Below are 72089 nucleotides of genomic sequence, written 5' to 3' on the forward strand. Positions count from 1 at the left end.
TTCACAAACGCTCTCCATCCAACCTCACTGAGCTCCAGCTATTTTCAAAGGAAGAATGGGCAAGAATTTCAGTCTCTCGATGTGCAAACCTGATAGAGACATACTCCAAGCGATTTGCAGCTGTAATCGCAGCAAAAGGTGGAGCTAAAAAGTATTAACTTAAAGGGGACGAATATTGTTGCACGCCACACTTTTCAGTTATTTATTTTGTAAAAAGGTTTAAAATAAGCAATAAAGATCGTTCAACTTTTGTGTCCCACTTGTTGTTGATTCTTCACTAGAGTTGAGCGCGGTTCTAGGTTCGTGGTTCTCCAGTTCGCGGCTCGAGTGATTTTGGGGCCTGTTCTAGATCGAACTAGAACTTTTTGCAAAAACTCGATAGTTCTAGATACGTTCGAGAACGGTTCTAGCAGCAAAAAAACAGCTAATTCCTAGCTGGCTTTCCGCTGTAATAGTGTAAGTCACTCTGTGACTCACACTATTATGAAATTTCAGTGTATAGTGTGCGGAAACAGCGCCTTCAGATCACTGCTGTATGGATAATGGCGATCGCCATTTATTTTTTTTTTCCTTGTCTTCCTTCCCTACGCGCGCGCGTGTAGTGGGGAGGGCCAGCATGTCAGCCAATCCCAGACACACACACAGCTATGTGGACTTTTAGCCAGAGAAGCAACGGCATGTGTGATAGGATGTCCATGTCACATGTCCCTGCGTTATAAAAACGAGTATCTGCCCGTCCGGACGCCATAATCTCTTCTGCGTCCTTGGTGTCAGACATCACTGGCGCAGCTCCGTCCTGAGTCCTATCGCCGATACTGCTGTATGCGCTCCATACACAGCGCTGGACAGCTTAGGGATAGCACTTTCTATCAGTCCTTTTAAGGGCTCGTACCGGCAGGGTCAGAGCCATAGGTGACAGGTCCTGAAAACAGAGACAGCGTCTGTGTAGCTAAGGTCAGGGATTTCCTCGCTGCATTTCCCCATTAGGAGGGAATAGAAAGGCAGGCTTCCATTCCTCTACCCAGAGCCCCACAACCCTGGCACTGTACCCTCCTGTCCTCTGCACACTCCAACTCATTGTTACTAAGCCATTATACTAGCAAACACTGAGTGTACCTAGTGTCATCCTAAACGTGGCTATTGGACTTCTGTATAGTCCCAGTAGTGCACAGATATTTGCAGCACGTCTGCCTGCATTGTACACTCCAACTGATAGTTACTAAGCCATTATACTAGCAAACACTGAGTGTACCTAGTGGCATCCTAAACGTGGCTGTTGGACTTCTGTATAGTCCCACTAGTGCACAGATATTTGCAGCACCTCTGCCTGCATTGCACACTCCAACTCATTATAACTAAGCCATTATACTAGCAAACACTGAGTGTAACTAGTGTCATCCTAAACGTGGCTATTGGACTTCTGTATAGTCCCACTAGTGCACAGATATTTGCAGCACGTCTGCCTGCATTGCACACTCCAACTCATTATAACTAAGCCATTATACTAGCAAACACTCAGTGTACCTAGTGTCATCCTAAACGTGGCTATTGGACTTCTGTATAGTCCCACTAGTGCACAGATATTTGCAGCACGTCTGCCTGCATTGCACACTCCAACTCATTATAACTAAGCCATTATACTAGCAAACACTGAGTGTACCTAGTGTCATCCTAAACGTGGCTATTGGACTTTTGTATAGTCCCAGTAGTGCACAGATATTTGCAGCACGTCTGCCTGCATTGCACACTCCAACTGATAGTTACTAAGCCATTATACTAGGAAACACTGAGTGTACCTAGTGGCATCCTAAACGTGGCTGTTGAACTTCTGTATAGTCCCACTAGTGCACAGATATTTGCAGCACCTCTGCCTGCATTGTACACTCCAACTCATTATAACTAAGCCATTATACTAGCAAACACTGAGTGTAACTAGTGTCATCCTAAACGTGGCTATTGGACTTCTCTATAGTCCCACTAGTGCACAGATATTTGCAGCACGTCTGCCTGCATTGCACATTCCAACTCATTATAACTAAGCCATTATACTAGCAAACACTCAGTGTACCTAGTGGCATTCTAAACGTGGCTATTGGACTTCTGTATTGTCCCACTAGTGCAAAGACATTTGCAGCACGTCTGCCTGCATTGCACACTCCAACTCATTATAACTAAGCCATTATACTAGCAAACACTGAGTGAACCTAGTGGCATCCTAAACGTGGCTATTGGAATTCTGTATAGTCCTACTAGTGCACAGATATTTGCAGCACGTCTGCCTGCATTGCACATTCCAACTCATTATAACTAAGCCATTATACTAGCAAACACTCAGTGTACCTAGTGGCATCCTAAACGTGGCTATTGGACTTCTGTATAGTCCCACTAGTGCACAGATATTTGCAGCACCTCTGCCTGCATTGCACACTCCAACTCATTATAACTAAGCCATTATACTAGCAAACACTGAGTGTCCTAGTGTCATCCTAAACGTGGCTATTGGAATTCTGTATAGTCCTACTAGTGCACAGATATTTGCAGCACGTCTGCCTGCATTGCACACTCCAACTGATAGTTACTAAGCCATTATACTAGCAAACACTGAGTGTACCTAGTGGCATCCTAAACGTGGCTATTGGACTTCTGTATAGTCCCACTAGTGCACAGATATTTGCAGCACCTCTGCCTGCTTTGCACACTCCAACTCATTATAACTAACCCATTATACTAGCAAACACTGAGTGTACCTAGTGTCATCCTAAACGTGGCTATTGGACTTTTGTATAGTCCCACTAGTGCACAGATATTTGCAGCACCTCTGCCTGCATTGCACACTCCAACTCATTATAACTAAGGCATTATACTAGCAAACACTGAGTGTAACTAGTGTCATCCTAAACGTGGCTATTGGACTTCTGTATACTCCCACTAGTGCACAGATATTTGCAGCACGTCTGCCTGCATTGCACACTCCAACTCATTATAACTAAGCCATTATACTAGCAAACACTCAGTGTACCTAGTGGCATCCTAAACGTGGCTATTGGACTTCTGTATAGTCCCACTAGTGCACACATATTTGCAGCACGTCTGCCTGCATTGCACACTCCAACTCATTATAACTAAGCCATTATACTAGCAAACACTGAGTGTACCTTGTGGCATCCTAAACGTGGCTATTGGACTTTTGTATAGTCCCAGTAGTGCACAGATATTTGCAGCACGTCTGCTTGCATTGCACATTCCAACTCATTATAACTAAGCCATTATACTAGCAAACACTCAGTGTACCTAGTGGCATTCTAAACGTGGCTATTGGACTTCTGTATTGTCCCACTAGTGCAAAGACATTTGCAGCACGTCTGCCTGCATTGCACACTCCAACTCATTATAACTAAGCCATTATACTAGCAAACACTCAGTGTACCTTGTGGCATCCTAAACGTGGCTATTGGACTTCTGTATAGTCCCACTAGTGCACAGATATTTGCAGCACGTCTGCCTGCATATCACACTCCAACTCATTATAACTAAGCCATTATTCTAGCAAACACTGAGTGTACCTAGTGTCATCCTAAACGTGGCTATTGGACTTCTGTATAGTCCCACTAGTGCACAGATATTTGCAGCACCTCTGCCTGCATTGCACACTCCAACTCATTATAACTAAGCCATTATACTAGCAAACACTGAGTGTCCTAGTGTCATCCTAAACGTGGCTATTGGAATTCTGTATAGTCCCACTAGTGCACAGATATTTGCAGCACGTCTGCCTGCATTGCACACTCCAACTGATAGTTACTAAGCCATTATACTAGCAAACACTGAGTGTACCTAGTGGCATCCTAAACGTGGCTATTGGACTTCTGTATAGTCCCACTAGTGCAAAGATATTTGCAGCACGTCTGCCTGCATTGCACACTCCAACTCATTATAACTAAGCCATTATACTAGCAAACACTCAGTGTACCTAGTGGCATCCTAAACGTGGCTGTTGGACTTCTGTATAGTCCCACTAGTGCAAAGATATTTGCAGCACCTCTGCCTGCATTGCACACTCCAACTCATTATAACTAAGCCATTATACTAGCAAACACTGAGTGTAACTAGTGTCATCCTAAACGTGGCTATTGGACTTCTGTATTGTCCCACTAGTGCACAGATATTTGCAGCACGTCTGCCTGCATTGCACACTCCAACTCATTATAACTAAGCCATTATACTAGCAATTTATGCTGCCAGTTTAAGGGCCGTAGTTGCATTATCAGGGATATTTATTCTTTATTATTCTGTTGTTAATAAAGCTAGACCACCGCTGCAATCTACACCACCTCTCAATTTTTACTACCACATTTTCAGTGCACAATCTTGTCGCAATCAACATGAGTGGCAAAATGACAGATGCTGGTGGAAAGGGGAAGAGGCGTGCTGGAAAAGGAAAAAAAGGGTTTGTCCGTGGGGAAGGTGGCAAAGCTCCATTATCATCTGCTGAAGATAGACCATCTTCCAGCAAAAGAAAGATGTATACTACTTACCGTGGACAATCCGATGTGCTCCCTTTTTTACAGACACGAACAACAGGAACAAAGGTAGATGATGGCCAAAAAAGGAAAATGCTTGAATGGATCTCAAGTGGTCCAACAAGTGCCCTCTCAGCCACTTCAAGTACCGCATCCAAAAAACACCAGTCCTCTGAGTTGTCATCCCAATCAAACTTGCTTTCTCCCAGCTCTGAAGTCTCCATCAGCCCTGCACAGTATGGTGGAACTGAGATGGCTGAGTCTGCAGAGCTGTTCAGTCACACTATAGCCTGGGAATCAGAGGTCTGCTCCCAAGCTACAGTGAGTACAGACCAGGAAATGGTCTGCAGTGATGCCCAGAACCTTTGTGACTCTGATTCAGGCCGTGAGGACCAAGTTTCTGAGCATAATGTTGACCCTTTGTCACAAACTGTAACACCTGTGGTTATAGACAATGAGGAACATACTGATGAAGATGAGACGCAGATACCCGATTGGGATGACAACTTAAATATGCGGTCAGGGCAAGAAGAGGCTCGGTCTGAGGGGGAGGGGAGTGCAAACACAACAATTGATGATGAAGTTCTAGATCCCACCTACTGTCAACCCCCAGTCAGGCACTCGAGGAGGTCAACAGAGGCGGTGGAGGAGGATGCAACCGACGACGAAGTTACCTTGCGCCTTCCTGGACAGAGTCGGAGCACTGGTAGCACGTCTACAACTGCATCCTCAGCCACCACTCTGCCTCTGAGCACTAGTCGGGGGGGCTCAGCAGGTCGCATGCCCTCTAAGCCTTGCCTAGCCTGGTCCTTTTTTGACATAGAAAAAGATCGCCCAAATTATGTGATCTGTAAAATTTGTCGTGAGTCTGTTAGTAGAGGTCAAAACCTCAGCAGTTTGACAACTTCTTCCATGAATCGTCACATGAATAAATATCATAGGTCCCGGTGGGAAGCTCACTAAGCTGCAATGCAGCCTAGCGGAGCGAACCATCCACGGCCTGCCCCTTCCAGTGCATCCGCGCGCTCTTCATCTTCTAGGACTGTGGGGACAGCTGTCACACCTGGTTTTCCACGCACAATTTCCACCACTGTAACCGCAACAGGCACTTTGGTTGGTAGGTCGTCAGTTGGTTTGGAAGGGGAAACAAGTGAGTGTGTACAGCTCTCTCAGACATCGATAGCACCAACGTTGGATGAAGGCAACATCATGTCTCCGCCTGCACTTTCCTCACAAACCTGCATTTTTCAAGGGACACCCTACTCAACACCGTCTACACACAGCAGCCAGATCTCTGTACCTCAGATGTGGTCAAATAAAAGGCCATTTCCTGCGACCTATGACAAAGCTAAGAGGTTGACTCTATCCCTCTGTAAGCTCTTGGCTACCGAAATGCTGCCTTTCCGCCTAGTGGACACACAGGATTTTAGAGACCTTATGTCTGTCGCTGTGCCCCAGTATCAGATGCCTAGTCACCACTACTTCTCTAAGAAAGGTGTGCCCGCGCTACACCAGCATGTCGCACACAACATCACCGCTTCCTTGAGAAACTCTGTGTGTGAACAGGTGCATTTCACCACCGATACTTGGACCAGTAAGCATGGACAGGGACGTTACATGTCGCTGACTGGGCACTGGGTAACTATGGTGATAGATGGTGAAGGGTCTGCTGCACAAGTCTTGCCGTCCCCACGACTTGTGTGTCAATCCTCTGTCTGTCCAAGTTCCGCCACTGCTTCTGCCTCCTCCACCTCATCTGGGTCCTCCACCTCCGCCCCAAGCCTGCCTGGTCAGGCCACCAGCGTTCTTACTGCGCAGAAGGAATCACGCACCCCTCATTACTATGCTGGCAGCAGAGCGCAACGGCATCAGGCGGTCTTTAGCTTGACATATCTTGGGAATAGGAGTCACACAGCTGAGGAGTTGTGGTCAACTCTGCGGTCAGAGTTTAATAAATGGTTGTCTCCACTCAACATGCAGCCTGGTAAGGCCGTGTGTGACAATGCTGCATACCTGGGTGCGGCCCTTCGCCTGGGCAAGGTGACACACGTGCCTTGTATGGCTCACATGTTGAACCTTGTCGTCCAGCAATTCTTAACACACTATCCCGGCCTAGATGGCCTTCTGACCAGGGCACGAAAACTATCTGCTCACTTCTGCCGTTCAACCGCCGCAGCTGAGCGACTTGCCTCTCTCCAGAAGTCTTTCGGCCTGCCGGTTCATCGCCTGAAATGCGATGTGGCGACACGCTGGAATTCGACTCTCCACATGTTACAGCGACTGTGGCAGCACCGCCGAGCCCTGGTGCAATACGTCATGACGTATAGCCTGGGCCAACGAGATGCAGAGGTGGGGAAGATCACCCTGATGGAGTGGTCTCAGATCAAGGACCTATGCACCCTTCTGCACAGTTTCGACATGGCGACGAATATGTTTAGCGCTGACAATGCCATTATCAGCATGACAATTCCAGTCATTTACATGCTGGAGCACACGCTAAACACTATTCGGAGTCAGGGGGTGGGACAACAGGAAGGGGAGGAACTACAGGAGGATTCATATGCGCAAGGGACAACAACATCACCAAGGTCCAGACGTTCATCATCACCAACGCAGCAGGCATGGGACCATGGGGGACAGGGATCAACAAGGGCGCATAGTAGCAGGCGAAATGTTGAGGAAGGTGCAGGAGAACATGAAGAAATGGAGGACGAACTGTCCATGGACATGGAAGACTCAGCAGATGAGGGAGACCTTGGTCAAGTTTCAGTTGAAAGAGGTTGGGGGGAGATGTCAGAGGAAGAAAGAACGGTTAGCACCTCTATGCCACAAACACAGCGTGGACTTGGTCCGCATGGCTGCGCAAGACACATGAGTACCTTCTTGTTGCACTACCTCCAACATGACCCTCGTATTGTCAAAATTAGAAGTAATGATGACTACTGGATTGCCACACTATTAGATCCCCGGTACAAGTCCAAATTTTGTGACATAATTCCAGCCATAGAAAGGGACGCACGTATGCAGGAGTATCAGCAGAAGCTGTTACTCGATCTTAGCTCGGCTTTTCCACCAAACAACCATGCAGGTGCAGGGAGTGATTCTCCCAGTTGTAACTTGACAAACATGGGACGGTCTCGTCATCTTCAACAGTCTACCCGTACCAGTAGGACTGTATCTGGTGCTGGTAACAGCAATTTTATGGAATCTTTTCATCATTGTTTTAGACCCTCCTTTGCAAGGCCACCAGAGACAACAAGTCTGACACATAGTCAACGGCTGAAGAGGATGATACAGGAGTATCTCCAAATGAACATCGATGCCATGACTTTGCAAATGGAGCCTTGCTCCTTTTGGGCTTCAAATCTAGAAAAATGGCCAGAGCTCTCCAGTTACGCCTTGGAGATTTTGTCGTGTCCAGCTGCCAGCGTTGTCTCTGAACGTGTCTTCAGTGCTGCTGGGTGTGTGCTGACAGATAAGCGCACACGTCTGCCCAGTGACAATGTGGACAGACTAACGTTCATCAAAATGAACAAGTCATGGATCCACCAGGAATTTACTACCCCTGTGTCATCCTGGGGAGAGTAAATGCTTGTGGATTTGGAATGTGCTTGATGCAAATCAAAACATCCTGTTTGCAACTAGGGCACAAGTGCTGCCACTGATAAGGTGTCTGTGTGGCCCAATTTTTTGAAAAAAGGGAGACTCCGCTTGGAGTAACCCTTGCGTGCTGTGTTTTTTTAAAAATGATCCAAGATGAACAGAGCTGGGATCAGGAAAGACTTTGCTACCTACCCCGGTGTCATCCTGGGGACGGTTAAGAATAGCGTAGTTTTGAATGTCCTTGATGCAAATCAAAACATCCTGTTTGCAACTAGGGCACAAGTGCTGCCACTGATAAGGTGTCTGTGTGGCCCAATTTTTGGAAAAAAAGGGAGACTCCGCTTGGAGTAACCCTTGCTTGCTGTGTTTTTTAAAAATGATCCAAGATGAACAGAGCTGGTATCAGGAAATACTTTGCTACCTACCCCGGTGTTATCCTGGGGACGGTTAAGTATAGCGTATTTTTGAATGTGCTTGATGTAAATCTAGCTGTGAAGTGTACAACTAGGGCACAAGTGCTAACACTGAATGGGTGGGTGTGTGTGGGGCCCAATTTTTGGAAAAAAAGGGAGACTCCGCTTGGAGTAACCCTTGCTTGCTGTGTTTTTTTAAAAATGATCCAAGGTGAACAGAGCTGGGATCAGGAAAGACTTTGCTACCTACCCCGGTGTCATCCTGGGGACGGTTAAGAATAGCGTAGTTTTGAATGTGCTTGATGCAAATCAAAACATCCTGTTTGCAACTAGGGCACAAGTGCTGCCACTGATAAGGTGTCTGTGTGGCCCAATTTTGGGAAAAAAAGGGAGACTCCGCTTGGAGTCACCTTGCGGTGTTTTACTTGATTTTAGAAGGGCATGCCATGCCTATATCTGTGTCTCATCCTCTTTTTCCTCGTAACGCTGTTTTGTTTTCACATGAGAATTTGTCCTTGTCACTTTCCCATGTGTTTGTGTTGTGTTGTGAGTTGTTTGTCACCTTTTGGACACCTTTGAGGGTGTTTCTAGGTGTTTTTATGTGTTTGTGATTGCCTGCCATTGTTTCCTATGCAGTTCGAGTTCGGTTCGTCGAACGTTCGACGAACCGAACTCGAACGGGACCTCCGTTCGGTGAACCGACCTCAAGCCGAACCGCGACCGGTTCGCTCATCTCTATTCTTCACCATAACATTAAAATTTTTATTTTTATGTTTAAAGCCTGAAATGTGGGAAAAGGTTGAAAAATTCAAGGGAGCCGATTACTTTCGCAAGGCACTGTACACTACTTTTACATCGCTTTCTTTCATAATGCAACGCGACAGAGTTGAAATTTCCTTCTATACTGCTCTGGTTACATGCGATAGATTTTCAGTAGTGTTAATCAGAATTATTGATACAGTTCTGGAAGTGACAGTAGTATATGCATGCCTACCAATCATCTCAGATCCAGCAGGACAGTCCCTGATTAGCCTGTTTGTTGCCATCACTATTGTCAGCCTGTCAGTTTGGTAGAATTAAAGGACTGAATATCTCTGGAGCAATTATCTTGATAAGGAAGACATTTCAAAGGTTTGAAGTCTTCGGTGTAGGAAATATGTTGTCAGTCTCAAACATGTTAAAGCCTTTGACAGACTTGATCACAATTATCTGTCAAATCACAGTATTCAAAAACAATTTGTAGATTCGTTGAAAGCTTTGCACACAGTCAGAGAGCAAGCCTAGCTATGATTAATGGTTGCCAGAGTGACACTTTTGGAGTAAAAGTGGGGGTGAGGTGGGTTTGCCTGTGGAGTCCATAGACATGATTCTGAATTGTGATTTTCAGGGGGCTCTGCTCCACTGTTTGCTGTTGAATTTTGTCGTCTACACAGATGATGTGACAGTAGTGGTATCCAAGGTTCATGGGGTACAAATGTCATCTACAGCCAGGTCTGTGGGAAACCTTCAAGAGAGTCAATCTATTTTCTGGAAACTTAATTGTCATGGGATGTTTGGTTCTGCACGCACTTGGTGGCATTTCGGTGTCGGACTCTGTTCACACTAGAGAGTCTGACAGGCAACCTGATGGTTCAAAGTTGTTCAGCCAGAGCCGTACGTTGGCTGGATCAGGGTCATTGGTCTTTAGCCCTGCAGGAGTTAATTCCTGAAGATTGATGAGCAGGAACTAGGAGCTCAGGTTACTAATTGCCATGTGCAGCTGTCTCCATCCTATTTAAGGTACCGGTTTCTTTCAGTCTGCGCCAATAATAGCTCCAGCTTGTGCAGCGATTTAGGAGTTATTGTGGTGATCTGTGTTGTGTTTATTGTAAGGTGTGGAAGTTTTGTCAGTTTACTTTCCCTTTTATGTTATTTTCCCCTCTGCATGTATTGTCGCACCTTTGTGTTTCCTTGCTGTGTGTATGACTTTTGGTTTCTCCCATGTGCATATTTTGTTGTGGGATTTGTGACAATGGTCCCGACTCACCCCTTGGGTAGAGGAGGGGGAGGGCAGTTACACTATCGCTTGGACAGGAGTTAGGGTCACGCTAGCAACTCAGACCTGGCTACCATCAAGCGTACCTCTGGGCTAAGAAACAGCACAGGGTTCTCAGTCTGAGGGTCAGTCTAAGGGTCCCTACTCTGTCACTCTATGTCATGACATAAATACTTATAATATTAAAATAATTTAAAAATGACCACAATGCACAAATATAAATAGTAATTATTTTAAATAAATATATGATCAAATTAAAAACAATTAAGAATAGAGATTTCATCAAATTTGCCACAGAGGATGTAAAGAAGTATGGTTTAAGAAAAGTGATGAGCAAGCACTAAAGTGCTTGAGTGCTCCTTACTCGAATTATGCAGGTCGGACACTTGGACGGGCTCAATTAGACTAATGAGTATCATGGACGTCGATAGGAAACTCAAGTATTTTTCCGGGAGACCCCCTCGGATGTCTTGGGGGAGCAGGAAAATCACTGAATTGGATGGAAACAGCATTCAAATGGAATGGGAACAGCATGGGGAAGATGCCTGAACTTCTAAGTCACTGCTGGGATGTAAATAAAGGGCAATCGTTAATAGCTGGGGTAAAGCACCATTATTGATGCATCTAATGTGATGTGCCAATAATCACCTACTAACCGACCAGTTTCTGGAGGGACTGCTGTCTGATGCTCACTGGACCCAGCTGCACATCTTAGCCATGCAACACCCAGACTTCAGCTTTGCCGAATTCAAAGAGTGGGCCATCGGAGTGCTGCGTGAACCATCTCGGCCCAATCCTGTGTCCACTACCAAGCTAAAGGTGGATGCTAAATAACAGGCTGTGGGAAAGGATCCTTCCAATGATAGGCAACTACAGATTCAGGAACTGATCAAGAGTGTGTCTGCCTTAACCCATGCAGTGCAGTCCAAGCAGGTGAGACAGCAACTGGTATCCATTGAACTGGCTTCCAGTGCTGATGACCTTCCCTGGCGACGACGTGGCTGTCATGATGTATGTGCTTTTCTCCTTCCCATATTTTTTGTATAAGATGCCATGTGATGTATTTTACTTTCTCACTGTATTTGCTGTAATACTATGTCAGGATGTGATGTAACTTTCCTTTGGTTGTACTTACTGAACACTTTGAAATGTCTTGGGATGTAAGTAACCATACCTTCCCCCCATCTCCTGTGTCTCTGGGCCCATAATGCAATTATCTCTTGTCCACACAGCCAGGGGAACTTCCCATTGTTTCGTAAGCAGTGGATAACGCCAACTACACAAACCTGTAGACATCTCGGAGCCAACCTTCTAGAATCTTCTAGTGGGCCCAACCATTGCATAGACCCCTACCCTTGAGGGGCGGGCCCACGAGCTCAGACAATACACTCCTGTTTCTAAGTGCAGTTGGGAGCTGAGCTTTGAAGAAGAAGGGAGCGAGATCTGATTCTGCGGACAGATCTCGCCATCCAGTGGATTGTGTGGGATTTCTGGGACTCTGAAAAGGACTATTACGTCGTGATCTGGCACTTTGGATTATCGAGAGGTGTCCCCGAATCTGTTTTATTTGGACTTGTCGTGTGCTGTTCCTGTATTCCTGTTAGTAAACCTGTTGGATCATCCTCGGCCTGTTGTCTCTCCTTGCTCTGCTGTACACCCCGTCACAAACTGGTTGGCAGCGGTGGGATCAGAGCAGAAGGAATGGTGGACAACGGCCCATCAACAGCTGGAACCAGAACCTCAGAGTACAAGAACTGGACTGCGGTGAACCTACAAACAAAGGCCCGAGAACTGGGAGTCAGCTACACGGGACTCTCCAAGGAGCAGCTGATTGAAGCGTTGGAAGGAGTTTGCTCGCAAAATGATGCTGAGGAGGGATCCTCCCAGCAAACGGAAGAAAGACGGCAGCCGGAGGTAAATACCCAAAAAAGTCAGTGGGTTGTGTGGTACGAGGAGGAGATGGCCTTGCTGGGAGAGGAGACCACCATAGAATATAAGATGGAGGTCATGCGTGGAGCTAAAGAGAAGGAGCACAGGATGCAGGAGATGGCATTGCGGGATAAGCAGCTCGCTGTGGAAGCCGCTGGAGGTTCCAGACAGACTGTAACCCCAGCACCCACCATGAGGGAACTTCCCAGAGTGTCCCGCAAAGACTTCAAGCAGTTTAATGAGGCTGCTGGTGACATTGAGGGCTTCTTCCAGGACTTTGAGCATCAGTGTCGATTAATGGAAGTCCCAGAAAGGGAGCGCGTCCGGCATCTGGTTGGGCTCTTAGAGGGTGGAGCTGCCGCAGCCTATAGAGCTATGGACCCTCGGTGGAACTGTGAGTATGCGGATATTAAACAGACTATTCTAGAACATTATGCTGTAACGCCAGACACTTACAGGACTCAGTTCCGTACTTTAGCATGTGATGAGGAAGTGTCTTTCAAGATGTATGCCCACAAACTCAAACATCTGTGGCATCGTTGGCTGGAGGCAGAGGAGGCCTTAACCTTGGAGACCGTCCTCCAGGTCCTCCTAAAAGAGCAGTTTTACTTCAAGTGCCCCGCTGAGATCCGGGAATGGGTGCGTGAAAGGAGACCAGCCACTGTGGAGGAAGCTGCAGCACTAGCTGATGAGGCTCTCACCATCAAGCCTCAGTGGAAAAAACTACTACTCAGTGAGAAAAAAACCCACCAGCCCCCAACGCTGGCGGCCCCTGGTCCTTCTGGCCCCAATGTTCACCATCACCCTAGACCGTCAACTCATGGGGACCTTCGTGTGACTGTGCCTCGCATTACTCCTGCTCCACCTTTGGGAATACGACGTGGAAGAAGAATCCCAGAGCGCAGATGTTATGGATGTGGGCAGCCTGGGCACATGCAATTCCAATGTCCAGGTGTTCGGAGGCAGAACAGCTACAGACCGCCTTTGCCTGTTCATTATCTACAGACACCTTCACCAGGAGAAGAGCTGGATTCTGTGCCTGATGACTTGCCAAGTGACTCTGATATCCTGGCTCCCCTACCCAGAGTCTATGGGGTGCGAGCTCCAGCCACCTGTTCTTCTGATCTTCAGCACAAACATCTACAGGAGGTCATGCTGGATGGCCAAAATGTTGTTGGCTTCCGTGACACTGGGGCTTTCCTCACCATAGCCGATCCCCGAGTAATTCAACCAGAAGCAATTCAAAAGGGACCAGGAATTGTCATTGAACTGGCAGGAGGTACCCAGAGATATATTCCAAGAGCGAGTGTGACCCTGGATTATGGCTTTGGGGCCAAACAATGTGTGGTCGGTGTGATGAGCGGCCTCCCTGCAGACGTTATTCTAGGAAATGATGTGGGGAATCTTCATTGCCACTTTGTCGGTGCGGTAACCAGAAGTCAAGCCAAGAGAGCAGCCCATGTGGACGTGTACAACCCATCCATGGAAATGAGGCCACCAGAACTGCCATTACAGCCGGTGAGTGATTCTTCTTGTGGGGATAATATGAATGTTACTTGGGATAAAGTTCAGTTTAGACAAGAAGTAGAGACTGACCCCACCCTTGCTAGTTTTAGAGCTCCAGCTGAAATAGGGCAGCTAGGGGAGAACGGAGAAAGAATTATCAGAGAAAATGGACTTCTGTATCGGGTTGCCAATGCCGACTCCCTAGATAAGCCCTGGACTTATAGCAAGAGGCTGTCCCATGAGTGTCCAGAACCAGGGGGCCGGGACCAGTTCCGTGGTACAGCCACCTCCAAAAGCAGCAGTAAAGAAAAAGTGATAGTAAATGTTTTCTTGCATAAGAAAAAGTTAAAGTTAATGTTGATTTACTATGCTGCACTTTGAAAATTGATTTGATCTGTTTGAAAAAGTTTAAATGGTTGAAATGCTTTATGGCGCCCCTGTGGTTAGGCACTACAGGGGAATACAGCACCTTAACAGCAAGGTGCAGTGCTCTTTGGTCACAGGTGTACCCATCAAGAGTCTGACTACTAACCCCAAGCCGAGTTCACGATGCTGTTGTGGGATAGATAAAGAAATCGTGCAGCATAAGACCCCTGGGAAAACCAGCGACGAGACTAACAAGTGGGTTAAAGAGGGAGTCACAGAGTCCTCAGAGCAGAGACCGAGAAACAAACAAAGAAAGGTTACCTCAGAGAGAGACTCTGTCATCAAATCTCCTCTGAAACTTGTGACCATTGGCCTTCTGGTAACCGAACTGTTCCTGCTGTGAACTGTGCAAAATAAACCAGATGCTAGTAAAAAGGACTTGTTTAAGCTGATGTGGACTCGGTGTGTCATCTCTCCGCCGTTCTACAGGACCCTTCAGAGAAGAAGGCAGCCATCACCGCTCGGTCGCTTCCCTCCTGGTCAGCGACCCGCCACCCTGAGGTAAGAAATCTCCACCTGTGGGGAGCTGAGAGATCTTAAGCTGCCATCACCATCGACTCAGAGGTCGGCCGCGGGCAGCACTGGTATATCCCGCTTACCAGACACCACAGGTGGCGTCACGTATATCCCCAAAATCATCCCCAAAATCATCCCTGAGCCCCATTCCACAGCCGCAGAGTGAGCACCCAGGGTACGAAGCCGGGACCAACCACCTGTGATAACGCCATCGAGAGTAAAGTATCCATAGTCCCGGCGCCAGAGTACCCCTAACGAAAACCCTGATGGTCGACTCACTTTATTTGATATGTCTCTCAAAAAGGGAAGCAATGTTGTTTGGTTTAATACATAACAAAATGCAGTGATTCTTGTAAAATGTTGCAGCCTCGGAATGCTGCCATTTGCCACCGGGGAATGTGGCGCTCCTGGGTTTCAGGCGCCACAGAGTATTACACCATTTTTAAGGGGTAATATCCATCCCGGGTTAGGATGGCGTTCATCACAAAATACACACATACAACAGTAAGGTGCTTTCCCACAGGGGGGGCGAACTAGGGCAGACAGGGTAGTTGGCCATCACGAAGCATGGGACTTCCCCAGTCACTAGGACAACCACTGGGGGTGGGCACCACTTGGGGTAAGAAGTAGGCGCAACCATCATACTACAGCAGATCTTCCCGGGCACAGCTTGGGATAACATCTCACACAGACAACTGGAGTTTAGCGTTCCTCTCTCTACTTGGGCCCGTGGCTTGGAGCTGGAGGCTCAGCCCAAGTTGCAGATAGCAACTGAGGGACACTTCACTAGAAAGACTTTCATGGGCACCGGCAGTGACTGCCGACTATCCGAGATCATCTGGAGCCCATCGTGACAGAGAACGGTACTCTGGGGCAGCCCTGAACTACCTGTGAGTAAAAGACCTGGAACCGTAGCTGCTGCCTCTGCCTCTCATTTGCTGTTGCCCAGAACTGCGGCGCCAACGGGGACTACTACCAACCCCATCCGTTGTCCATCATCCTCCCGAGGGTAACCCCGCTCTGTCTGTGGGGAGCGACACCATCCCGGCTGCCACCTTCACCATCAGCCCCGGACAGCAGCACATGCAGGGACGGTCCTTCCCTGGCCACAGACTACAGGTGGCGTCACGATCTAAAAAGACTTTCCTAACTGTCACTACCACCCCCATCCTCCATTAGAGATGAGCAAGCCTCTAAAGACTCGGGTTTGGTTCGGTTCATCGAACGGAGGCCCCGTTCGACTTTGGTTTGACGAACCATTCGACGGACCTCTCAAACCCCAATGAAAACAAAGGAGGCAAACACAAACACATAGAAACACATTATAAATGTACACATACAGATAATAAACATTGCCATTACACTTACAGGTCCCCGCGACGCGTCCTGCACTCTGTCTCCCGCCGCTTTTCCTTCCGATAATCGCAGCGTCCTCCTGGTAACCAGCACTGATGATAGGACCTTCCATGACGTCAGTCCTGGATGGAGTAAGCTGAGCCTTGTAATTCTGCAGCTGCTGTATTCTCTCCTGCATACAGACAGACAGCAGCTGCAGAACTACAAGGCTCAGCATACTCCATCCAGGACTGTATGCAGGAGTTTTGTGCCCCCCCAAAAAATTATGTGGGCTTTGCCATGTTTTTGTATGCTAGCCAGGTACAGCAGGCAGCTACGGGCTACCCCCAACCCCCAGCTGCCTATTTGTACCAGGCTGGGAATCAAAAATATAGGGAAGCCCTTTTTTTTAAATTATTTCATGAATTTCATGAAATAAAAAAAAAAATGACGTGGGCTTTGCCCAATTTTTGTGTCCAGCCAGGTATAACAAGGCAGCTGGGGATTGGAATCCGCAGCTAAGTGTGCCCAAGCTTTCTGGGCACCCCTGCTGCGAATTGCAGTCCGCAGCCGCCCCAGAAAATGGCGCTTTCATAGAAGCGCCATCTTCTGGTGCTGTATCCAACTCTTCCAGCTGCCCTGGTGACGGTGGCTCGCTGGGTAATAATGGGGTTAGGGCTAGCTGTATATTATCAACTGGCCCTAAGCCCGAAATTCATGGTGTCACGCCAATATTAGACATGGCCACCATGAATTTCTAGTACAGATAAAAAAAACACAACACACAGAAAAATATTTTATTAGAAATAAAACACAACACAGTTAGTGACTTCATCTTTATTGAAATAAAGAACCCCCCTCTGAAGTAATCCTGGGTCAAGGGTCCCGCGCCGTCCAATCTGGATCCAATATCATCTGATCGGTTTGCTGGAAGGCAAAGCAATCAGATGATGTGTCAGGTTCAAGGGCCTGAATCACACGACACAGCAGCTGATTGTATAAACGGCTTTTATACAAACAGCTGATGCATCAGTGCAATAAAAAAAAGAAAGAAATAAAGACAGAAAGAAAGAAAGACAGAAAGAAAGTAAGACAGAAAGAAAGAAAGAAAGAGAAAGAAAGAAAGACAGAAAGAAAGAAAGAAAGACAGAAAGAAAGAAAGACAGAAAGAAAGAAAGAAAGAAAGAAAGAATGACAGAAAGACAGAAAGAAAGACAAAGAAAGGAAGAAGGACAGAAAGTAAGAAAGAAAGACAGAAAGAAAGAAAGACATAAAGAAATACAGAAAAACAGAAAGAAAGAGAGAAAGAAAGAAAGACAAAGAAAGGAAGAAAGACAGAAAGAAAGAAAGAAAGAAAGACAGAGAGAGAGACAGAGAGAGAGAGAGAATGAGCGAATGCAGCCTCATTCCGTGAAGCGGCTCACATCTGATGTCCGGCTAATCCCCTCTGTGCATAATTAAAATACAATTATAAATAAAGAATAATAATTAATTAATATAAAATTGAAAATAAAAAAAAAATCTTTACCGACACAGCCAGGACTTGAACTCATGAAGTTATGCTTCTTAGGCGACCACTCTATCCATTCAGCCACTGGCTCCAATGAGAAACATAGGCAGATTTCGTAGTCTTGAGGTCTGCAATGCAGACGGAAGTTTGAGGTGACAGCGCAATTCTCTTCATGTGGTACGTGGAGCGGACACAGGGCACTCGTGTTCTGTAGCAGAGCTGAAGGTGTCGTATGGATTACTTTGGACCTGGAGGGGTATTTGGGGATTTTAATAAAATGGTGAAAGAGGATTTTTTTTTGTCTTTTATTCCAAATAAAGTATTTTTCGCTGTGTGTGTTTCTTTACTTTCACTTTCAGGTTGATCATGGAAGGTGTCTCGGGGAGACGCCTGGCATGATTAACTCATTACTACCCCGAATTCCACCGCACCGGGGCAATTCGGGATGAGCTGGGTGGAGTCCCAGGACTGTCGCATCTAATGGATGCGGCAATTCCGGGCGGCTGCCTGCTGATATTATTAGGGTGGTGGGCTCCCGATAATGTGGCACTCTCCATCCTGACAATACCAGCCTCCAGCTGTGTGGCTTTATCATGGCTGGTATCAAATATGGGGGGAACCGCATTTTTTTATTATTATTATTATTTATTTATTTATTTTACTGCACGATATAGACCCGCCCGCCGGCGGCTGTGATTGGTTGCAGTGAGACAGCTGTCACTCAACGTGGGGGCATGTCTGACTGCAACCAATCATGGGCGCCGGTGTGCGGGGAAAGCACGGAATAACTGATTGAATAATGAAGTGGCAGCCATTATCAAAAGAGGAAAAGACGCTGCAGATTTGTGACAGCTGTGCAGCGAGACGCCCATGATCGGTGAGTAGGAAAGAGAGAGGGATTGTGCTGGGGACGCAGGATGCAGGACGCATGCAGACAGCAACGTGTGCACATGGCCTTACTGTGAAAAGCCACGTTTTTTTGGTGCTCAAACCATTCTCAAACGTAACTCGAACTGTTGAGCTTTTAGCAAAAAGCTCGAGTTCATAGAATGTCTCAAACACCCCCCAAAATCACTCGAACATGAAATATGGCGAACCTTGAGCCTTGAACATCGCTCATCTCTATCCTCCATCCATCCTCACGTCCACCACCTTCCCTCCCTTCTGTACATCTTGGGGTCATGAAACTGGGCCATGCCAGCCCGTGACAGCGCAGAGGATCTGCACCCCCAGCCCGGCGATGTGTCAGGTTAAAACCCCTCAACCCCAGGAGTTACATCTACCTACAGTCAAATATGGTGGAGGTTCAAAGATGCTTTCAGATTGTCTTGCTGCCTCTAGCACCAGGTTCCTTTACTGTGTGCAAAACATCATAAAATCTGAAGATTACCAAAGGATTTGAGGTCGTAATGTAGTTTCAGAAATTTAGGTTTGCGTCCTAGCTCATGATTCTGCCAGCATAACAGTGACCCTAAACATACTGCAAGAGGCACCCAGAAATCGATGAAAACAAAGGGCTAGAGAGAGAGTTCTGAAATGGCCAATAATGAGTCCGGATGAAAGATCCATTGAACACCTGTGGAAAGATCTTAAAATTCCTGTTGAGAGAAGGCACCCTTCAAATATGAGAGATGTGTAGCAGTTTACAAAAGAACAGTGGTCCAAAATTCCAGTTGAGAGGTGTAAGAAGCTTGGTAATGGTTATTTTAAGCGATTAATTGCAGTTCTTTATTCCAAAGGGTGTGCAACCAAATATTAAGTTGAGGGTGCCAACAATTTTGTCTGAACCATTCTTTGGAGTTTTGTGTGAAATTTTGTCCAATTTGCAATTCTTTTTTTTGTGTTCTTCCAATACACACAAAGGAAAGAGACATATGTTTAACAAAACGTGTAATGGCTATAATTTTCTGGGAGAAATACTTCATTTTCTGAAACAATTTCAGGGGTTCCAACACTTTCAGAAATAGCTGTATATATACTTGCCAGGTCCTGCAGGTTTTGTTCAGATCCTAGGACAGTTGTGAAGGATCAGTCATGATGAGGAGGAGCAGAGGCGTATTTAGGGGGGGGCTGGCGGGGCATCTGTCCCTGGCACAGTGTCAGGGGGGACACTGTCGGGCCGACTGATGCCGCACTCTGAATCTCCCCAGGCCAGGGACGGTGGCAGCACCTTTCAGCAAAGGCGGTGATGTATGCTGCGGCCCCCGGGATGAGTTCCGGGGCCCGCAGCACTCATGCAGCTAGAAGCCGCACTTCCCTGGCTGATTACTCTTACATCCACACCTGAACGCAGCCTTCTCTGCGGTCTGCAGGGCCTAAGTTCATTTGTGGGCGGAGCTACCACGCAGTGTGCACTGCGTCCAATAGAAAAGGTAGATGCTAGAATGTACGGTCTTCCAGGTATGACTTAATTTGTCATGAAGCTGGTCACGCCCACTGACCTGTAAGGAGCCCATACATTCTAGGCTCAACCTACAGATGAAGACATTGTCAGACAGGAGCCAATGCATCAACTTCACGCCAAGCTGTATGTCCTGTCCCCCCCCACCCAGTGCTGTATACTCCCAGAACTGTCTATTAACCCCACCCCAGTGCTGTATACTCCTCACAACAGTCTGTCCCCTGACCCCAGTGCTGTATACCCCAAGAACTACTGTCTATTCACCCCACCCCAGTGCTGTATACCCCTCATAACTGTCTATTCACCCCAGCCCAGTGCTATATACCCCTCAGAACTGTCTGTCCCCTGACCCCAGTGCTGTATACTCCCCAGAGCTGTTTGTCCCCCCACTCCAGTACTGTATACCCCCCAGAGCTGTATGTCCCCCACCCCAGTGCTGTATACCCCCCCGAGCTGTACGTCCCCCACCCCATCTGCTGTATACCCCCCCAGAGCTGTACATCCCCCACCCCAGTGTTATATACCCCCCAGAGCTGTACGTCCCCCACCCCAGTGCTGTATACCACCTCAGATCTGAATGCCCCCCCTCTAGAGCTGTATGTCCCCCCAATCCTGTATGTCCCCAGCCTCTCCTGTGATGTATATACAGCAGTGTCAGTGTGCTCTGTGTGTGGCCATGTCTGTTGGTAATGGCTACCAATCAGCGTGGCACAGACACATGCCGAGGAGGAGCTAGACGGAGACAAGCAGGGGAGGTGAGTGAGGCTGCTGCCGGCTTACCCATATTAATAATATCTCTAATTTGTCTGTGTGTGCATGTATGATGTGTGTCTATGTATGTCAGTGTATATGACTATGTATAGATTTATGTCTGTTTATATGTATCCTTGTGAATTTGTCTTTAATTATGTATATGTATGTATGCTTGTATGTGTAAATATTTGTGTATGTGTGTGTCTATGTGAGGATGGGACCCATTGAGACTTTTTCACCCAGGGTCCACAAAAACCTGGAGCCAGCCCTGCCTGCGGGTACATTTTGCCGCCCCCCGTAGTGGGAGCCGGTTATTCTCTGAGTCCAGCTGTCAAGGAAAGGGGTTAGCATGAGAGGATAGTGTGGAGCCATAGCAAGGAGGGGGAGTGTGATGAGGAGGCACAGTATAAAGACTGGGCAGGTTAAGGGTGACACAGTGTAGAGGACAGTGTGAAGAGTGGGTTCAGTATGGAAAATAGAGAGGGCACTGTGGAGCGCATTGTGCGCGTCATGTTTTGTGCAAAGAATACAGTGGGGGGCCATTATTTATTCAGGGGTACAGTGTAGGGCAGATATTTTTATATAGGAGTATTATAATCATTCTGCTATTTTTAAGGGTATCATGCCAGGATGTTCTGGAGAAGATGTAAGTCTGCAAAGACGAGCTGTGGATGTGAAAAGTCATCATGGCGTCTGGACAAGATGACTCCAATCAGAGACAACATCGTCTATAAGGTACCTCAATGTAAATGATTGGGCACAGTCACACTTGTGTATGAGTCGCACGAGTGCAATGTGAGAAAATCTTGCATTGCACTCGGCCCCATGTAAGACAATGGTACAGCTCAGATCTGTGAGTTTTTCCTCAGCCCTAATCGGACTGAGGAAAAAGTCGCAGCATGCTGCGATTGTCTGCGAGAGCCGTATCACTCGCACCCATTCAATAAACATCGGACTGCACTCGAATGTCATCCAAGTTCAGTGCGATATACACACAGGCTGAAATTGGTGCATATGCGGAGATTACCCCTCCCTCTCCTCTGCAGCGCCCTACCCCTCCTTCACAGCTGTGACCCAATCGCAAGATCGTCTCACAGTCGCATGACATTCGGCTCACGCTCGCAGTAGAGCCTGAGCCGAGGGTCATTAGCATATCACATCTGTTGCACTCGCATTGGATGCCATACGCTAATGTGACTCCAGCCTTGATTTGTGATACTGACTAATTCTCATCATTAGGCCTCAGTCTCACTTGCGCATTGCTTCCCATACAAGAGCATCAGATGCGATATACTAATAACCCTTGGCTCAGGCTCTGCTGCGAGCATGAGCCGAATGTCATGCGACTGTGATCCAATCTTGCGATCGGATCACAGCTTCGGACAAGAGGAAGGGATGGAGTAATTCTACCCCTTCTCCACGGCCTGTGTCTGCGTACATTGCACTGCACTCTGATGATATCCAAGTGCAGTGCGATGTTTCACACGCTTCCGTTGACCTGTATGGGTGTGTGAGCAGAGACTCTCAGACACTCGCAGCATGCTGCAATTCTTTTATCATGCCAATATATCATGAAAAATCAATCGCAGATGGACACTGCCCCATAATTTTACACAGTTGCGAGTGCAAATCGATGTTTTATCGGATTGCACTCGTCCGTGCAAAACGCAAGTGGAACTGAGGGCTTACTGTAGTTCCTGTATAGTACTCAGTCTGATGATGACTGATAACGCCCAAATATCTCCTTACCATTGTTAAAAGAAATCTGTCACCAGGTTTTTGCTCCCCCATCTGAGTGCAGCATAATGTAGAGACAGAGACCCTGATTCCAGCGATGTGTCACTTACTGGGCTGTTTGCTGTCATTTTGATAAAATTAATGTTTTCTCTGCTGGAGATCTAGCAGTTATACAAAGCTCATGAATATGCTGGACTACCTGGCAGCATGCCAATCAGTCCTGTAATGATAATCTACTGCTTATTAAACAGTGATTTTATCAAAACTAGATTAAGCATCACAGTAAGTGACACACCGCTAGAATCAGGATCTCTGCCCCTACGTTATGCTGCTCTCAGATTAGGTGTTAAAATTCTTGTGACAAATTCCCTTTAAGGATGTACTGGAAGTTCTAGATTCCTGCAATACAATTGTCTATGTCTTTGACCTGACATTACAATTGATGTACCATTCTTGTGGTTTTGATGATGTATTTCTGTACTGATGAGGGTTTTGATGCTGTGTTTCTAAACTTATGGGGTTCTTTGGATGTATTTCTGTACTGCTGGTGGTTCGGATGATGAATTTCTGTGCTGCTGGTCGTTGTGATGCCGTGTTTCTGTATTGATGGAGGTTCTAATTATGTATTTCTGTACCTCAGGTGGTTCTGATGCTGTTACTAGTTCTGATCCTGTTCACAAGTAACAATACATACATTGTGAGATTGGACAACTCCTTTACTTAGAATTGGGCTACACTGCCTAATTGTATAAGTAAAGTCCTGTCCAGGTTTGAGATGAAAGTTTAGAGTCTCTGCAGGCTTCTGAATTCTCACAGCGCTTGCACATTTTTAGGATTCTCCGGTGGCATTGGCGGGAGTGGACGGTCATGTGAGCGCAAGTATGAGATTTTTATATTTCTGGCTACATTCTGACTAGATGTGTCCGGCCTTACTCAATTCATTTGTATTCAGCGAGGCCATACATGTCTAGTCGGCACGTGACCACATGTATGTAAATCATATACTTGCAGTTTCGTGACCTCCCACTCACCGCCGGCACCAGAGAATCCTGACAGTGTGCAATGTGAGAATTCAGAAGTCTACAGTCACATAGAGTAAGGCTATGTGCACACAGTGCGTTTTTCTCGGCGTTTTTGCGCGTTTTTCGGGTGCGTTTTTGGCCTCAAAACTGCATGACTTTGCTTCCCCAGCAAAGTCTATGAGTTTTCATTTTTGCTGTCCCCACACAGCTTTGTTTTTCAGCTGCGTTTTTGTGGTGACCACAAAAGCGCAGCATGTCAATTATTCCAGCGTTTTTCATCCATTGAGTTCAATGGGATGTTGAAAGACTCAATGAGAAACGCAAATAGCTGCGTTTTGGTGCGTTTTGGTGCGTTTCTAAGACCAAAAACGCAGCTATAAACGCAGGAGGTGGGTAGTAAAGTGACGTGTACAGGAAGAGGATTCCTTCTGTCAGTATATACAGAAGCGTGAATCCTCCCGGTACCGTCACCGCCGCTTCCATCTCCCGTCCTGTGCATGTATGCTGCCGTGCGGCGCCATGTCTGGGCGGGAGGTGGAAGCGGCTGCGAAATCAAAAGTTAACAGTAGAAAAAAAAAAAAAAGTTATACTCACCTGTCTGCAGACTCCCGGTGCCATGCCCGCTCCCATCTCCTCTCACGGTATCGCCGCTCCGGCTGTGTGCAGACGGCCGGGAAACCTCCGATGGATGCCGGACCTGGCGATGGATCACCTGATGCAGTCACCTGACGCATCAGGTGATCGTAAGTATCGCGGTGACGCGGGCGCCCGGCCGGTATCAGCGGATGCGTCAGGAGACTTCATCCCTGATTACCGGCAGCTGCTGCAGCGATCGGACAGGATCAGACTCCCGCCTCATCGCTGCAGGAGCTGCCGGTAATCAGCACATAAGTGAGTATTATTTTTTTTATTTTTTTTGCACCGATGCATCTGCTGATTGTATAAACGGCTTTTATACAATCAGCTGATGTGTGATGGGATTCAGGCACTTGATCCTGACACATCATCTGATCGCTTTGCCTTCCAGCAAACCGATCAGATGATATTGGATCCGGATTGGACGGCGCGGGACCCTTGACCCAGGATTACTGTGGAGGGGGGGTTCTTTGTTTCAATAAAGATGGAGTCACTAATTGTGTTGTGTTTTATTTCTAATAAAAATATTTTTCTGTGTGTTGTGTTTTTTTTTTATCTTTACTAGAAATTCATGGTGGCCATGTCTAATATTGGCGTGACACCATGAATTTCGGGCTTAGGTCCAGCTATACAGCTAGCCCTAACCCCATTATTACCCGGCGAGCCACCCGGCTTCAGGGCAGCTGGAAGAGTTGGATACAGCGCCAGAAGATGGCGCTTCTATGAAAGCGCCATTTTCTGGGGTGGCTGCGGGACTGCAATTCACAGCGGGGGTGCCCAGAAAGCATGGGCACCCTGCACTGTGGATTCCAATCCCCAGCTGCCTAGTTGTACCCGGCTGGACTTAAAAATTGGGCGAAGCTCACGTCATTTTTTTTTAAAATTATTTCATGAAATTCATGAAATAATTTAAAAAAAAAGGGCTTCCCTATATTTTTGGTTCCCAGCCGGGTACAAATAGGCAGCTGGGGGTTGGGGGCAGCCCGTACCTGCCTGCTGTACGGCTAGCATACAAAAATATGGCGAAGCCCACGTCATTTTTTTTGTTTGGGGGGCAAAGAAATCCTGCATACAGTCCTGGAAGGAGGATGCTGAGCCTTGTAGTTCGACAGCTGCTGTCTGCTCTCCTGCATACACTATTGGATGGAGTATGCTGAGCCTTGTAGTTCTGCAGCTGTCTGCTCTTCTGCATACACTAGTGGAGAATGAAGAACACATTGAAGAAGGAAATGACATCAGACCTTTTTTTTTTGTTCACTGATAAAAAACGCATAAGGACGCAGTGAGCAAAAACGCAGCAAAACGCAGCAAAAAACGCACCAAATCGCGGCAAAACGCGTGCGTTTTTTGCCGCGTTTTTTCGACGCAGGTGAGTTTTTGTGCGTTTTTAGCGGCCAAAAACGCACAAAAACGCAGCGTCAAAAAAACGCAGTGTGTGCACATAGCCTAACACATAGTGACTGCTGATTTTTATCTCAAACCTGGAGAAGCCCTTTACTGATAAAATTAAACAGTGTAGCCCAATCCTAACAGCATGTAATATACCGTACTCCCTGTCAGGATTCAGCTCTGCTTCTGGTTCCAGCAGTCACCACATGGCCACTCCACTCATATGGGATTTTCATACTTGCATGAGACAATTAGCTTTTCTTCCTACTTTTCTCTTTGATCAGTGAGAGAATTATTAAGAGCAGCTCGTAATCATGTGACTAAATGTGCAAATCACAGATGAATAATTGGTCACATGGGGGGGGCGCCAAATTGAATTCTTGCCCCGGGTGCCGGAAAGCCTAGATACACCTCTGAGGAGGAGGGTAACACAGGACTTCAGGCTGCTTCCTGTCTCAGATTCCGGTCTGCATACTGCTGTGCTGCATCTCCCTTTTAACCTCTAAGAAGACCCTGCCGAGAGAGACTGTGAGAGAGGTGCACTAGGAATATAGAGGATGTACGTTAAACTGATGTACATCCTCTGTACACTGCATAGAGGGGCAGCAGGAGCAGAGGGCCCCTTTTGTGGAAGAGACTCTGGAAACAGTCCTACCTGCCCCCCTCTTGACCTTTCCCGAACGCCAGACCTGGCTGAGATACAATAAACACTGCACAGCTACATCATCAAAACACACTTACACCCATTCACTCTATAAGTTACCACATTTTAATTTGCCTTTCACAGATTTAACTGCACATTTTAATTGCAAATGAAAATCACATATTTATTGGATCATCAAAATTTGAAAGAGAAGAGTTCCATCCCTTTGAAGAAGGCTTCAGCGCACCCAAGAAAATCCAGTAAGAGCCAGGACAATCTCCTGAAGAAGATTCATTAACAGGATTGGTCCAACACCAATGCAGAGCTTGTTCAGGAAGGTCAGCAGGAAGGTATTGATTGTAGTTCTGCTTCCCCAACACACCCTCTGTGTCAGCATCTATGGTTGGTTGCCTTCACACTAGCTGTCTGGGTCACAAAGTGGAGTGTAAAAATAAATAAATAATTGGAAAAAATGTATTAAGACATCCAGCTTGGAAAAAGAAGACACTTGGAAGCTGCAGCCCCAGCTTTGCGCATTAACTTGGCTGTGTATCAAAATACAAGAGACCTAATGTGTTGTTTTTTTTAAATATTTCAATAAATAATTTAAAAAAAATGTTGTGGGGTCCCTCACATTTTTGATACCCAGCAAAGAAAAAGCAGAAAGGTTTGGGCTGGTATTCTTGGGCTGGGGAGGCCCATTATTATTTGACCCTCCCCAACCTAACAATAACAGCTCATAGCCACCCAAGAATTGGCACATCCATTAGACATCCATTAGCTGTGCCAATAATGGAGCTTTACCAGACTCATTCCCTCATTCCGGTTGACCTGGTGCAGTGGAAATTGGGGTAATATATGGCATGAATGACAGCTGTGATTTGTCAAAAAATCCTAGCTGTCATCAAGCTCGAAATTAGTAATGGGTAGGGGTCTATGAAACCCCCCATTACTAATTATGTAAATAAAATAAAATGAGCACACAACACAGAGAATAATCCTGAGCACAGAGCAAGGGATTAGTAGATCCACTGAATGGAAAGTACCAATCACTGGCCTGGAGGAGTGAACAAGAACGTCTACCGAGTCTTCACTAAAGCCACAGGAGGTGGCAATAGATACACCTGCTGTTAGGTAGCTGACAGAGGGCAGCACCAGGGGATCAACGTTACTTTGGCAGCTGGCATCATTGACAAACACAGTCTCTAGTTGTAGTAGAAGCGGCGACAGATTTCATAGGAGACTGCCGACATGGATACTTGTAGCAGCGGCAGCAGATATTGTTGGAAGCTCCAGTGTGGATAGTTGCAGCAGCAATAGGAATCAGAAACAGCACACAGCACAGAAACAGCAGCGGAATGACTTAGAGACCTGAGATCTACGAACATATAGAACTATTGTTCCAGCAAGCTCCCTTAAGGGTGGGTGCCTTAAATACTTGACACCTCTTAGTCATGCTGAGATGCACTTCCATGTCAGGGCATACTGGACCTTTAAGAGAAGGGGCGTGTCTAGGTCATGGGAGACAGCAGCAGGAAACGGGGGCTGCTGGTTTGCTGGGAAGGTGAGAGTGCCGGCGTGCCGGGGGATGGGGCCGGACAGCGTGGGGACTAGTGTTACAAGCAGGAATCTTAGAGTAGTAAAGCCTATGCACTATGTGCAAGGGCTGCCAAAAATTAGAAGGCCAGACTCAGATACACCCTGGAAGAGATGTAGAAGAAGGCCTGGTAAAACATTTTTACCCTCTTCACTGCAGGAGGGAGAGATAAAAATTTCTCCTTATAGCATGAGTTGAGAAGGGTGCACAACCAGTAATCGATGTTGGCTAAAATGTGTATAACATGAGGGTCACAATAAAGGCAATGGAACATAATGTTTGCCATGTGTGCCAGACTCACAACAGGGAAGACTTCTCTGCTCCCACCAGAAGGATGACTCTCCATCTTCTCCACCTCCCTCTCTCTTCCTCCTGCTCCTCCTCTTCAGGCCATCGACGCTGAAGAGATGAGAATCTGGTGCTGATAGTACCCTCTGTAGCACAAGCAACTATCTCCTGTTCCTCCTCCTCTTCATTATCACCGAATCAGCGTTGAGAAGATGGCAAGGGGTCGGGCTGGGCTGTATCAGCCTGTGTATTTTCTTTTTTCATCTCCACCTGGTCCACACTCAAAGCTTCCTCTTTAATCGTGAGCAATGAGTGTTTCAGTAGACAAAGAAGCGGGATAGTTATGCTGTTTATGGCTTCATTGCCACACAAGATCTTGGTGGATTCTTCAAAAGTTTGGAGAACCTCACACATGTCAGACATTCAGGGCTATTTTTGACCTCTTATGTGCAGAGGCTGACTAAAATACCAATGGGCATGTTGTAGCTGATATTTAACTACTGCCCTTTGCTGCTCACAAACCCTTGCCGACATATGTAATGTTAAGTTAGAGCATGTGGGCAAGTCGAAAACCAGTCACTGAGGTGGCACTTGCAAGCACTGATGCAGCAATGCCACACCAGCAGCAGCTGTAGGTGACTTTCGGAAATAGGCGCACAAGTGGAACACCTTCACAAGCAATTCAAGGAAATCTGGGGAGGTGTTCAGAAACTGCTGAACCATTAAGTTGAGCACATGGGCCAGGCATGGTATATGTGCCAGCTTGTTAAGCTTCAGAGTCATCACCAGGTTACAAGCATTATAACACATGACCATCCCTAGTACTAAGTTCAGTGTGACATCCACAAATCTTCCTGATTTGTTAGAGCTTTCAACAATTCTTTGGCGATGTGCTGTTTGTCCCCTAAAGATATGAGTTTCAGCAGAGCCTATTGCTGCTTCACTGCGGCAGGACTGCAGTGCTTCCAGCTTGCAACACATAAGCACGACAATTTGGAGACGGAGCATGAGGAGAAGGAGGGGGTGCAGGAACTTATGTAGGAGGTGTCCTGTAGGTAACTTGGTTCACCCATTGTGCCGTCAGGGAAATGTAGGATCTCTGGCCACAAGCACATGTCCACATGTCAGTGGTTAAGTGGACCTTCCCAGTATCTGTGTTGGTCAGGGCAAAGGTGATGTTATGGAACACATGCTTGTGTATGGCAAGGATGGTACACTGGGAGAAATGGTGGCGACTGAGGGACAGCCACTATCTTGAGGTTGCAGAAAGCTTAAATGTCCACACGCCTAAATGACAAAACTTCCAGGGCAAGCAGTCTGGAAATGTGGTTGTTTAGTGTTTGGGCCTGTATGTGGGTGGCTGCATATTTACACTTGTGTTGTTAGGCCTAGGGCAAAGACAGCTGAACTCTGTGCAGGGACAAGAAAGTGGACGTGGTTGCTGATGGTGTTTGCGAATGTCCTAAGACAGCTACAGGGCTGCAGGCATCCGTGCCTGCATCCTGGACAGGAGGTTGGCAAACACGTTGCACAGGGGAAGAGGCAGACTTTCGGTCCACCTAGTCAGGTGCTTGTGTGCCGCCCCCGTGTCAGCAGCCGGGCTGCTCGGATCCGGATCCGCGGTGGCTTGAGGGGCGTCCGGACCCGGGGATCGTGCAGCTACTCAAATGAAAGGGATATTTACAGGGGATGGTGTATTTACAGTTCGTGATGCCACCCGTGGTGTGTGGTAAGGTTGGAGTACTACCACTGCTGTTGGGGAGTACCCGGGGTGATGACGGGGGCAGCCAGGTGTTGCAACCCTCCACGGGTAGGGGGGATGCCCCAGGACTCGGTGATGTTGACGGGCACGTGCTGTTGGGGAGGTAAGGGTCACTTGTGTACTCGATCAGTCCATAGATCTGACACCGACAACTTAGTAAACCAAAGTTCTGGACACCGCTGCCGCTGAGGGGAGCACGTTTGGGTCCCGTTCCCGCTGGTGTTGCCTGATGATCTGTGACCTCTCCCTTGGCACCTTGTTCTCTTCTTAATTGGCCCCCTATAGCTTGAAACTAATCGGGTCCCGAGCCCCAGTGTGGCTAACTGAGGGAGCTTGCTCTCAGGGTTCACGCTTTGGGATTTCCTGGACCGTTTTAGTGGAAAGTCCTATCCCCCTCGTTGCGCTATTACCTCGATTTTGGAGCAGGTGGAGAGCTGATCTTCAAGGCTCCGTTCTCGTCGGGTGAATTGTCAGGTTGCCTGAAGCTACTCACTGACTTAGGGTCCACGTACCCAGTCGTGCCCTGGTTCCAGCCCGGTGATGGTACAAGGCTGCCTTCTGTCCTCCTCGACAATAACGTGCCCCTTGTCATGATCCCCTGCGACCGAGAGTCCAGCTCCTACTAGGCCCAGACCACCGTCTGCTACCTAGTACTTCCAAGGAGCCCGGCTCCTGACCTCCTCTCTCCTTCACTTCCAATGCTACACTGGCCTACTCCTGACACTCCTGACCTCCCCTTACCAACCCCCCAAGTGGGCGACCCTATTCCACTCAGGCCGTCCACTGGTGTGTGTGGTGGGTGTGGTACAGAGTGTTCCTAGGATTTTGATCAGCAGGTTTTGGCAACGCCAAAAGTTAGGCACCCATAACCAAGGAGGAGGTGGATATTGCACAGAAGGGCAGATTGCACAATACCCTGTGACAACCTGATAGTCCAGGGAGTCACATTCCCCCTTGGTTAAATGTAGCTCGTCCTTGAGCTACAGGACATCAGAGGTTTATTATTTTTTTGTCAAACTGGAAAAATAGAAAAAGAACAGTTTTATTTACACAGGTTCATCCCACAATAGGGAGGTTTGGTACTTAGAACATTACACAACTGTTTAGAGTTCATCATTCCAACGATGGAACGCTACCGGTTTCAGTAGTAGCGGAGGCTCAACCTACTCCGTTGCAGCCTCTTCCTGCAACAGTCCTGTCCCAACGTCCCAGATCCCATTAATCCACCACCAAAACAACCTGACTCCCTGCAAACCTATTGTGGGTCTGTGACCAGGTTAAGGTCCTGGGCGTTGTAATAGACGACTCTGGTGGGCACAGGAGGTGCAACTATTTACAAGAACACAAGTTCGTGTTGGTTACAACCAGTCCTGTGACCGTGGTCCATATTTACTATATATAATTAACGAAGTCCATGTACCGGTTGTACACATTATGAAAATCTTCTCGCAAATCGCTTTTACTCTTTTCATTCAAACCCGGTTGATTAGACACTCATTGTCTAGCAATCTCTACATCAGACCTGGGCAAGGGGCGGCCCGCAGGCCACATCCGGCCCTCCTACTGTCTGTGACTGGCCCGTCCATTAGATCAGAGATGGAGACGTGGTGCTGATTTTCCTGCCGGGCGGGAACTTTTCAAATGACACACGCGCGCTGTACTGAAGACATCAGGGCGCGCGCGTATCACCGAAAACGCTGCCGGACAGGGAACAGAGGACAGATTCATGCGTTCCGCTGCTACACTGTGCGGAGCTCCAGGATCGGTCCTATGTTCTCTGCGGCAGCTTTCTCTGTGACACGCGCGCCCTGATGTCGGCACTACAGCGCGTGTGTGTCATTTGAAAAGTTCCCGCCCGGCAGGAGAAGCGGCACCAGCCGGTGCCTGGAAAGAGAGACGCAGCGGCGGGGGCAGGGGCCGTACAAGAACAACAGCGGCGCAGCCAGGGCCCATACCAGGGAAGAAGCAGCTGAGTGGGGGACCCGTAGGGAGGTGCCTGAGGAGATAGAGGTGAGTGGTCACTAATAACTTGAGGGGAAGGGGAAGGGGGAGGGGGGTAACTGGTGTAATATTTGGGTGTAGTGATGTAGTATATGGGAATGTAATGATGTAGTTTTACAGGGGCAGTATATAGTGCTGTAATGCATTACAGGGGCAGTATATAGTGCTGTAATACATTACAGGGGCAGTATATAGTGCTGTAATGCATTACAAGGGCAGTATATAGTGCTGTAATGTATTACAGGGGCAGTATATAGTGATGTAATGTATTACAGGGGCAGTATATAGTGATGTAATGTATTACAGGGGCAGTATATAGTGATGTAATGTATTACAGGGGCAGTATATAGTGATGTAATGTATTACAGGGGCAGTATATAGTGATGTAATGTATTACAGGGGAAGTATATAGTGCTGTAATGCATTAAAGGGGCAGTATATAGTGCTGTAATGCATTACAGGGGCAGTACTATATTGTGCTGTAATGCATTACAGGGGCAGTATATAGTGCCTTAATGTATAACAGGTGCAGTATATAGTGCTGTAATGCATTACAGGTGCAGTATATAGTGCTGTAATGTATTACAGGGGCAGTATATAGTGCTGTAATGTATTACAGGGGCAGTATATAGTGATGTAATGTATTACAGGGGCAGTATATAGTGCTGTAATGTATTACAGGTGCAGTATATAGTGCTGTAATGCATTACAGGGGCAGTATATAGTGCTGTAATGCATTACAGGTGCAGTATATAGTGCTGTAATGTATTACAGGGGCAGTATATAGTGCTGTAATGCATTACAGGTGCAGTATATAGTGCTGTAATGCATTACAGGGGCAGTATATAGTGCTGTAATACATTACAGGGGCAGTATATAGTGCTGTAATGCATTACAAGGGCAGTATATAGTGCTGTAATGTATTACAGGGGCAGTATATAGTGATGTAATGTATTACAGGGGCAGTATATAGTGATGTAATGTATTACAGGGGCAGTATATAGTGATGTAATGTATTACAGGGGCAGTATATAGTGATGTAATGTATTACAGGGGAAGTATATAGTGCTGTAATGCATTAAAGGGGCAGTATATAGTGCTGTAATGCATTACAGGGGCAGTACTATATTGTGCTGTAATGCATTACAGGGGCAGTATATAGTGCCTTAATGTATTACAGGTGCAGTATATAGTGCTGTAATGCATTACAGGTGCAGTATATAGTGCTGTAATGTATTACAGGGGCAGTATATAGTGCTGTAATGTATTACAGGTGCAGTATATAGTGCTGTAATGTATTACAGGGGCAGTATATAGTGCTGTAATGTATTACAGGGGCAGTATATTGTTAGGGCCAGGTGGACGGGCAGACCCAAGAGGTGGATCCACTGGGCCGAACACCTTAATGAAGGCAAGGGGTCCGGTAGCCGGAGCACTACGGGTAGCAGGACAGTCCGTGCAAAAGAGTGGAATGGAGAAGTCCCTGGGACCACGGAGTCACTGATGGTAGTCCGGGTGACGGAGCTCAGGTTCGGAGGCCGAGATGTTGTCAGGCAGAGTCCGGAACCGATGGAGCGAGAGGACGGGTCACCACAGGGATCAGAGATGGTACGGACTGACGGGATGGCAGATAGTCAGCGTTCGGGGTTCGGGAATCGGCAGGACCGGATGGCGAGGCAGGAGCGGCTCTAGAAGAGAGATAGGTAAGGATATCACAGAGACACAAGGAGACCTGACTCCTAGCTTAGGAAACACGAAGAACAGGCCCCGCCCACTTGGACATTAAACCCCTTTATACCCTGTACCTGTGTGTTCAATTTCCTGTCAGTGGACGCTGGCCCTTTAAGAGAGGGTCAATGACCGCGCGCGCGCCCTAATGCGCATGCGCGAGGCCCGGGTGCCAGAAGCCAGGGCAGGGAGCGGTGTATAGGAAGCAGGGGAGCCGGCCTGGAGCAGAGCTGCCGACGGGCGCCGGGAGCGGGGACCGGACCGCCTGGGGACCGCAGGTGATGGAGGCTGGAGACCGTGGAGCGGGGGACGCCTGACAGAGGAGCCGGGGAGCGAAGCAGGGAAGCCAGGGAGCGTGGCAGGTGAGCCGGGGAGCAGAGCAGGGGACCCGGGGAGCGTGACAGTACCCCCCCCCACGCCCCCCTCCCGCAACCGGGACAGGAAGGCACGTATCAGGGGGGTACCTACATTCTCCTGGGGTTCCCAGGACCTATCCTCAGGACCATACCCTGCCCAGTCCACCAGGAAGAACTGTCGGCCCCGTACAGTTTTCATGGCCACAATATCCCTTACCGCATAGATGTCATTGTGACGGGGTGTACAGCAGAGCAAGGAGAGACAACAGGCCGAGGAACGATCCAACAGGTTTATTCACAAGAACACTGGAACAGCACACGATAAGTCCACGTAAAACAGATTCGGGGGCCCTTCCCGACAATCCTCGGACCGGATTACAAAGCAATCGTCCTTACAGTAGTCCAAAGAGTTCCACACAATCCCACGGGCCGCCACACAGGCCTAGCTCCGTCCGTGTCCACAGCCACACAGGCTGGAGCTCCTGCTCCCTTCAAGTTTCAGCTCACTCTGAAGTTACAAAAAAAGGAAATGCATTGTCTGTGCTCCTTGACCAGCCCACCATGTTCAGGGGGTGGGGGTCACACATCCTATCATCAATGGTTTGGTCCATCACAGGGCTCCAATATGTCTGCCAGCCACAGTAGATGAAGGGATCCCCTGCTGTGCAGCACAATGACTATTCCTTCACTGGCCAATTCAATTACAGATTAGATACGCAACTCTGGAAAGAAGAGGACAGGCTATTTACATAATCACATTAGATGCCCAGACTACAATTGTATGAGAGAGACACATTGAGATCAGTAGCTCCCCCAAGGAAATACATGAATTACAACTAATACAACCAGGGAAATATGCATATCATGACATAGTATCACAGCATATACAGTGAGAGGGTAAATTACATCTTCACAATCCCTCCCCCTCCCAACTTGTGTACGTACTAGGGACCTCTACAGGTCACTGGTTAAGTACACACAGGCAGAGCGTTACTTACATGTGGCTTCATGCAGCCACGAATTGGCATCGTAGCTCTCCCACATCATTGCCCAGGAGAACAGCTGCAGGCAGACCACCCATCACCCCAACCACACATCGCTTGACCCCAAAACCAAAGCTCAGATCCACAGTGGCTGTGGGAATAGTCCTCCATTGTCCACCAGCCAGTTCAATGACAATCCCAGGTCCTCTATGGATTGCCTCAGGCCGAACCACTCGGGGATCAGCCAGTGTGAGGAAAGCACCCGAGTCACAAAATCCAACAAGTCTCTGTCCATCCAGCACAACCTCCTGCAAGTGCTTACCTCGATGAGCAGAAGTCGTCATAACTGCGGGTCGCACCCCGTAAACTCCTGGTGGTGCAACATGGGGGGCTGAGTCACTAGGCCAGTCCTCACATAACGGTGCCACATCTTCCTCCATGGCACTGGGCTGTAAATAATTAACAATCCGATTGGGTGCAGGATCAGTCCTCATTTGAACAGCTGGGCAGGAGACTTGCCGATGCCCTGGCTGTCCACATTGATAGCATCTGAGCTGGGTCTCCCTCCATCCAAGGCGTCCTCTTGGGTAAGGCGTAGGGGAACTTGGAGGCCGGCTCCCACCTGAAGGTGCTGTAGGGGTTTGAGGATGATTCCTCCATGGCCTGGCTGGGCATGAGGCCTGCAAATGCCCGGGATGCCTACAAACATAACACCTGCGCTCTGTTACTTCCTCTCCCCGGCGTATTCCAGAAAGTGCAGTAGAAGCAACTGGAGGCACATTAACACGGGTATCAACATGTGGTGGCTTAGAGGAACGGGGAACAATGGGGACAGAATAACTGGGGGCATCCGGTGTTGTGGAGCTGTTAGGCGTCTCTCCATCCTCCAACAGAATCCTCCACTGAGGCTTGATGGTGAGAGCCTCATCAGCGAGAGCAGCAGCTTGCTCCACTGTCGCTGGTTTTCTCTCACGCACCCATTCCCGGATCTCAGCGGGGCACTGGGCAAAGAATTGTTCTTTTAGGATGACCTGCAGGAAGGTCTCCCAAGAGAAGGCCTCCTCTGCCTCCAGCCAGCGATTACATATTTGTTTGAGTCTATGAGCATATATCTTAAAAGACACTTCCCCATCACAGGCTAAAGCACGGAACTGAGTCCTGTAAGTGTCTGGGGTCACAGCATAATGTTCTAGAATAGTCTGTTTAATCTCCGCATACTCACAGTTCCACCGAGGGTCCATAGCTCTATAGGCTTCAGCAGCTCCCCCCTCTAGGAGCCCAACCAGATGCCGGACGCGCTCCCTTTCTGGGACTTCCATTAATCGACACTGATGCTCAAAGTCCTGGAAGAAGCCCTCAATGTCACCAGCAGCCTCATTAAACTGCTTGAAGTCTTTGCGGGACACTCTGGGAAGTTCCCTCATGATGGGTGCTGGGGTTACAGTCTGTCTGGAACCTCTCGCGGCTTCCACAGCGAGCTGCTTATCCAGCAATGCCATCTCCTCCATCCTGCGCTCCTTCTCTTCAGCTCCACGCATGGCCTCCCTCTTATCTTCTATGGTGGCCTCATCTCCAAGCAGTGCCATCTTTTCCTTGTACCACACAATCCATTGACTTTTTTGGGTATTTACCTCCAGCTCCCGTCTTTCCTCCCTTTGCTGTGAGGATCCTTCCTCCACGTCATTTTGCGAGCAGACTCCTTCTAGCGCCTCAATCAGCTGCTCCTTGGAGAGTTCTTTGAAACGAACTCCTACTTCACGGGCCTTTGATTGCAGGCTCCCCAAAGTCCAGGTCTTGTACTCTGCAGTGCTGGTTCCTGATGTTGAGCCATTGTCCTCCATTCCTTCTGCTCTGATCCCAGCGCTGCCAACCAGTTTGTGACGGGGTGTACAGCAGAGCAAGGAGAGACAACAGGCCGAGGAACGATCCAACAGGTTTATTCACAAGAACACTGGAACAGCACACGATAAGTCCACGTAAAACAGATTCGGGGGCCCTTCCCGACAATCCTCGGACCGGATTACAAAGCAATCGTCCTTACAGTAGTCCAAAGAGTTCCACACAATCCCACGGGCCGCCACACAGGCCTAGCTCCGTCCGTGTCCACAGCCACACAGGCTGGAGCTCCTGCTCCCTTCAAGTTTCAGCTCACTCTGAAGTTACAAAAAAAGGAAATGCATTGTCTGTGCTCCTTGACCAGCCCACCATGTTCAGGGGGTGGGGGTCACACATCCTATCATCAATGGTTTGGTCCATCACAGGGCTCCGATATGTCTGCCAGCCACAGTAGATGAAGGGATCCCCTGCTGTGCAGCACAATGACTATTCCTTCACTGGCCAATTCAATTACAGATTAGATACGCAACTCTGGAAAGAAGAGGACAGGCTATTTACATAATCACATTAGATGCCCAGACTACAATTGTATGAGAGAGACACATTGAGATCAGTAGCTCCCCCAAGGAAATACATGAATTACAACTAATACAACCAGGGAAATATGCATATCATGACATAGTATCACAGCATATACAGTGAGAGGGTAAATTACATCTTCACAGTCATCATCAGCGATAGGAGGAGGAGCCGAACTGGCAGCAGCGGAAAAGGGACCAAGGACAACCGGCTTGAGCAGGGAGACGTGGAAGGAGTTGGGTATCCTCATCGTGGCCGGGAGCTGCAGCTTGTAGGAGACCTCATTTATCCTGCAGAGGACTTTAAACGGCCCGATGTAGCGAGGACCCAGCTTGTATGATGGTAGCTTCAATCGGACGTACTTGGAAGCAAGCCAGACAAGATCTCCTGGAGAGAAACACGGAGGATCCAAACGCCTCTTGTCTGCGTGTCTCTTCATCCGCAGGGAAGCACGTCCAAGGGACGCCTTGACAGAGTCCCAAATTGTTGCAAAGTCACGGGCTACAGCATCAGCAGCAGGGACATCCAAGGAAGAGGATACAGGTAATGGGACGGAAGGCTGAAGTCCGTAAACGACTTGGAAGGGAGAGCTGGAGGAGGACTCACTGACGTGGTGGTTATGGGAGAATTCAGCCCAAGGAAGAAGCGTGGACCAGTCGTCATGATGGGCGTTGACGTAGTGACGTAAGAAGGAGGTCAAGATCTGATTGACTCGTTCCACTTGGCCATTCGACTGAGGATGGTAGGCTGAAGAAAAGTCCAGAGTCACTCCCAGATGTTTGCAGAGAGCCCTCCAGAAGCGGGAGGTGAACTGAGTCCCTCTGTCGGACACAATGTGTGATGGAAAGCCATGCAACCGGAAGATGTGCTGTATGTAAGCGTCAGCAAGTTCCTGGGCTGAGGGCAGTCCAGCCATAGGGACGAAATGAGCCATTTTGGAGAACCGATCCACCACGACCCATATGACTGTGTGTCCGGAGGACAGGGGCAGGTCCGTAATGAAGTCCATTGCAATGTGTTGCCACGGAACTGAGGGTATAGGCAGAGGCAGAAGACGGCCATATGGCAGATGTTTGGGCGTCTTGTTCCTGGCACAAGAGGAGCAGGCTGAGACAAAAGAAGCAACGTCCGTACGAAGAGATGGCCACCAGTAATGACGTACAATCATACTCCATGTTCTCTTCTGACCAGCATGGCCGGCTGTTTTCGAGGCATGGCCCCAGTGCAACACTTTTTGCCTGTCAGTCTCAGAGACATAGGTCTTCCCGGGCAGTATCTGGGCCAGGGTGACAGGGGCCACCGGAATGATTTTACTGGGGCAGATGATGGGCTGGGATGTCTCCTCCTCCTGCTCCATGGGCATGAATGACCTGGACAAGGCATCTGCTCGTACATTCTTGTCCGCAGGTCGGAAATGGAGATGGAAGTCGAATCTGGCAAAGAACAAGGACCACCTGGCTTGCCGTGGGTTCAGTCGTTGAGCGGACCGCAGGTATTCCAGGTTCTTGTGGTCTGTGTAAATGATCACGGGGTACACTGCTCCCTCCAGAAGGTAGCGCCATTCCTCCAGAGCCAGTTTGACTGCCAATAGCTCTCGGTCACCGATGGTGTAGTTGCGTTCAGGCGCTGAGAAGCTCTTGGAGAAGAAACCGCAAGTCACCATCTTCCCGGAGGAGGACTTCTGCATGAGCACTGCTCCGGCTCCCGAGGAGGAGGCATCCACCTCCAAGGTGAACTGTCGGTTTAACTCCGGACGGTGGAGCACAGGGGAGGAAGCAAATGCCCGCTTCAGAGAGCCAAACGCGGCGTCGGCCGCAGGTGACCAGTCCTTTGGATTAGCCCCCTTTTTGGTCAAGGCGGAGAGAGGTGCAGTCAGAGCCGAGAAGTGAGGGATGAACTGACGGTAATAGTTTGCGAATCCCAGAAAGCGTTGGATTGCCTTCAGTCCAGAAGGAGGGGGCCAGTTGAGAATGGAAGAGACCTTCTCCGAATCCATCTGCAGTCCGGTATCGGAGATAACGTAACCCAGGAAGGGAAGAGAAGACTGCTCGAAGACACACTTCTCGTACTTGGCGTACAGATGATTTTCCCTCAGTCTTTGTAGTACCAGCTGCACGTTCTCTCTGTGGGTCTGGAGGTCCGGAGAAAAGACCAGGATGTCATCAAGATACACCACCACGAAGATGTAGAGAAGGTCCCGGAACACGTCGTTCACCATTTCCTGAAAGACTGCTGGTGCGTTACACAGACCGAAGGGCATCACACAATACTCGTAGTGCCCATCGCGAGTATTGAATGCGGTCTTCCATTCGTCCCCAGAGCGGATGCGGACCAGGTTGTAGGCACCCCGAAGATCCAACTTGGTAAACACACGAGCTCCTCTAAGCCGATCAAACAATTCGGGGATGAGCGGCAGGGGGTATTTATTTTTCACGGTGATTTGGTTCAATCCCCGGTAGTCAATGCATGGACGTAGGTCGCCCTCTTTCTTCTTAACGAAGAAGAAGCCTGCTCCAGCAGGAGAGGAGGATCTCCGAATGAATCCCCTTGCCAGGTTCTCTGTGATGTAGGTAGACATGGCCCTTGTTTCGGCAGGAGACAGCGGATATATCCGTCCTCGAGGTGGTGTAGTTCCCGGGAGCAGGTCGATGGCACAATCGTAAGGACGATGTGGCGGCAGTACCTCTGACTCCTTTTTATCAAAGACGTCCGCGAAGGACCAATAGGCCGAGGGCAGTCCCGGTAGGGACTCTGGAACCGGAGGTCGTCGGATGGGTTGAATAGTCTTCAGACAGTTCTCGTGGCAAGAGGAGCCCCATCGGGTGATTTCACCAGTACCCCAGCTGACTGAGTGTTTGTGTGTCCGTAACCAGGGGAGTCCCAGCAAGATTTGATGAGACATGTGTGGGAGGACATAGAGAGCGATGTTCTCGGTGTGCAGGGCACCGATACGCAGTTCCACCAGCTTGGTGATCCACGAGATGGTGTCAGAGAGGGGTCTCCCATCCACAGAGGCAATCACGAGGGGTTTGTTGAGTGGAGTAACAGGCACCTGGTACTTGTCCACCGTGGCCTGCTGGATGAAATTGCCTGCTGCCCCGGAATCGAGGTACGCCTCGGCCGTGAACTGCGTCTCTCCCGTTGTCACTTGAACAGTCCACGTAACCGGGTCTGAGAGAATCCCAGCACCTAGGGTGGCCTCTCCTACCAACCCTAGGCTTTGGAGTTTCCCGGCCTCTCTGGACAGGAGCGTAGAAGGTGTGTGCCCTCTCCGCAGTAGAAGCAGAGGCCCTTGGCGAGCCGTTCTGCTCGGCGTTGTTCAGACTGCCGCAAACGGTCGATCTGCATGGGCTCGTGGACGGAGACACCAGATGACGTTGACTGAAGTACGGCGGGCTTCTGCGGAGGAGAGGAATGCCGTATCAGACGTCTCTCATGGGACACCTCTTTGGATCGTTCCTGAAAACAAAGATCCACTCGAGTCGCTAGGGCAATCAGGGCATCCAGGGTGGACGGCACGTAACGACCAGCCAGCTCATCTTTGATACGACCCAAGAGACCTTCCCAGAAGGCGGCGGTTAGAGCCTCATTGTTCCACCTGAGTTCCGAAGCCAAGGTGCGAAAACGGATGGCATATTGACCCACCGTCAGAGTCCCCTGACGTAGCCGGAGGAGAGATGAGGCAGACGCGGAGGCGCGTCCGGGCTCGTCAAAGGTGCCACGAAATGCCTGCAGGAACGCCTGGATGTTGGTGGTCACCGGATCCTCCTTCTCCCACAGGGGGTTCATCCAGGCCAGCGCCTCACCCTCTAGATGGGACATCATGAACGCGACCTTGGCTTGGTCGGAGGCAAACAGGTGCGGCAGCTGCTTGAAATGGAGAGAGCATTGATTGATGAAACCCCTGCAGGTCTTGGGATCTCCAGCGTACCGGGGTGGTGAGGCCAAACGAAGTCTGGAAGAATCCGAGGAGGCTGCCACGGGAGCTGTGGCCGTGGATTGTACAGTGGAAGCTCGAGATGCCGAAGATGTGACCGACGCTTGCAGCGTGTTCAGGCGGGCGTCCACAGAAGACATGAAGTTCAGCATGCGGGTCTGGGTCTCACGCTGGCGTGTGAGTTCCTCCTGCAAGGCTGCTAGTGCTTGGGCGGGATCCATGGCCTGTTCTTACTGTTAGGGCCAGGTGGACGGGCAGACCCAAGAGGTGGATCCACTGGGCCGAACACCTTAATGAAGGCAAGGGGTCCGGTAGCCGGAGCACTACGGGTAGCAGGACAGTCCGTGCAAAAGAGTGGAATGGAGAAGTCCCTGGGACCACGGAGTCACTGATGGTAGTCCGGGTGACGGAGCTCAGGTTCGGAGGCCGAGATGTTGTCAGGCAGAGTCCGGAACCGATGGAGCGAGAGGACGGGTCACCACAGGGATCAGAGATGGTACGGACTGACGGGATGGCAGATAGTCAGCGTTCGGGGTTCGGGAATCGGCAGGACCGGATGGCGAGGCAGGAGCGGCTCTAGAAGAGAGATAGGTAAGTATATCACAGAGACACAAGGAGACCTGACTCCTAGCTTAGGAAACACGAAGAACAGGCCCCGCCCACTTGGACATTAAACCCCTTTATACCCTGTACCTGTGTGTTCAATTTCCTGTCAGTGGACGCTGGCCCTTTAAGAGAGGGTCAATGACCGCGCGCGCGCCCTAATGCGCATGCGCGAGGCCCGGGTGCCAGAAGCCAGGGCAGGGAGCGGTGTATAGGAAGCAGGGGAGCCGGCCTGGAGCAGAGCTGCCGACGGGCGCCGGGAGCAGGGACCGGACCGCCTGGGGACCGCAGGTGATGGAGGCTGGAGACCGTGGAGCGGGGGACGCCTGACAGAGGAGACGGGGAGCGAAGCAGGGAAGCCGGGGAGCGTGGCAGGTGAGCCGGGGAGCAGAGCAGGGGACCCGGGGAGCGTGACATATATAGTGCTGTAATGCATTACAGGTGCAGTATATAGTGCTGTAATGTATTACAGGGGCAGTATATAGTGCTGTAATGTATAACAGGGGCAGTATATAGTGCTGTAATGTATTACAGGTGCAGTATATAATGATGTAATGTATTACAGGGGCAGTATATAGTGATGTAATGTATTACAGGTGCAGTATATAATGATGTAATGTATTACAGGGGCAGTATATAGTGCTGTAGTGTATTACAGGTGCAGTATATAGTGCTGTAATGTATTACAGGTGCAGTATATAGTGCTGTAATGCATTACAGGTGCAGTATATAGTGCTGTAATGCATTACAGGGGCAGTATATAGTGCTGTAATGCATTACAGGGGCAGTATATAGTGCTGTAATGTATTACAGGGGCAGTATATAGTGCTGTAGTGTATTACAGGTGCAGTATATAGTGCTGTAATGCATTACAGGTGCAGTATATAGTGCTGTAATGCATTACAGGGGCAGTATATAGTGCTGTAATGCATTACAGGGGCAGTATATAGTGCTGTAATGTATTACAGGGGCAGTATATAGTGCTGTAGTGTATTACAGGGGCAGTATATAGTGCTGTAGTGTATTACAGGTGCAGTATATAGTGCTGTAATGTATTACAGGTGCAGTATATAGTGCTGTAATGCATTACAGGTGCAGTATATAGTGCTGTAATGCATTACAGGTGCAGTATATAGTGCTGTAATGCATTACAGGTGCAGTATATAGTGCTGTAATGCATTACAGGGGCAGTATATAGTGCTGTAATGCATTACAGGGGCAGTATATAGTGCTGTAATGTATTACAGGTGCAGTATATAGTGCTGTAATGCATTACAGGGGCAGTATATATAGTGCTGTAATGCATTCCATGGTCAGTATATAGTGCTGTAACGTCTTACAGGTGCAGTATATAGTGCTGTAGTGTATTACAGGTGCAGTATATAGTGCTGTAATGTATTACAGGTGCAGTATATAGTGCTGTAATGCATTACAGGGGCAGTATATAGTGCTGTAGTGTATAACAGGTGCAGTATATAGTGCTGTAATGCATTACAGGTGCAGTATATAGTGCTGTAGTGTATTACAGGTGCAGTATATAGTGCTGTAATGCATTACAGGTGCAGTATATAGTGCTGTAGTGTATTACAGGGGCAGTATATAGTGCTGTAGTGTATTACAGGTGCAGTATATAGTGCTGTAATGTATTACAGGTGCAGTATATAGTGCTGTAATGCATTACAGGTGCAGTATATAGTGCTGTAATGCATTACAGGTGCAGTATATAGTGCTGTAATGCATTACAGGGGCAGTATATAGTGCTGTAATGCATTACAGGGGCAGTATATAGTGCTGTAATGTATTACAGGTGCAGTATATAGTGCTGTAATGCATTACAGGGGCAGTATATATAGTGCTGTAATGCATTCCATGGTCAGTATATAGTGCTGTAACGTCTTACAGGTGCAGTATATAGTGCTGTAGTGTATTACAGGTGCAGTATATAGTGCTGTAATGTATTACAGGTGCAGTATATAGTGCTGTAATGCATTACAGGGGCAGTATATAGTGCTGTAGTGTATTACAGGGGCAGTATATAGTGCTGTAATGCATTACAGGTGCAGTATATAGTGCTGTGGTGTATTACAGGGGCAGTATATAGTGCTGTAATGCATTACAGGTGCAGTATATAGTGCTGTAGTGTATTACAGGTGCAGTATATAGTGCTGTAATGTATTACAGGTGCAGTATATAGTGCTGTAGTGTATTACAGGTGCAGTATATAGTGCTGTAATGCATTACAGGTGCAGTATATAGTGCTGTAGTGTATTACAGGGGCAGTATATAGTGCTGTAGTGTATTACAGGGGCAGTATATAGTGCTGTAATGTATTACAGGTGCAGTATATAGTGCTGTAATGCATTACAGGGGCAGTATATAGTGCTGTAATGTATTACAGGGGCAGTATATAGTGCTGTAATGTATTACAGGTGCAGTATATAGTGCTGTAATGTATTACAGGTGCAGTATATAGTCCTGTAATGCATTACAGGGGCAGTATATATAGTGCTGTAATGCATTCCAGGGGCAGTATATAGTGCTGTAATGTATTACAGGGGCAGTATATAGTGCTGTAATGTATTACAGGGGCAGTATATAGTGCTGTAATGTATTACAGGTGCAGTATATAGTGCTGTAATGCATTACAGGTGCAGTATATAGTGCTGTAGTGTATTACAGGGGCAGTATATAGTGCTGTAGTGTATTACAGGGGCAGTATATAGTGCTGTAATGTATTACAGGTGCAGTATATAGTGCTGTAATGTATTACAGGTGCAGTATATAGTGATGTAATGCATTACAGGGGCAGTATATAGTGCTGTAGTATATTACAGGTGCAGTATATAGTGCTGCAATGCATTACAGGGGCAGTATATAGTGATGTAATGTATTACAGGGGCAGTATATAGTGATGTAATGCATTACAGGTGCAGTATATAGTGATGCAGTGTGTGTGTGTGTATATATATAATATAATGTATATATATATATATATATATATATATATATATATATATATACACACATATATATACATACTAGAAGGTGGCCCGATTCTACGCATCGGGTTTCTAGAATTTACGTATTGTGTAGTTCATGTATGATTTTTGTTATATATATATATATAGATGTTGTTGTGTGTAGTTACCAAGTGTTTGTGTAGGGCGCTGTACATGTTCTGAGTGTCGCGGGGGGTGAGAGCGGTGTTGTATGTGTGTTGCGTGTGTTGCGTTGTTTGTGGAGCGCTGTGTGTCTGTAGCGTTGTGTGTGTGTGTGTGTGTTGTGCGGTTTGTGTGGGTGTGGTGTGTTTTGGGGGGAGGTATGTTTTGAGCAATGTGTGTGTTGTGCAGTATGTGCGTATATTTGTGTGTGCAGCGTTGTCTGTGTGTGTGGGTGTCTGTGTAGGGCGTTGTTTGTGATTCCTAGTGTGTGTGTGTTGTGCAGTGCGCGTGTGTGTGTGTGTTGGGGGGAGGTGTGCACCCCCCATCGTGCTGCATCCCCCATGCTGCGCACCCCCCATCGTGCTGCATCCCCCATGCTGCGCACTCTCAAACGTGCTCCATCCACCATGCTGCGCACTCCCAAACGTGGTCCATCCGCCATGCTGCGCACTCCCAAACGTGCTCCATCCGCCATACTGCGCACTCCCCATCGTGCTGCATCCCCCATGCTGCGCACTCCCAAACGTGCTCCATCCGCCATGCTGCGCACTCCCCATCGTGCTCTATCCGCCATGCTGCACACTCCCAAACGTGCTCCATCCGCCATGCTGCGCACTCCCAAACGTGCTCCATCCGCCATGCTGCGCACCCCCTATCATGCTCCATCCGCCATGCTGCGCACTCCCAAACGTGCTCCACCCGCCATGCTGCGCACTCCCAAACGTGCTCCATCCGCCATGCTGCGCACTCCCAAACGTGCTCCATCCGCCATGCTGCGCACTCCCAAACGTGGTCCATCCGCCATGCTGCGCACTCCCAAACGTGCTCCATCCGCCATACTGCGCACTCCCCATCGTGCACCATCCGGCATGCTGCGCACTCCCAAACGTGCTCCATCCGCCATGCTGCGCACTCCCAAACGTGCTCCATCCGCCATGCTGCGCACTCCCAAATGTGCTCCATCCGCCATGCTGCGCACTCCCAAACGTGCTCCATCCGCCATGCTGCGCACTCCCAAACGTGGTCCATCCGCCATGCTGCGCACTCCCAAACGTGCTCCATCCGCCATGCTGCGCACTCCCAAACGTGCTCCATCCGCCATACTGCGCACTCCCAAACGTGCTGCATCCGCCATACTGCGCACTCCCCATCGTGCACCATCCGGCATGCTGCGCACTCCCAAACGTGCTCCATCCGTCATGCTGCGCACTCCCAAACGTGCTCCATCCGTCATGCTGCGCACTCCCAAACGTGCTCCATCCGCCATGCTGCGCACTCCCAAACGTGCTCCATCCGCCATGCTGCGCACCCCCCATCATGCTCCATCCACTTGGGAGTGCGCAGCATGCCGGATGGTGCACGATGGGGAGTGCGCAGTATGGCGGATGGAGCACGTTTGGGAGTGCGCAGTATGGCGGATGGAGCACGTTTGGGAGTGCGCAGCATGGCGGATGGACCACGTTTGGGAGTGCGCAGCATGGCGGATGGAACACGTTTGGGAGTGCGCAGCATGGCGGATGGACCACGTTTGGGAGTGCGCAGCATGGGGGATGCAGCACGATGGGGAGTGCGCAGTATGGCGGATGGAGCACGTTTGCTCAGCCTCTCTCCTTCCAGCCTCCCTCAGCATCAGCCTCCCCCTCCCAGCCTTCCCCAAGATCAGCCTCTCTGCTCCCAGCCTCCTCCAGCACGCCGTGCTCCTCTGCCGACACTCACCCACACAACCGATCGCATCCACTCACCCACACAACCGATCGCATCCACTCACCCACACAACCGATCGCATCCACTCACCCACACAACCGATCGCATCCACTCACACACACCCGATCGCATACACTCACACACACAGACACTGACGATATTGCACATACGCGCTGATACTCACAACATCCGGGGATATCACATGCTTCTGGCCATGTGATCCTCCGTCAGGTCCTGGAAGCTCACAGCACAATATCGCCGCCGAGAAGCAAGCGATATCCCAGGATGTTGTGAGTATTTGGATGCGATGTGATGTGTGTGTGTGAGTGAGTGTGATCTGATTTGTGTGTGTGTGTGTGCTGTTATGTTATGTATGTTCCGCAGCTGCAGGACCTTGATGTGTGGATGCGATGTGATGTGTGTGTGAGGTGTGTGTGAGAGTGAGTGTGAGCCGGTGTACACTGGTAACTATGATACACATCGGGTAACTAAGGGACCTTAGTTACCCGATGTGTATAATGGTTACCAGCTTTCACGGCCTCCGTTAAGATCCCAGCATCGCAAGGTTATGTCTGGCGCTGCTGGGATCCTGACGGAGCCGGTGTAGAAGCAAGCGATATCCTAGCATGTTGTGATGTGTGGATGTGATGTGTGGATGTGATGTGTGGATGTGATGTGTGGATGTGATGTGTGAGGTGTGTGTGAGAGTGAGTGTGATCTGATGTGTGTGTACTCACCTGGGAATCGGAGCCCCGTGTCAGTTGGGCCACAGCGAGCGTGCATTGCGTGAGGGGGGCGGGGCCTGCAGAGAGCCGGGGCGAGAGGCCAATCCGTGTGGGGGGGCGGGGCCATGGCGAGCCCAGCGGCCAATCAGCTTTGTGTCACCGTAAGGACACAATTTCGGAGCATGACAGACAGACAGACAGACAGACAGACAGACAGACAGAATAAGGCAATTATATATATAGATATAGACATACATATATACAGTATTGGGTAGAATTGAGTTAAGTATATCAGTCCGGCCCTCTAAAAGGATCCCAAGTTCTCATGCGGCCCCATGAGAAATTTAATTGCCCACCCCTGCTTTACATGAAAAATAACAAACTTTGAAAAATAACAAACAAAAACACAGACACCTAACAATCTGTTGTGACATTATACAATACTGGTACATTGTTAGACTACCGGGTCCCGTAGCTATGCTTCCTTGCGACTACTTACCACCGACACCGGCACAAACTCTTCTTCCAGCATTTTGAGTTTGGTCACCTCGAGGTCACACCAGCCCCTCTATCCACAATGCCGGGTATAGGTGACCATATATTCCGACTGTAGATTTCGATCGGGGTGTCCCCTGGGGAGGTGCTGCGCCACATCCCGTCGTGACACAAACACCCCGGCTGTGAGGCCTGCCTCCCGGATGAACCCCCATCCCTGCATGGGGTCAAAATGGTCCACCAGACCACGGTACTGTGGCTCTCGGATTCGTGACGCAGCACTCCTTACTTGCTCCTCTCGGTTGCGGGTGGCAATTTCCCGCTGTTGCTGGTCTCGTGTCATTATCTCTGTCTGTAATTTCTGATGGTGTCATTCCCAGTAGGGCGCATCAGCGTCCGGCCTCGGCTCCCTTGCTGGCTCTGGCTTTAGGTGCACTCTTGCGGCCCCAATAGCCATTGGGATGCCACGCGGCGGTGGAACCGGCTGCTTTTCAGGCTCCACTTCTGCCATGGTAAACAGAAGAACCGACTGCTCCACAGCCGGGGTTGCAGAGTCCGGGTGCTCCGCCTCTAAAGACGGGCCCAGTGATGCGGCCGGGTCTGGTCTGGCCGGTGTCGGGGTGACCTCTGTCGTGACCGGGTCGAGGGATGGGACCAGGGTTTCTGCAGCTGGAGCTTCGTATACAGGAGCTGAAGGTTACGCTGCCGGGGTTGCAGTAGGCAGCTCGACATCCGCCAATGACGGGGTTGGTGGTGGCAGAGTGCTCACCGGGAGCGGGGGTGGTCCGGATCCCTCAGCCCCATCGGCCGGATTAGGTCAATCATCAGGGACTGGGTAACCGCTTACCCTCTCTTCACGTGGGATTTCGATCTCACGGGCTCGCATCGCCACCGCTAGGCTCCTCATCTCTTCCCTCTAGTGGTCCAGTATAAACAGGAAATGCGTCCGCATTCTCCTCCACAGCTGCTCCGTCTCTTCTTCGATCCAGGTAGCGGTCCCGGGAACAGCACATTCCGGTGACCACCTCTGCTCCGCCATCTTGCCTCTGCACTGTCCAGGAACATTATCACAGGGTCCTGGAGTCCCTGCTTCTCTTCCGCAGCTGCTAAAGGCCGTCACGCCCCCTCAGTTTCCACTCAGCTCTTCTCGATGCTGTGGCCCTCTGGGAACTTCCGGTTCTGGCCACACACACAGGATGAAGGGCGGGGCTTCTGCATCCTGCGCTTTCGCAGAGAAGATAGCATTTTGGCACGAAAAGATGGCGGAAGATGGTGGAATTGGCGGGGAACGGGATCTTAACTCGCGGCCCTCGGTCTTCATCGCACACGTCACCCAGATAAATGGGCCCTGCTCGTACCCTGCTCATGATGCCAGGAATTTGAGGTGTGCTGCCCCCTTGTCAGCAGCCGGGCTGCTTGGATCCAGATCCGAGGTGGCTCAAGGGGCGTCCGGACCCGGGGTTGTGCGGCTACTCAAATGAAAGTGATATTTACAGGGGGTGGTGTATTTACAGTTTGTGACGCCACCTGTGGTGTGTGGTAAGGTTGGAGTACCACCGCTGCCGTTGGGGAGTACCCGGGGTGATGACAGGGGCAGCCAGGTGTTGCGACCCTCTATGGGTAGGGGGGATGCCCTGGGACTCGGTGATGGTGATGGGGACGTGCCGTTGGGGAGGTAAGGGTCATTTGCATACTCACTCAGTCCATAGAGCTGACACCGACAACTTAGTAAACCAAAGTTCTGGACAACGCTGCCACTGAGGGGAGCACGTTCCCGCTGGTGTTGCCTGATGATCTGTGACCTCTCCCTTGGCCCCTTGTTCTCTTCTTATTGGCCCCTATAGCTTGAAACTAATCGGGTCCCGCTCCCCAGTGTGGCTAACTGAGGGAACTTGCTCTCAGGATTCACGCTTGGGATTTCCTGGACTATTTTAGTGGAAAGTCCTATCCCCCTCGTTGTGCTAGTACCCCGGTTTTGGAGTGGGTGGAGAGCTGATCTTAAAGGCTCCGTTCTCGTCGGTTGAATTGTCAGGTTGCCTGAAGCTACTCCCTGATCTAGGGTCTATGTACCCCGTTGTGCTCTGATCCCAGCCCGGTGATGGTACAAGGCCGTCGGCTGTCCACCTCGACAATACTGTGCCCCTTGTCACGATTCCCTGCGACCGGGGGTCCAGCTCCTACTAGGCCCAGACCACCATCTGCTACCTAGTACTTCCAAGGAGCTCGGCTCCTGACCTCCTCTCTCCTTCACTTTCAACGCTACACTGGCCTACTCCTGACACTCCTGACCTCCCCTTACCAATCCCCCAAGTGGGCGACCCTATTCCATTCAGGTCGTCCACTGGTGTGTCTGGTGGGTGTGGTGCAGAGTGTTCCTAGGATTTTGATTAGCTGGTTTTGGCAACACCAAAAGGTAGGGACCCATAACCAAGGAGGAGGTGGGTACCACATTTGGATGACATGTGCCTGAGCATGCTGGTTGTGGTCAAGCTAGCAGTGGTCAGACCCCTTCTGATCTTGGTATGGCACAGGTTTCAAATATCCATTAATTTGTCTTCAGCACTTTCTTGAAAAAAGTGCCAGACTGAGGAACAACTAACCCTTGACATGGAAACTTGTATGGGTGCTCTGAGGAATAGTTGTCAGCCTTCTGTCTCTGGCCACCCTACTGCCTCTTCCTGCCTATAGCAGTGCTGTGAATCCCTCCCCTCTGCACTGCTGTCCTTGCTCTGCATTCCATCTTGCCAGGTTGGGTCTGTGGCTTCATCATCCACCATCTCAACTTCCACTTACTCACTCTGCTTCTTTGCCTGACTTGTTGGCTTAACATGACATGGTAGCAACTGGGTCTCATTATCCACCTCTTGGGACAGTAGTTGACGTCACCCAGCGTTGGCTTCCTTTGATCATGGTTACTCACATATTTAGGTATCAGCGCGCATGATTTCCTGATCTCTTTCTTGAAACATGCCTAGTGAGAGAAGCCATAAAAGGAAAGGTAAAGAGTTTCTCAGAGTGACCAAGTGTTCTTTCACTTGTCTCCTGGGATTCAACATTGTAGGAGGAAGGAGGATCGTGGTGATGGTTATGTTGTCCAGACTCTTGGCTAGTGAGACTGTACCATGTGATGCAGACTAAGAGTGGTATTATTAGACAATAAAATCAATTTGAATAAGCCATGAATTGGATTGTTGGTTTAACTTAGCACCAGCAAGGACTGTAAGGCTAAAAGGCATTGCAACACATTGTCCTTTCCCCAGCAGAAGCTATCCCTACACTATTTCCTTGTACAGTGCATGGAGCATGGCAACACCGAGTCTTATAAAGACCCGATGACACTATGCAGCTAGCCAATCACAGAAATGCCAGTAGCCAACCTGGCTACAGTATTAACGTGAGAAAAAAAGGCACAAAACATGCAGGGCAGTGACTTGAGCATGACTCTTAAGCACACTTGATGATTGGTCAAGTATTGAGCATGCCAAGGACCCTAATGCTCAATCAAGCAACGAGCAGTGCCAAGCACAGTCACTAGACACTGAACCTCTACTGCCAACAGATTAGCGTAGGGTTACTTACATTACACACAATTTGCAACAAGGCAACTAGAGGTACCCTAACAAAACCTAAAACTTAACATTTATTATTGTGTTAATATTAAATAACTAACCATTTAAAACTGTAGCGGAAGGGAGGACTAGCAATTAAAATCATTCCAATCTTATATAAGCTGTCAGGCCATGGATCTGAGTCTCCTGTTATTATCTCTTTAACAGTCACTCCCTAATCCAGCTTATTAAAATAATTCAGCTATTGGCCTCCCCAACAAGTTTCACTATTCCTGGCTTCATCAGGCTATAATGAGCCAAAAACACAAATGCCACCCTTTTTAAAGGTTAGGTAGTGATACCATTATGGGTCAACCAATGGTCCCAATATATCAGGAGCATGTTGTCTATTGAAATCCCATAAGATCCCGTATATCATCATTGGGAAATCCATCATTCAATCAGCATTACAATCACTCCCATTGGTTAGATACTCCTATTACACCAATCATGCAATCGCCAGCATCCAACCGTAACATGTTATACTTACATCCCCTACGCATTATAGCCTCCAATAATACAATACTTCCGTTTCCCATGGGCATGTCCCGCATTTGCACTGCACATACCTAAGATCATAGAGTAAATCCGTGAGATTAGAAGGTCCCACACGTGCGCAAAAACTTAAATTCCGTACAGTAACAAAGTGGTAGCACGCATGCGTCACCACTTAGAAATACATTTTCATAAAAGAGCACTATGCGCATGCACTGGAGGCAATACTCAACAAAGAAGCGCGCCTGCACTAGTACTTATTGTCATCAGATCTTATGGCAATGTAGTGCGCATGCATTACAATAACATCTCCAGCACCTGCATTAATACTTATAAGAAAACAGCCATGCGTTCATTTGCGCTTGCGTAAATTTTAGAATCTAAAGTCAGAATCTATACAGTGCCTGCTTTCAGACAATTAAGGACTATAAATCTATGCTTAAAGGAGTATATACTGGCCCCATTGGACTTCTTTCTGTGAGGTCACATCAAGCAGCAGGTGTATGCAAGTCGACCACTCCACCAAAATTGCAGGACCTACGACGACGTATTACAGATGCTTGTGCAAACGTATCACCTACCATATTGCACAAAGTGTAGCAAGATACAGTATGCTGTCCAGAGTCCAGATGTGCATTGCAGCTGACGGTGGCCACTTTGAGCATCAAAGTTAAATGAGTGCCATATGCGTGACCAGCATTCAATGTTTTGGGGGATCATGGGTTTCATATCATAGCATTTCTGTATGCAAGGTGTCGACTCGTATTGAATTGATGATGCCCTACAACTTTGTAATTCACTTTTTTCTCTATCTCGTTCCGTTTTCGAGATAAAAATGCTAACTCCGTTATTTTCCACCAGGTGGCGCTATAGGTGGTTTAATTGCGTAGCGCAGGGCTACTTGACTATACCTAGACACCACTTCTATGCCTATAGCTGCTGCTGTTCTCAAGTGTTTTATATATATATATATATATATATATATATATATATATATATATATATATATATACATATATAAATATATATAAATATATATATATATATATATATATATATACTGAATATATATATATATATATATATATATATATATAAAAGTACAGGTCTCCAAATTCATTACCTCTATCTTTTAAAGTTATAGCTCCTTAATGCAAAAGTATTGAATATATTCAATTACTGGCAATATCTTCACAAAATAATTACCGTATTTTTTGGACTATAAGGCGCACATAAAAGCCTATGATTTCCACAGAAATCGGAAGTGCAGCTTATAATCCGATGCGCGTTATATATGAATACAGTATGGTATATGGATTGAGCATTACGGCCACCGTAGTCAGGAGCCTCACTGAGTGCGGTGATACGTACAGTTCTGGGCGCAGGAGCCCTGCGGATTATCTGTGCCCCAAAAATGCCTCCTGTTAAGAGACATGCTTATGATGCAGATTTTAAGCTGAAAGCTATAAGTCATGCAGTAGAGCATGGAAATAGAGCAGCTGCAAGAGAATTCAACATAAATGAATCTATGGTGCGTAAGTGGAGGAAACAAGAAGATGCACTGCGCCAGGTAAAGAAGACCAAACTAAGTTTCCGAGGAAACAAAGCAAGATGGCCACAGTTGGAGGACAAAATAGAACAGTGGGTTATCGAACAGAGAACCGCAGGTAGAAGAGTCTCCACTGTCTCTATTCGACTCACAGCCACAGCGTTAGCACGTGACATGGAGATCAAAGAGTTTTGATGCGGTCCTTCATGGTGCTTTCGTTTTATGAAAAGGCGTAATCTCTCCATCCGCACCAGAACTACTGTCTGCCAGCAACTGCCAAAGGATTATGAAGAGAAGCTGGCCATTTTCCACACCTACTGCATAACCAAGATAAATGAAAAGAATATCCAGCCAAAACACATCACTAACATGGATGAGGTCCCCCTCACTTTCGATATCCCCGTAAATCGTACTGTTGAGAAAACAGGGACCAGTGCGGTATCTATATGTACCACAAGAAACGAGAAGTCCTCTTTCACTGTAGTACTCGCCTGTCAGGCTAATGGCCAAAATCTACCACCCATGGTCATTTTCAAGAGAAAAACTTTACCAAAAGGAAAGTTTCCTGCTGGTGTCATCATCAAAGCTAACCCAAAGGGATGGATGGACGAGGATAAGATGATTGAGTGGCTGAGGGAGGTCTGCGTCAAGAGACCGGATGGGTTTTTTCACAAATCCCCATCCCTATTGGTTTGTGACTCCATGCGCGCCCATGTGACCGATAATGTCAAAGCCCAAGTGAAGAAAACGAATTCACAGTTTGCCGTAATTCCAGGTGGATTAACCAAAGAGCTCCAGCCACTAGATATCGGCATCAATAGGTCATTTAAAGTTAAATTGCGAGCTTTATGGGAGCATTGGATGACAGAAGGTGACCACACATTCACCAACACAGGGAGACAACGCCGGGCAAGTTATGCCACTATGTGCCAGTGGATCGTGGATGCCAGGAAAAAGGTATCAGTCTTCAGTGTAATCCGAGCTTTTAGGAAGGCTGGAATCATCACTGAAGAGCTAAGCAGCAGCAATGAGACTGACTCAGATATTGATGAGGGGGACCCCAGAATGCTTGATATAGAAATCGCCCAACTGTTAAACTCAGACACTGAAGATGAAGAATTTGATGGATTTGTGGAGGAGGAATGACCTGAAAATGTATTGATTTGCAGTTACAACTGAACAAGTTGAGAATTATTGTGAAAGAATTGAATAAAATTTGACCTACAGTCTGAGCTTTGTTTCATTTAAAGTAAACCTGTCACCAGTGTTATGGCCCAGAAGCTGCGGCCACCACCAGTGGGCTCTTCTATACAGCATTCTAACATGCTGTATATAAGAGCCCAGGCCGCTGTGTAAAACATAAAAATCACTTTATAATACGCTGCTCACCTAAACCAGTCGCTCCGGTGCTGCTTGGCCAGATGGGCAGCGCTGTTCTCCGGGACCGGCGCCTCCTCTTTCGGCCATCTTGCTCTTCTGAAGCCTGTGTGTATGACGCATCCACGTCATACACACTCGCCGGCACTCAGGTCCTGCGAGGGGAGGCGCCGGTCCCGGAGAACAGCGCCGCTCATCTGACCAAGCAACACCGGAGCAACTGGTTTAGGTGAGTACCGTATTATAAAGTGGTTTTTATGTTTTACACAGCAGCCTGGGCTCTTATATACAGCATGTTAGAATGCTGTATATAAGAGCCCACTGGTGGTGGCCGCAGCTTATACACCATAAAACCGGTTCCCTTTAATGCGCTGCCGCTTATAATCCGGTGCGCCTTATATATGAACCTAGGCATTTTAGCAGGCGCTCATTGCTAATGCGGCTTATAATCCGGTGCGCCCTATGGTCCGAAAAATACGGTAGTTATATTATATAAAACAAAGTGTAATACTCAATCACTCATGGGACTTTTCTAAATTAATAAATGACTCCATGAGTAATATATATCTCCATGACCTTGACATCACCAAAGAGGGGGCAATAAAAATACAGTCTTCCATATAAACTCAATTTTTTTTTTTTTTTTTTGCAAAAAGCAGGTATGATATTTAAAGAAAGGCTGTGAAGGTAAATCTGAGGGGGAACCGGAGGGGGCTCTTGAATTTAATCTAAATATCCATCTAGATTCCTCCTGTAATAATAAGCTATCCAAGTTACCCTTTCTAGGATCCAGGAAACTTTTCCTAATCTCCCAAAATTTTAAATTTAGAGGGTCAGGTCAGGCGCCAGGACCCGGCAAACCCCGGCATGTGCACGTGCACTCCCAGCTCTGGACTACCGGTGGGCAGGAGCAGGTTGGTCACTTTATTTTCCCCAGTCCCGGGGAGCTTTCAGGGGACTGCAGACAGTGATCTGGCAGGCAGCCGCACTTTGCTGGCTGACGACCATTTAAACCAGCAGAGCATGCGCCTGCAGCAGTGCACATGCATTGTAGGGTGGGGTTCATCTGTGGGCAGAGTTATGACATAATGTTCTTCTGTGTTCTGTCCCACAGATTAAGAGGAGTGGCTGCCGGCCCTCAGCATCCTCCAGAGTAGCCTGCATATGTACCCTGCATCCCCAGGGCCAGAATGTATACCCCACAGGCCCCTAGGGCTAGTATGTATGCCCCTCAGGTCACCAGGACTAGTATGTACCGGGGGGGGGGCAACTCATGGTCAGCAGGTGCAGGTTAGTCACTTTCTTTCCTGCAACCCCCAGGCAGCTTTCAGAGGACTGCAGATAGTGCTCCAACAGGGCCAGTATGTATACCCCACAGGCCCCTAGGGCTAGTATGTATTCTCCACAGGCCTCCAAGGCCAGTCTCTTTGATTCACAGGTCACCAGCATCTCCAGGACTAGAATGTATGCCCCACAGGCCCTCAGTGCCAGTATGTATGCCCCACAGGCCCCCAGTGCTAGTATGCATGCCCCACAGGCCTCCAGGGCCAATATGTATGCCCCACAGCACCCCAGTGCCAGTATATATTCCCCACAGGCCCCCAGCATCCGCCGGAATGTGTATGCCCCTCAGGCTCCCAGAACCCCCCAGTAATGTATATGCCCTCCAGGCTCCCAATGTCCACCAGTAATGTGTATACCCCCAGTGTTCTCCTGTGATGTGTATGTCCCTCAGGTTCCCAGCATCCCCCAGTAATGTGTATGCCATCCACTGACTCCACTTATGTGTATGCCCCCACTGACCCCAGTAATGTGTATGCCCCTCAGCAGCCCAAGTGATGTGTATGCTACCAACTTACTCCAGTAATGTAAATGCCCCCCACTGGCCCCAATAATGCATATGCCCCTCAGTGGCCCCAGTAATGTGGATGCCACCCACTATCCCCAGTATTGTGTATGCCCCCATTGACTCCAGTAATGTGTATACCCCTCAGTGGCCCCAGTAATGTGTATGCCACCCACTAGCCCCAGTATTGTGTATGCCCCCATTGACTCCAGTAATGTGTATGACACCCATTGGTCCCAGTAATGTGTATGCCCCTACTGGCTTCAGTAATGTGTATGTATCGCCAATGAGACCATCAGGGTGCTACAGGGTTCTGCATCAACACAAGGATGCAGGGCTTACCCCCATAAACCCAGAACCCCAGTGCCGGTACCAACAGAAACCCAAGTAATACCAGTTTCCCTAACAATCCCCCATAAAATTGTACCCAGCTAGGGTGGGACCAATGGATGGCCACCTAGAGGTGGAGCCAATCCAGTCCACTAGTTGACCAGGTGGGAGGGGCAGATTGTGGAGTGTAGAGAGACAAGTGTCAGACAGGCGATGAGTGAAGGTGGAAGCAAAGTGACATCCTGACTCGGGTTGATGGTGACCTGGTACCCAGGAGAAGTGGTTGCCAGTGGAGTACGGTGGAGTACTCCCGGAACAACGCACCGACGGGGTACAGGACTCTAGGACAGGAAAGAGCTTCAAGCCGACCTGTTAACACCTGCACAGCAAGGGGACCATCAGGGACCTTGCTGACCCTAAAGAATCCGAAGACTCAGTAGCAAAGGGAGAACCGGGGACAGGACCAGAGACTCCAACCCCACAGGGTTCACGCTACCGTCAGGCGGACAGAAGTGAACAAACCACAGAACGGGGACCCCCCAGTTGTTCTATACCATGGGGACCCACTTACCAGAGGCAGGTGCAGGGGTAGAAGGTACCAGAGAACTAAACTGGCACTGGGACGAAGGGGACCTGGAGGCGAAACCAGACGGCCTCGGGCAACCAGTTAATGACTCGCCCACCCCAGTGCTATGGGGCACCCCGTGCCGGGCCGGACTAGTCCGGGAGTCGTCAGTGGTGGCGGGGCCTGACTCTGTGACCCTGGCGGGAGTCAATTAATATGGCTTCAGTGTTGGGGGTGATTATTAAAGTTTGTATTCGTGACGCCACCTGTGGTTTGTGGCTATTAAGCCGCCGCTGCTGTATGGGGAATCCGGGGCTGGTGGAATGGCAGCTTTGATGGTCCTGCTCCCCACAGGTGGAGCGGTACCCCGGGGCAACCGTTGGTGCTTGTAAGAGTCTATGAGGGTGTTGTGGACGGTGCAGTGCAGGCTAAATAATGGAGGCAACACCAGGGGATGCAGTTTAAAGTTGTTTACTCACAATTCCTGGGTTGAAGCACACTGGTGCCTTTAGACTGCTGGAACCCACTGTCAGGGACCTCCGCCGATCCCGGGTAGATCTGAGAATAAAAGCCGGTGCACCCTTCTATTGTGTTCCTCTCTTCAGCTGACTTCAAAGCCTTGCCCTTGCTGGATGAACCTGGCTTGGCCTCACTAAAGCTTCCGAACAAGAGGGCTTGCCTAGCTGGAACTTTACCCTCTTCCCAGAGGTTCTGTAGTGGGATGTGGCCCTGGGCGCTTGCAACCACCCTGGGTCTCGGTTTTCACCTTTGGAAATGACTTCTCTTCCTCCAGTTTTTAGGGACCGTTCCCCATGTGCAGCTTGACCCCTCCACCTGGCGACTTGGTGGAACAGGCCACAGGCTTGAACGCTTTGCAGTGGCCCTGGAATCCTCTCTGTGGTGTTCTGCTGTGGTGTCACCTGAGCCTATCTGGACCTCAGGGTCTCCACCAGGAAGCATCACTTTCTCTGGCTGTTTCTCTTCTCACTTCTCTCAGACTATCTGCCTCCTCTGCCTCCCGCAGACTTCTCACTCCCTTCAACTCCAAACTCTCACTGACTAAACTTGACCTTCCTGTCACTACTCTACTCTCGGCTCACTCCTCCCACCCACCCAATTGCTAGGCCCCACCCACTGGGAGTAGGGATGGGTTTTATGCCCTCCCATCATACAGCATGGGGGTGGCTGCCACTATCCATAGTTACATAGTTACATAGTTACATAGTTACTTAGGTTGAAAAAAGACCTAGGTCCATCTAGTTCAACCTTCCTCCACCAGTTCTACATTTAGTCACTAAGTCATTTATAACCAACAATGTTTTGTGTACTGAGGAAATCATCCAGCCCTTTTTTAAAAGCTGTTATAGTATCTGCCATTACTACCTCTTGTGGTAGTGTATTCCACAGTCTGACCGCTCTAACTGTAAAGAACCCTTTCCTATTTAGGTGTCGGAATCGCTTTACTTCCACTCGCAGTGAGTGCCCCCTGGTCCTTAGTACTGTCTTTGGAAGAAATAAGTCATGTGCCAGTCCTTTATATTGACCACACATGTATTTATACATATAAATGAGATCTCCTCTGAGACGTCTTTTTTCTAAGCTAAACATATCTAACTTTTTCAACCTGTCATCATATGGGAGGCCTTCCATTCCTTGTAATAGTCTAGTTGCCCGCCTTTGAACTGACTCTAACTTCTGAATGTCCTTTTTAAAATGTGGAGCCCAAAACTGGATCCCGTATTCCAGATGTGGCCTTACAAGTGATTTATAGAGGGGTAACAATACGTTGGGATCACGGGATCTAATCTCTCTTTTTATACACCCTAAAATCTTGTTTGCTTTAGCAGCTGCTGCTTGACATTGAGTGCTGCTGCTCAGCTTATTTGTAATGAGAATACCCAAGTCCTTCTCCTGTTCTGTAGTCCTGAGTTTACTTCCATTTAATGTATACGCAGCTATAGGATTACTCCGTCCTAGGTGCATTACTTTACATTTATCAACATTAAATCTCATTTGCCAAGTATCTGCCCATTCTGACATCTTATCCAGATCTTTTTGTAATATTGTACTATCCAGGTCAGTTTTTAATATACTACATAGTTTGGTGTCATCGGCAAAGACTGACACTGTACTATCAATCCCATCCACAAGGTCATTAATAAAGAGAGTAAAAAGAATCGGTCCTAAAATATGCCTAACAATGGGTGTAGTGCAGATTTGCTTGTGAACCTTACCCAGGATGGGACATCACACCTCTGGCTGGGGTGCAATGTTCCTGTGGCGACGGAAGCCTCAGGAGCGCCACATTAACATCTACCATCAGTGAGTAAACCAGTTGCACTGAACACCTGTGTGGACTCCCTTCTTCCGACGCCCACTGCATCATACACCCTCTGGGGCAAAATCCTACTTGCGGAGGGTCTACCATTCTAGCTGCCAATACCACCAGCCCCAGTAAAGACATTCTGCATTGGCGGGTCACTATACTTAGCCGCAACACTGCAAGTGGTGTCACATGTAAACACTATCTTATTCTCCCCTGTAAATATCCCCATTACAAAAAGAGCCCAGGGCACGGAACCGAGTAACGGCCACCACTGTGACTTCCCCAAAACCTGGACTACCCTGAACAGAGTACCCCATATCCCGTGATACCACCCACTGGCCCCAGTTATGTGTATGTGTATGCCACTCAGCGGCCCCAGTAATGTGTATGTCACCCACTGATTCTAGTAATGTTTAGGCCAGCCACTGACTCCAATAATGTGTATGCCTCCCCACTAGCTCTAGAAATGTGTATGCCCCCCACTGGCCCCAGTAATGTGTCTACCCCTCAGCGGTCCCAGTAATGTGTATGCCCCTGACTGGCCCCAGTAATGTGTATGCCCCTCAGCGGCCTCAGTAATGTGTATGCCCCTGACTGGCCCCAGTAATGTGTATGCCCCTCAGTGGCCCCAGTAATGTGTATGCCACCCACTGACCCCAGTAATGTGTATGCCCCAAATGACACCAGTAATGTGTATGCCACCCACTGACCCCAGGAATGTGTATACCCTGACTGGCCGCAGTAATGTGTATGCCCCCCACTAGCCCCAGAAATGCGTATGCCCCCCACTGGCCACAGTAATGTGTATGCCACCCACTGACCCCGGTAATGTGTATGCCACCCACTGGCCCCAGTAATGTGTATGCAACCCATTGGCCCCAGTAATGTGTATGCCCCCCAAGTAACATGTATGCCTCCAGTGAAGTCTATGCACTCCAGTAATATGTATACCCCCACTGGCCGCAATAATGTGTATGCCCCTACTGACCGCAATAATGTGTATGCCACCCACTGGCCCCAATAATATGTGTATTCCCCCCCCCCAGGTAACATGTATGCCTCCAGTGATGTCTATGCACTCCAGTACTATGTATACCCCAGTAACATGTCTGCACAGCCACATGTCTGGGAGGAGTTTGACGGAAACAAGTGGGAGGGGAGTGAGGCTGCTGCCGGCATCCCCATATTAAAAATATCTCTTATATGCTTGTGGTGTGTGTATGTATGATGTGTATATCTATGTATATCAGTGTATATTTCTGTCTGTTTATATGTATTTTTGTGATTTTTTCTTGAAACATGTATTTGTACGTATACCTGTATGTGTATGAGCTAAAGTGACTTGCAGTAAGCTTGTCTTTTAAATTTTGACCCCTCCTGTAAGTAATCTTAGGGTAATCACCAACTTTATCATTAATATCCGGGTTAGACTTTAGAAGCTGTCAATACCTCTGTAAAAAATTTGAGACACCCTGGGCCCGTGCATCAAAAGTACCAGTGAGTCTAATAACCTCATCATTTGATCTCTTAATGTTATTATTTAAGAGACTATCCCGATTGGTTGATCTGGCTGCATTATAAGCCCTATGTTAGATCTTTTTAGGGTAACCTCTGAACGTAAATCTCTCAAAAAGATTACTACACTCTCTCCCAAAGGCCTCCTCACTGAAATGCCGGCCCTAAGGGGCTTAGGAAGCCAGCTATTCCATTTGAGCAAACTATTAATTGATGTAGGTTTACGAGAAATGTCGGTGTTGATGTTGTCGTCCCCATCAATGGTAATCCAAAGGTCCAAAAAGCTGATGGACTTCAATCACAGGACTTAATTCCATCTATAATTTGCTTAGATTGCCTGTGTGGATTGGATGGGTTGTTAATGACATCTGGTGAGAAATCCATGTCAATTGCACCTTTAGAAAATGTATTTGGAAAATTGGTGAAATGTTCAATATTTATTTCACTCGCTGTATATATAGCATATATACATATTTGTATAATTATATGTTTTGTAGTAACTTAACTATTAACCCCTTCACATCTATGGACGGATCTTTCCGTCATGGATCGTGTCCCGGTAAGCCCCGCCCCCTGCCGCGGGCAGGCGGCGTGGATCTGGATCGACACACATATCAGCTGTTTTCAACAGCTGACATGTGTGCCTACATGTTCCGAGTGGAATCGCATTCCACCCGGAACATTAACCCCTTAGATCTCGCTGCCAAAGTCTGGCAGCGAGATCTATATGCGCGCGGCCATGTTTTTTACTTACCGCCGCCCCCTCCGGACGTCACGTGAGTGATCACGTGACGTTCGGTGGTTGCCATCGTAGCACAGGGTCATGTGATGACGCCTGCTGCTATGAAGTTTCACTTTCATTCTTCCTCGGCCGAGAGCAGAGGAAAAAAGAAAGTGACTATTTCTGCTGTTTACAGCGGTATAGCTGTGATAAGCAGATAGCGATCAGCAATCCGATTGCTGATCGCTATAGCCCCCTATAGGGACTAGTAAAATAAAATAAAAAAAGTAAAAAAAAGTTTTAAAAAATTAAAAAAAAAACAAAACACCTAAAAGTTCAAATCACCCCCCTTTCCCCCCATTGAAAATTAAAGGGTTAAAAAATAAATAAATATACACATATTTGGTATCGCCGCTTTCAGAAATGCCCGATCTATCAAAATATAAAATCAATTAATCTGATTGGTAAACGGCATAGTGGCAAAAAAATTCCAAACGCCAAAATTACGTTTTTTGGTCGCCACAAGTTTTACGCAAAATGCAATAACAGGCGATCAAAACATAGCATCTGCGCAAAAATGCTACCATTAGAAACATCAGCTCGAGACGCAAAAAATAAGCCGTCACTGAGCCATAGATCCCAAAAAATAAGAACGCTACGTGTTTCGGAAAATGGCGCAAAACGTGCGCCACTTTTATTGGACAAACTTGTGATTTTTTTTTAACCCCTTAGATACAAGTAAATCTATACATGTTTGGTGTCTACAAACTCACACCGACCTCAGGCATCATACCTACACATCAGTTTTACCATATAGTGAACACCGTGAATAAAACATCCCAAAAACTATTGTGCCATCACACTTTTTTTGCAATTTTTCCACACTTGGAATTTTTTTGCTGCTTTCCAGTACACCATATGGTAAAACTTATGGTTTCATTTAAAAGTACAACTTGTCCCGCAAAAAACAAGCCCTCATATGGCAAGATTGACGGAAAAATAAAAAAGTTACGGCTCTCGGAAGAAGGGGAGCAAAAAACAAAAACGCAAAAACGGAAAGTGCCCCGGGGCTGAAGGGGTTAACATACACAACGGTATTTATTTATTAAGTTGTCAGTGCTGACATTGGAAGCTCTAATAGTGTGTGTATATAAATATATATATATATATATACATACACATTATATATATATATATACACACACACACACACACACACACACACATTTTTGCTATTATACATCAGAAAGAACCATGTCCTCCAACCAAGAGGCAGCAGCAGCAGTTTTCCATTGTCACATCTGCTTCCATTGGCCCCCTGTGATTACCATTGTAGGTTTCCAGCCATTTTGGTACTTTCTGATGCTCATCAATAGGTTGCACTTCAAAGTAGAGTAACTTACAGTATATGATGTACTCCAGTTATGTGGTATTGCAGTACACAATATAAGGAGCATTTTTAGTACTAAAGGGACTACGAAATAAAATAAAATATGAAAAATAAAGTTTAAAATGTATATGAATATTAAATTTCGAATCACCTAGCTTTTCCCCCATAAAAAAACAAAGAACTAAAAATAAAAAATAAACATAGCTGATATCAGTAGCAAACATCTAGCCTATCAAAATATATAAAGTTAATTAACCTGGATAGTAAATGTTGTAAAGAGAAGTCTCAAAACGCCAGAAATGCATTTGCTCACACCATACACAAATAAAATACAGAAAAAACATCACATGATCCCTATTATTTTAGCAATAAATTGGCAACTTTTGATGTAAAAAAAACTAGCCATCCATGGTAAAATATAAACATTTCAGATCTTGGAAAAAGGAGACACAAACCAATTTTTTTTTTTCTACAAATTTCAAAATATATATTTTTTTCCATTTAACCCCTTCATGACATATGACTTATATGTACATCATATGTCATGAAATTCTGACACCAGTATTTAACATGCACTGGCAGGGAGGCACATAATTTGACATGGACATTGATGCATTCTCAACATGATTGTAAAGCCCCAAAGTGTTGTCATGTCAGTCGGGGGTCTGCTGATAACCCTTGCGCCTGTTATTATGATTCACCTGTGAACGCCGGTGTTCACAGGAGATCGTGATTCTAACTATACATAGCAGTGCTAATGCACTATTATGTAGATCTGCCAGTGGCTGTTACATTAAATTTTGCTGTCTGACAATGTCTGACACTTTAATTTAGAGAAAATGGAAGAAAAGGGTTAATTCGCACTGCCAGAAGAAGATCACTGAAGATCAATGGGGATTAACACATCGGATTTTATTGTTCTACGCGTTTCAGAGCTGTATAACCCCTTCTTCAGGTACATTATTGATTTTTGTTCCTGAAGAAGGGGTTATACAACTCTGAAATGCGTAGAACAATAAAATACAATGTCTTAATACCCATTGATCTTCAGTGATCTTCTGGCAGCACGGATTAACCCTTTTCCATCTCCTCCAACGTTATCTTCCTGGGTTCTGATGCAGCTTTCCTCAACACGGGGTTATCTATAACACAACCGCTCCAAGTGAAATGACAGTCAAAAGTACAAGCCCTCACATGGCAATATTTACGGAAAATAAAAAAGTTATGGCTCTTGGAACAAGGGTAATAAAAACTAAAACAAAAAATGGAAAATGGCAAGGTTATGAAGGGGTTAAATAAAAAAAAACTATACATGCTTAATATCTGTTTCCTCGAAGTGACTTGGAAAATAATATTGACAGGTCACTTTAACCATATCGTGAACAAGGAAAATAAAAAACCCAAAAAGCAATTGTGAAATAGCAGGGTTTTTTTATACTATATAGTACAATGAATGGTGTTATTCAAAATGACAACTTGTCGTGCAAAAAACAAGCCCTCATAAGAAAAAATAAAAAAGTTTTTGCTCTTGGAAGAAGGGGTGGAAAAAAATGAAAAAGCGGAAAATCTCGAGGACATGAAGGGGTTACATTAAAAGCGAAACCATGCATGTTTGGTATCATCATAACCATACTGACCCAGAGAATAAGGTTAATATGTAAGTTTTAACATAAAAAAAATTAAGCCTGAAAAAACTGCTGAATTTGTTTCATTATTTTATCCTACTTTTTTTGTAATTAAATAATGTCATTCAAAACTACAATTCGTACCACAAAAAAAAAGAATCCACCATATGGCTATAAGAAAAAAAAGTTATGGCTCTTAAAAGAAGAGGAAGCACAAAAGCAAAATATTGGACAGTCCTGATGTTACGGGTGACAGACAGTCAAGTGGTGTCTAGCAATAGAAGGTCACAGCATTCGGCTGCGCAAAGTGGTCCCTAACGTCTATCAATCCTGTTTGATCTATTTGGCATCCTATGTATTTCTATTTTCATCCCTTTCCCTTTCGGACCCTGTGGAGTTCCTCACACTTTCAGCTGCTTTTTATCAGCACTTCCGTAGTGTCTATATATTCCCTCATTTTCCTATACTCAGTGCTGGTGATAAGTCCTCTACCCTTTACAAGTCTTCAGTGCTAGCAGTCGGCTCGCATTCTTCTTGTATAACCTGGCTATTGCTTGTAGTTCCTCTTCCCAAGACATCTGGAGAGAGGTTGTTGTTTCCTTCCCTTGTTTGCTATCCCTGTGTGTCTTTTAGCGCTCAGTGGGGTTGACGGAGAGCTCATCCCATCCACTCCCTACCTAGGGCCCAGATACAAGGTCATCCTAGGGTCAGGTATCCTGCTGGGCGCATAGGTACGGAACCTATTGTGCCGCCCCTGCAGCGGATCGAACCACTCGGATCCGGGGGTGGTGATTACTCATGGCTCGAGGGTCTCCGGACCTGGGGGAGAGGGGCCACACTCAAATGAAAAAGGGGATAATTTACAGGGGATAGATATAGTTTGTGACTTCACCCGTGGTGAACAGCAATTGGGAGTACCGCCGCTGCCGTTGGGAGTACCTGGGGTGATGGAATGGGACAGCAAGATGACGTTACCCTCCATAGGTAGGGGTAGGCCCCGGGACTCTGGATGGTGATTCGAGGACACAGTGAAGGGGTCAGTCACGTACTCACTCAGCAATGAAGTAGACGCTTACAACAGGGTAATCCAAGTCTCTGACTGCCGTTAACTCTCGAGGAAAGCTCGTCCGGGTCCCGTCCCCTGCAGCACTGCCTAGTGGTCCGTAACCTGCCTCCTGGCACACAATTTGAGATTGTCCATTGTGGCTCGGTAGCTGGGAGCTTTCTGGGCCCCGCTCCCCACTATGGCTAAGTGAAGAAACCTGCTCTCAGGGGCTCTCACTTGGGATTTCAGTGGGCCACTTGCTAGGAAAGCCCTATCCCCCTCGTTGTGCTAGTGCCCCTGATCTCTAAGCTTGGTGGGAACAGTCCATAAAAGGCCCTGTCATCCGCAGGTTAATTGCCGGGTTGCCTGAAGCTTCTCCCCGACCTAGGGTCCGTGTATCCCGACGTGCCTTCGGTCCCGGACCGGTGATAGGACCAGGCTGCTGACCATTCTCCTTGATGAGTCCCAGGCACCTAGCCTCAATCCCCTGCGACCAGGGATCCGACTCCTCTAGGACCAGACCACTGTCTGCGACCTAGTTTACTTCTCCCCTGGGAGCTCCAACTCCCAGCTTCCTCAGAGCTCCTCACAGCTTGAGGGCTACCACTCAATTAACTTGACACCTCCATCTCCATTTCTGACCCCTAGGTGGGCAGCCCTATTCCTGCTTAAGTAGCCCACTGGTGTGCCTGACAGGTGTGGTGTAAAGTGTATCTAGGATTTGTGAATGCTGGTGGAGGCAGTACTGCAGGCTGCAGGTTAGGTTCCCAGGACCATGGGGTTTTGAGACCTGCACAGGGAATGCAGATTATGCAGAACCCTGTGATGACCCAAATAGTCAAGGGCGTCACATTCCCCCTTGGTTAAACGTAGCTCGTCCCCGAGCTACAGGACATCCAGAGGTTTGTTTGGTAACTGCAAAAGTAAAAAGAAATAACATTTTTATTAGCATTTTTAGCTTTCATCCCACACAGGGGAGGCACATTTACTTAAACGTTTCATCAAACTATTAAGCGGGCTTTACATGCTACGATATTGTTAATGAATTATTGTCGGGGTCACGGTGTTTGTGACGCACATCCGGCGTCATTAACGATATCGCAGTGTGTGACACTTTTAAGCGAACTTAAACGATCGCAAAAGCGGTCAAAATCGCTTGCCGTGGAGAGGTCGACCTGAAACAAAAAATTGTTGTCTGCTTAATAGCGATGTTGTTCGTCGTTCCTGCGGCAGCACACATCGCTGTGTGTGACACCGCAGGAGCGCCGAACATCTCTTTACCTGCCTCCACCTGCAAAGCAGAAGGAAGGAGGTGGGCGGGATGTTACGTCTCCGCCCCTCCGCTTCTATTGGACGCCTGCCTTGTGATGTCGCTATGGCGCCGCATGAACCGCCCCCTTAGAAAGGAGGCGATTTTCCGGCCAGAGCGACGTCGCAGGGAAGGTAAGTCCGTGTGACAGGAGTAAGCGAGGTTGTGCGGCACGGGCAGCGATTTGCCCATGTCGCACAACCGACGGGGGCGGGTTCGATCGCTTCCGATCTCACTAGCGAGATCGCAGCGTGTAAAGCCCGCTTTAGAGTTCATCTTTTATAAAACCTATGGAACACTACCGGTTGTATTGATAGCGGGGGCTCAACCTGTTCTGTTGCAGCCCCTTCCTGCGCCAGTCCAGTTTCAACGTCCCAGATCCCATTAACCCGCCACTCAAACAAACCTGACCCGCTGCATTCCTACTTGGGGTCCGTGACGGGTTAAAGTCCCGGATTTAAAAAGGACGACTCTGGCACTGAAGGTGCAACTTATTTACAATAGCACAAGTCCGTGCTGGCCGCAACCAGTCCCGCAGCCATGGTTCATTTTTACTACTAAAATATATAGGGAAAAGGAAAACGAAGTCCATGTACCAGGTGCAAATATTATGTAAACTCTCTTAATCAGGTAAAGTACTCAGTTGATTATGTACCGCCCTGAGACTGGCTCGGCCGCTCCCTTCGCCGGGCCGAGCAGCTCGAGGTCCAGGCTCGGGTTGTCGGTGGCTCCAGCACCTCTGGACCGGGGGCCACGTCGCTCTGTTAAGGGGAGGCAGTGGGGTGGTGGTGTGGGATGAGGTTCGCAGCCGGGGGCCACGTTGTCGTTGTATGGGTCGTGACGCCACCCACGGGTCATGGTGACGGGATGCACCACCGCTGCGGCTGGAGTGAAGGGGGCTCCCGGGATCGGTGTTGAAGGCGCAGCCTGGATGTTAGCCCCTCCGTGGGTAGGAGCGGTGTGTCCTGGGGCCCGGTGGGACGGGCGATGATGTCGGGGTGCAGGGCGCCGTGCTGCGGTGTGATGTCGTGCCCGGATGGCACTAGTGTACTCACGATTAATTCACACTCAGAGTCACTGGTAAACCAAAGTTCGGGTATGGTCGGGTCCCGCAGCCGGCTGCTTGTGTCCCTTGTGAGGCTGATGGTGGCCCCTTTCCCTTGCACCTCTTGGTTGACTGTTGGCTCCCCTGCCTGGACAGTGGTAGCCCGCTCCCCGGCGTTTAGCTGCCAAAGAGCCCTCGGTTGCCCGCAGGCGCTGGCCCGTCGGATGTTTGGCCTTTGGCGGTGGCTCTCACCCGGTATCGGTGGGCTGTTGCCTTCTTTCGGGACTTTGGGTGAGGATGAACCCGTGAGGTCCAGACTGCAATCAGTTAATTTGCCTACACTCAGTGGCTTCTAAGCTAGGACGGGGTCTGAGTACCCGGTTTCTGGTGCTCCGGTAAACGGTTGACTCCCCGGTTCAGGGCCGGCGGGCTCAAACCGTGGCCCGGTCCCTACGGTTCCGCCGGTTGCTATACTGGTACTCCTGCAGGCGGCCACCACCGTCTGCCTGCCTGATGTTACGGGGATCCCAGGCTCCAACCCGGGTCCCTGACAGCTTTTCTCCTCACACCTCCTGTCACTGTCACTCTACAACTCCTCAACTTGACTAACTGTATTTCCTGCCTCAGGACAGTAGTCTCCTCGGTGGGCGTGTCTTTCCGCCTGACTCCGCCCACCCAGTGTGCCCTACTTGCCCTGAGGGAGGCATCAGGTCTCCCTTTCAGGTGACAGGTGTGTCCTCACAAGGGATGGGGGTGTGTGTGTAATGTGGTAGGTGTTGTTAACCGTGACCCCAGGGTCCAGGGCGTCACAATTAAAACCCGGTAATCATCATTTTTAATATAAACATCACTTATCATTTTTCAAGAAAATAACAAACTAAAAAAAATAACAAAAGAAAACACAGATTTTAACATAAACTTTTTGATAGCCTGGTACCACTACCATCAGTGCTTGTAACCTACAGCGGAGTTTGGCATGACCTGCTCATCGATCATAACAAGCCTTTTCACATCCAATGCATACCAGCCCCGCTCTCCACAGTGCCAGGTGAATGAAACCTCCTCTCCCGGCTCCAGGTTACGGCCCAGGTGCCCCCTCAGGACATGCTCCTCTACATCTCTCCAGGAGACAAACACCCCCGCCGTGAGGCCTGCTTCCCGAACAAACCCCCATCCTTGATCAGGGTCAAACCGCTATACAAGACCTTGGTACCGCGGTCCTCTGACTCGGGAGGCGGCACTTCTCACACCTCCTTCTCTCTCTCGGTATGGGCAGCAATCTCCCGTCGTCGCTGATCTCGTGTTGTCATCTCTAGAGATGAGCGATGTTCGAGGTTCGAGGTTCGCCAATTTCATGTTCGAGTGATTTTTTTTGGGGGGGGGGGGTGTTCGAGACGTTTTGCTAAAAGTTCGACAGTTCGAGTTACGTTCGAGAACGGTTCAAGCACAAAAAGCTTGGCTTTTCACAGTAAGTATGTGCGCACCTTTCCTATCTGCATGCATCCTGCATCCCCAGCACAATCCCTCTCTCTTTCCTACTCACAGATCATGGGCGTCTCGCTGCACAGCTGTCACAAATCTCCAGCGGTATTTCCTCTTTTGAAAATGGCTGCCGCTTCATTATTCAATTAGTTATTCCGTGCTTTCCCTGCCCACCGGTGCCCATGATTGGTTGCAGTCAGACACGCCCCCACGATGAGTGACAGCTTTCTCACTGCAACCAATCACAGCCGCCGGCGGGTGGCTGTATATCGTGCAATAAAATAAATAAATAATAAAAAAAAAAAATGCGGTTCCCCCCATATTTGATACCAGCCAGGATAAAGCCACACTGCTGGAGGCTGGTATTGTCAGGATGGAGAGTGCCACGTCATGGGAAGACTACCACCCTAACAATATCACCCAGCAGCCGCTCGGAATTGCCGCATCCATTAGATGCGGCAGTCCCGGGACTCTACCTAGCTCATCCCGAATTGACCTGGTGCGGTGGCAATCGGGGTAATATCTCCAGCGGCATTTCATCTTTTGAAAATGGCTGCCGCTTCATTATTCAATTAGCTATTCCGTGCTTTCCCCGCCCACCGGTGCCCATGATTGGTTGCAGTCAGACACGCCCCCACGATGAGTGACAGCTGTCTCACTGCAACCAATCACAGCCGCCGGCAGGCGGCTGTATATCGTGCAGTAAAATAAATAAATAAAAAAAAAATGCGGTTCCCCCCATATTTGATACCAGCCAGGATAAAGCCACACTGCTGGAGGCTGGTATTGTCAGGATGGAGAGTGCCACGTCATGGGGAGCCTACCACCCTAACAATATCACCCAGTAGCCGCCCGGAATTGCCGCATCCATTAGATGCGGCAGTCCCGGGACTCTACCCAGCTCATCCCGAATTGACCTGGTGCGGTGGCAATCGCGGTAATAAGGAGTTAATCATGCCAGGCGTCTCCCCGAGACACCTTCCATGATTAAACTGTAAGTGAAAGTAAAGTAACACACAACGAAAAATCCTTTATTGGAATAAAAGACAAAAAAAACACCTCATTTACCTTTTTATTAAAATCCCCAAACAACAATCCAGGTCCGAAGTAATCCACACGACACTATCAGCTCTGCTACATGAAGATGACAGGGAGCGATCTGTGTCCTGTCCACGTAGCACCTAAAGTGAGCCGCACTGTCACCAGACTTCACTCTGCAATGTAGACGTCAAGATTACCAAATCTGCCTATGTTTCTCAATAGAACCAGTGACTCAATGGATAGAGCTCCCGTCTAAGAAGCATTAGATCACAAGTTCGAGTCCTGGTCGTCCCGGTAAAAAATGTAATTTATCTTTCATTTGAAATTATAATTATTATTAATTTATTATTATAATTTAATTTAATTATGCACTGTGGGGAGGAGCCGGACATCAGCTGTGAGCCGCGGGACACATCTCTAAAATTGGAGCAGTTCCCGGAATGAGGCTGCATTGCTCTCTCTCTCTCTCTCTCTCTCTCTTTCTGTCTTTCTCTCTCCCTCTTTCTCCCTCTTTCTCTTTCTCACCTCTCTCCCTCTATCTCTTTCTCTCTCATCTCTTTTTCTCTCTTTTTCTTTCTCATCTCCCCCTCTCTCTTTTTCTCTCTCTCTTTTTCTCTATTTTTCTCAGTCTCTATTTTTCTCTTTTTCCCTCTCTTTTCTCTTCTCTCTCTCTGTCTCTCTCTCTCCCTCC

The sequence above is a fragment of the Anomaloglossus baeobatrachus genome, chromosome 2, assembly GCF_048569485.1.
Source record: "Anomaloglossus baeobatrachus isolate aAnoBae1 chromosome 2, aAnoBae1.hap1, whole genome shotgun sequence".
NCBI lineage: Eukaryota > Metazoa > Chordata > Amphibia > Anura > Aromobatidae > Anomaloglossus > Anomaloglossus baeobatrachus.